Source organism: Triturus cristatus, chromosome 4_1, assembly GCF_964204655.1.
Source record: "Triturus cristatus chromosome 4_1, aTriCri1.1, whole genome shotgun sequence".
Taxonomy (NCBI): Eukaryota; Metazoa; Chordata; class Amphibia; order Caudata; family Salamandridae; genus Triturus; species Triturus cristatus.
The window spans coordinates 208,997,081-209,069,169 of NC_140585.1; positions in this window are offsets into that span (position 1 = coordinate 208,997,081).

The window sequence follows — 72,089 nt, forward strand, 5'->3', positions numbered from 1 at the left end:
TGGGCTGTCCTAGTGTAATGTCATGTGACCTGTGGCTCTAGTGTTCCGCTACCAGTCTCTGAAATCGACATCCTACTTCTGCTGATGTGTTGATGTATGTCACTCCTGTGTTGCGTCTGGCTGTTCACTTACACTGGGACACAGCTAATCCCATGCCATGGCATGTGGAGGTTCACAATCTCCGTGTGTAGCTGGGTCTTGGTAGGAGTGTCACCTGGCAGCCATACGTGTCCAGGGCATGTGGCACATACCTGACTCTGTATGTCGCATATGTGTATTGACAGATTAACATGTGCTCAGCACCAAAAATGTGTTGTTGTAGTGCACTCACACTTCCTTGTCACTTCCAAATTACTGCAGAGCGCCGCCTCTTCCCCGAGCAATTCCGGACTTGGCTGACATGCGGGAGAATGACTGTATCCGGTGCTACCGCTTCCCGCAACCATTGATTGAGGAGTTGACGGCGAGGCTGGCACCACACCTGCAACCGCTGCACAGGTATCCTACGGCACTGACACCCAAGCTGAAGGTAATGGCAGCCCTACATTTTCTTGCCATGGGTACCTTTCAAAATACCATCGCTCATGTTGGTGGCATGTCCCAGAGCATGTTCTGCCGTGTGCTGCATGATTTCTTAGAGGCCATGTTGCTTCACCTGGATGAGTTCATCCATTTCCCAACCCCTGAAATGTTGACTGGGGTCAAGCATGGATTCTATGCCCTGGGAGGGATGCCCCATGTCATTGGGTCCATAGATGGGACACATGTGGCTTTGGTACCACCACAGGCACAGGAGGTAGCGTACAGGAAAAGCAAGCACTACCACTCCATCAATGCCCTTGTGGTGTGTCTGTCCAACATGGTGATTTCACATGTCTGTGCTCGTTTTCCAGGATCAGCACACGATGCCTACATCATGAGGCGTAGCAGGGTGCCTGAAATGATGACGCAGCTGCGCAACGAACGAGCATGTGTTGTTGGTGGGTACAGTCTGTCAGTCCTGTATTTTGCGTAGACTCCCAGCACGACCGCTCCTCCTGTCCTACTTATGTCCATGTGCTTTCCATGTAGGGGACGCTGGCTATCCCAACATGCCATGGCTGATCACACCTCTCCGCAACCCCATCACGCCTGCCCAGCTCCGCTACAACACCGCCCATGGCCGGACAAGGCGAGTGATAGAGAGGACATTTGGCCTCCTGAAGAGCCGATTCAGATGCCTCCACAAGACCGGCGGCGCCCTCCCATATGCCCCGGCGAAGGTCTGCAAAATCTTCATGGTCTGCTGCATGCTGCACAACATGGCAGTTGAGAAAGCTGTGCCACTCATCCTGGATCAAGATGATCAGGACCATCCACCCGTGGAGGACCAAGGTCTTGGCAATGGGGCTAGTGATGTGGAGGATATGGTCCTGCAAGAGGACATCCGGAGTCGGCTCATACGTGACATCTTTGCTTAGTGGTGAGTACCAGTGTCTGTGTGTGCACGCATTGGTCCCCGTGTGGCATGTGTTGTGATGTGTGTGTCCATCTGCATGTATGCCACGCGAGTCAGAGGTGTGTGTGGATGTGTCACTGGAGTGATGGTGCCAGTGATGAGTGTATTTCCCCAGTCATAATAGTGACCTAGCATGTTGTCATCCTTACATGTGTCGAGTACATGCACATGCAAGTGGCTGTGCTTTTTGTGGCTGACTTCTTGTGTGTCTCTCATCCCCAGGTACTTGCGCATGCCGTCTGCTGGTTGCATTGTTGTGGCACTGCTATTCCTCATGGACACGTCATCGTGTGCTGACTCAGCGTTACACGCACAGACAAGTTTGGAAGTCTCCTTAGGGTAAGGGATGCATCAGGGGTGTATTGGGTGTGGCTGTTGTTTACGATGTGTGCACACTGCCCCTGTCGATGTTTGGTTCCTCTGCAGACATGTCGCATCACCATGGGACACATGACATGCAGCTGGGTACACCTGAATAGATGGTCAGACTTGTTGACAGTCATCAGTGATGGGATTGTGGATTGTGATGATGGCATCAATGTGTGTTACACTGCCCTCTGACACATACGGTTTGCATTGGCTTGACATGGTGTGGGACTTCCACATCAGAGGATCAATGGTGTATGGCAGCCTCTCCGTGAGCAGCAGGGGGTGTTTAGCTGTTAGCCGACACTTGTGTGCCAGTTCCATGGCTATCACGCATTTGTGCTGCAGAAGGGGGGTTCCAGTGTTGGACCCACATGTTACTCCACATGACCTGTTCATGTGTACTCCGAGTTGCCTCTGCATTCCCAAATACATGAATAATAAAGGTGTCCCTATGCCTCCAAGGTGCCTATTCTCAGTCAATGCTGGTGTGTTGCCACGGTGCATACGGCATGTCTGGCATGGTTTTCCGTGATAGTGGCTATGTGTCTATGTGTCGAGTAGCAAGATGCATGCTGTTTGTGTGGGATTAGACTGTGTATTGTGCATGATGTCCATGACTGTGTGGGTATTGTGACATGTGCCATCCCCATGCATCCAACGTTGGCCAGGCCACCATTCTCTGCATCCACCTGACTCAAGCTTGCAGGACATGGTTCTGCCACCTGTCCACACATACCTGGGTGCCTCCCAGGACACTCCACATGATCCCTGACCACTGCACATGGCTGTCGCTGTACTCAATATGTCTGTCGGCACGGTTGTGCGGCCACCCCCTCAGCTGGTTGGGCCCATCACGGGTGTGTATGGTACTCCATGTCCGTCTTGCCTAATACATTGTGACCCATGTGTGTCCTGTGCCAGACTCAGGCCCCAGTGTGTGGATGGTTGAAGTCAAATGAGAACTCAGGCATGGTTAGACTTTACAAAACACATGTAAGGTAATAATGCAAAATGTAGGCATCATCTCTTTATGGTGTAACTTTTTATTTTGGTTGGGGTACGTGGGAGGGGGGGTATGACATGAGGGGCTTTCCGGGTGTGTGGAATCCAAAGTTCACTAGGGGAGTTGGTGTCCTTGCCATTGAAAATCCTCAGAGTCCATGCCACAGTCTTTGTCAACATTGGTCAGACAGTGACCAGCAAGTCCATGTGGCAGAGAATGTCTTTTGCTGCTGTGCTGCTGTTGGTCCAGTGGGCCAGGTGCCAGGCCAGGTGTCCTGGGAGATGGTGCTGTTGCGCCGACCCTCACGGTCTTTTCCGTGGACGACCCGCCCTCCTGCGGGGACCCTCAGAAGCAGGCCGTGACGATGTTTGGGATGCTCCGTCGGATGACTCCTCCTCCTCCTGATCCCTCCCTGTGGGTGGTGATGTTCTACACCTGGTGGCACAGGGAGGGTTGCCCATGTTGTCGGCTATCCGACGGAGTGTACTGTGAATTCCCGTGAACACCGTCACGAGCTCAGCCTGTCTGTCCTCCATCCGCCCTTGGTGTCGCAGTAGACAGGCATGTTGCTCCGCATGTTGCTGGGCCTGCTGGGTCTTGATCTCATCGAGGGTCCCCTTCATCTCGTTGAGGGTGGACACAACCTGGGCCATGCCCGCGGTGTCCTGCCGGTATGTGTCCAGGATGTTTCGGACATGGGAATATACCAGTTCCGCAGCCAACAGGTCAGGCTCGCGCCTCTGCCGTCCTCCACTCCCACCACCCCTGCCCACTTGCACCTGGCGTGCCCTTGTGGGCACATCGGGTCTCCGGGACCCCTGAGGGGTGGCATTGGCATTGTCGCCTGCCTCCTCCTGGGTGCCCGGTACACCGTGTCCCTCCTGGCCAGCCTGGCTGCATTGTGGTGGTGGGGCAGGGATCCTGGGTGTCTCCTGGGATGTGGCAGGAGTGGGGGTGGTGGTTGGCCCAGTTGTACCTGACGCAGGTGCTGCAGGTCGTTGGACACCAGAGGGGCCAGGTTGGTCGGGGTCGGGTTCGTCCACAGAGTGGTGAGAGTTGTCGCTGCCGGTGGCTCCGTCATCCCGCCGAGCTGGGTCCTGTGAGTCTTCCCCCCCAGTGTTGGGGGGTGATCCACGACGTTGACCTGTGTGTGAGAGAGACAATGTTAATTTTGTTCCATGCAACATCCATGTTTCATTGGTTTCTAAGTTGGCACATTTCCTCTGGGAATTTGGATATGTCTTGCATTCCACTCACAGTGTACTTGTGCATGGGTATGTCCCTTGGCCACAGCTTTTGCAACTTTACCTATGTGTGGCACAGTCTTACTTGCTGCGTCAATTGTGACTGCAGTCAGCAGTGGAGTGGGCAGGTGTGGCGAGCCATGCATTGGCGCCTTCCGTGTTGCACTGTACGTGGGCACATGGAGTGGTTCCACACACTTAGATAATGCAGGTAGCTGTCATTGTGCTAGTGCACAGGTTGTGACATGGCCCTGTGTTTTGCCATGGAGAAGAGGGGGGGGTTCTGGCACTGGCCACCCTTGTCTACATGCACGCAGTCCACCTGCTGATGAGCAGACATTCCCACACCCCACAAGGCTGAATTGCTCTACCTGTGTGTCCCTTTATCGCTCCCTCTCTGTCCCCCTCACTCTCCCTCCCTCTGTGTGTCAGCCTCCTCCCTCTGTCCGTCTCCCTGTGTCTCCCTCCCTCTCTGTCCCCCTCTCCCTCCCTCTGTGTCTCACCCTCTGTCACCTCAGCCCAGCTTCCTGGGCACACACTGTTAGCAGATCTTTGAATGGCCCTTGGATTGTTGATGTGAGTTTGTTTCTGATCTCCAGGCACCCATTGGGTGTAGTGTCTGTGTCTGCGCTGCTGCTGTGGTGGTGTGTGCTGCCACTCTTTCACAGTGTTGGCTGTTCATTAGCTGCTGTCATGTGCAAGAACGTCCCGTCACCCCCATGTGTTGATGCAAGGCGTCCGCCATTTGCTGGCAAGTCTTTCCTGTGTGGGGACACACTGTTTGTCTGGCTGTGACCTAGGCCATATGGGCAGTGGGTATTGTTGTCTGCTTCTGAGTTGCACTGTGTGATTTTTGGGGCCCACACTCCCGCCATCCGGCTTACCGTGTCTTGTGTTGGTGTTTTCTGTGGCCTGTGACTTGGCATTGTCCAGCTGGGTGCATGGGGCATGGTGGCGCCAGTGGCATGTGCGTGTTCATGGAGTGTGGTTGAGTCATGCGATAGCTTGGGGTGGTTGCGTGCCTGTTTGTGAATTTGGTTGTGGATGACGTTCCCCCCATGTGAGGTGAGTTGTTTGTGTACTCACCCGGGTCTCGGAGTCCTTCTAATCTGTCCACTGCCACCACCGGCAGTATGGCCATCACCCTCTCCTCCCAGGGATGGTATTGTACGGGTCTGCGGGGCGGCCCTCCTCCAGTGACGTTGGCCTGGTTGTGTTCGTCGGTCATTTTGGCTCGGACCCTCCTCCGCAGATCGTACCACCTGGCTTGGCATTCATGCCTGGTCCTTCTGGTGTCCGCAACAGCATTCACAGCATCGACAATCGTCTGCCACATGGCTGTTTTTTCTGAAATGCTGGTCTGTCTGACCAATGTTCCAAAGAGGTGTGGCTCGACTGTGAGGATTTCATCGACAAGGACCTCCAACTCTCAGCTAGTGAACTTTGGATTCTTGTTAGTGGGCATGGTGAGGGGTGTGGGTGTGGATGGTGGGGGGGTGTGGATGGTTGTGGGTGTGTGGGTGTGGTTGTGCAGGTGTGTGTGTGAATGTGATGAGGGGGTGTTTGTGAAGGTGTGTGTGTGAAGGTGTACAAGTGTAAGGTGTAGTAAAGGTTCTAGTATGGTGCTGTAGGTTGTCTGTGGGGTCTGGCAGCAGTGAGTCTGTTGCAAAGGCTCATGGTTTGTGTGTGTGGGCCCTTTTTATTGGTCCATTGGTGGGTGTGGCTGTGCTTGAAGTTTGGGTGGGTGTGTTATAAGCAGTGGTTGTCTTTTGGGCCTCTGTTTGGGATTTTGGCAGTTGCAGGTCAGTGAATGTGTTCTTTTTGTGCTTGTTGGACATGTTTTGTGGCTTTGTGCCATTCGAATGGTGTATTCTTGTGTTGTTTTGCTTTGTCCTGGTTGTGTACGTGCGTTTTTAGCGTGTGTACGGTGTGTACTTCGGGAATTTAGTTGTACAGTGCTGTTCTTGTGTCTGGCTTGGTACGACTCGTACATGCGCGATGTTGTGTGAAGGTGCTGGTGTTGGGGCCTGGGGTGCGCTCCGTACTTAGAATGTTGGGGTGGGGGTACGCTCCATGCATACGCGGGTGGGGGTACACGTCGTACATACACGGTTGGGGTGGGGGTACGCTCCATGCATACGCGGGTGGGGGTACACGTCGTACATACACGGTTGGGGTGGGGGTACGGGTCATACATACACGGTTGGGGTGGGGGTACGGGTCATACATACACGGTTGGGGTGGGGGTACGCTCCATACGTACGCGGGTGAGGGTACGGGTCGTACATACACTGTTGGGGTGGGGGTACGCTCCATACGTACACGGGTGAGGGTACGGGTCGTACATACACGGTTGGGGTGGGGGTACGCTCCATACGTACGCGGGTGAGGGTACGGGTCGTACATACACTGTTGGGGTGGGGGTACGCTCCATACGTACGCGGGTGAGGGTATGGGTCGTACATACACGGTTGAGGTGGGGGTACGCTCCATACGTACGTGGGTGAGGGTACGGGTCGTACATACACGGTTGGGGTGGGGGGTACGCTCCATATGTACGCGGGTGAGGGTACGGGTCGTACATACACTGTTGGGGTGGGGGTACGCTCCATACGTACGTGGGTGAGGGTACGCGTCGTACATCCACGGTTGGGGTGGGGGTACGGGTCGTACATACCCGGTTGGGGTGGGGGTACGCTCCATACGTACGCGGGTGAGGGTACGGGTCGTACATACACGGTTGGGGTGGGGGTACGCTCCATGCATACGCGGGTGGGGGTACGCGTCGTACATACACGGTTGGGGTGGGGGTACGGGTCGTACATACACGGTTGGGGTGGGGGTACGCTCCATACGTACGCAGGTGAGGGTACGGGTCGTACATACACAGTTGGGGTGGGGGTACGCTCCATGCATACGCGGGTGGGGGTACGGGTCCTACATACAAGGTCGGGGTGGGGTTACGCTCCATGCATACGCGGGTGAGGGTACGGGTCGTACATACACGGTTGGAGTGGGGGTACACTCCATACATTCACGGGTGGGGGTACGTCTCGTACATACACGGGTGTACATACACGGGTGGGGATTCGACTCGTACATAGGAGGGCTGGGGGGGTGTTGGGCGCGTATGCGGGCACATGTCTCCATGGTTGCTATGGGAGTTCGGTGCGGACGGTGTTTTTTCCATACGGTTGTAACATCGGACGCACGGGATGGATCGTGATTCCGCGGTCGGACTTCACTTTTCACATTTGTACGGTAAATCATCCGGGGACGTGTCGGACACATTTTCCGACCCGAGGATGTGTGGGGAATAATTCCCAATGCGATTCGTATGGACTTTTTACCATGCGATTCGTGATTGGCAGTTTGTACGGCACTTGTACGATTCGTACGGTAAAAAGACCGGATACGAGTCGTATGGGGAATTTTTTTACAGGATCGTAATCGGCACCTATATATTTGTCTTCATATATATTTATACATTGGTATGTTTAGTGATACATGTGTTGATAATTGCTCATATATATTTGCATTTTGTATGTTTGTGAGAAATATACGTTTAATGCAAAATAATATTGGTATATTAATTAACAGTTTATTTTTTATCATTCACATATTTCATTTAACATAGTAGTATTGGTAAATACAATATTGCATTTTAATATTGTACTTTAGAAAACAATCATATTTTCACCTAACAGTTTAAATATATACATAATTAATACCGTATTAATATTATTAATATGTTTATTATTAATAGTATTAATAACTAAATTGGTTATATTTTCATTATTGTTGTAAAAGGAATATTGCATTTTCATTTAATTGCATTTCACAAAACATAATATAACTTTAATAGTATATTTTTATATATAGTAGACTTGTTGAATTAATATTATTAATATATATTTTTTAATAATATTAATATTTACATTATTTAAGTGTTTTGTATTTTGGTGTGAAGTAATGTATTTATTTTATATTTTAATATGTAGAGTTAATAATCCTATTGATTTTTAATAATAAAAATTAATATATGTGTTATATTATTTATTATTAATGTTGTACTAGTTTGACGAAATTTTGTGAAATTCATTTTTTTTTTTAACCTTTTAGAAAATATTTTGGTAAAAGTTTTGGTAAGTTTACTGTATGTTTTATTATATTTAAGTTTAACCTTTTTATTTATTCAATCCTTTTTGTTGAAGGGGACTATTTTTGTAACCGCTTAGTGTCGTTTTGGGTTATTTCGCCGGGATGATTTTGCGGTTGGGAGCTGTGTCGCTTGGAGGCAGGTAAGAGGTATTTCTTATTGTTTAAATTAGGTTTAAAGGTAATTTGGATGTAGTTTGTTGGTTTGTAGTATTTAGAGTTTGGTGGTTGTGTTTCTGGTGTAATTTAGGTGTGTGTTACGTGTGGGAATTTTCGAGCAGGTTCTGTGTTTTAGGACTCGTGTTTCTGTAGTAGTGTTTGAAGATATTTATATGTGTATTGTTATTAAATGTTCTTAAACGTTTTTAGAAGTTGTGTTTATGTATTTTTGTGTGGGTGGGTATGTTTTTTTTGGTTTTACAGGTTTCTCTTTGACGACGTCGCTTTTTGGAGAATGTTACCGTTTTTTTTTTAAGAGGTGTGTATTAGTTTTGTGAACTAATGTTTATTTAACACACTGTTAATTTTTCGCATTTTCATAGAGTGTTTTTTACTCTTTAAGCATTTTCGGGTTTTTGAAGGGTTTGCCAATTGGATTTATCACCAAATGTTTTTTTTTTGGATCGGTTGCTCTTTTTTTTTTGGACAAGGTGTGTGTTCGTTTTGTAAGATAATCTTTATTTAACACACTCTTTATTTTTGCCATTTTCTTGGAGCATTTTTTACGTTTTATATTCTTTCGGGTTTCTTATGCCATTTAAAGTTGGATTGGAATTGTTTTTGGACATGTTTGCATTTTTGCATTTTTTTTGGGGCTTATTTAACGTTGTTTGGGATACATCGACACCTGGATGGACTTTGACGTTCTCTTTCATTGGATTTGGTGCTACAACAACTGTAAGTAATTGTTTTAATGGTATGTGGGAGGGAAATGTCATTTATTTCTGTTTTGCTATGTATTGTATTTAGTTAAATATTATTATTTTGTCAATATATTTTTTATATTTTATCAATTGTATATATTTGACAAATTAATAATGTTTCATGAAAATATGGAAGTATTTTATTTATGCATATGTTGTGATTTATATGACAATGTTTTCATTTATGTTTATATTGGAATTAAAGGATGCTTTTTGCAATTAGGGATAAGTATTCTAAGCCTCGTGTTGTAGGATAGAGTATAACTTGGCTTTGGAGAAGTTCATACATTTTATTTGTTAGCTTACTTACTTTTGGTTTAATTAGTGTAATGGATTGTTGTATCCTTAGTTTTTGGTAGCTTTGCTCCTTTTGAATACTTTGTAGTAGTTTTAGAAGTGTGGGTGTACCTCTCCCTGTTGTTGCCTGGAAGGCGTTATGCCATCCTTCAACGGCGTTGTTACTTTTGGCTTCTTTGTTTAGGGTACTGAGGTACACGTTCCACCATGGTATGTGGAACTTTGGTAATCTTCTGTGGCCTGATCGGTGTAGTCTCCCTACCCATGTGTCCTCAAAGTAATCCAGTAGTGGACTTAACTTTTCTTCATTTCTTTTGTAGAATGGACTCTCTATTAGTAGGTTATAGTGTTCTGGTACGTCAGTCACAGGGACATAGGCTAGGGCTATTAGTTTTTTTATATTGTATGCTAAGGTGCTATCTGTGACGTATTCTACACTCAGGTGTCGATTCCGATCCGGTAAAAAGAAATACCGTACGACTCGCATCCGTATTTTTTTACGTACGAGTCGCACAAGTACCGTACAAACTGGCAAGTACGAATGGGACGTGAAAAATAACTACGAATAGTGTTGGGAAAAGTCTACGAGCGTGCGTCGGAAAGTGACCACGTCCGAATATCGTCTGGAAAAGTGTACGAAAGTGATCCGGACAGTTCCACTTACAAATCGTAAAACACAAGTCCGAGCGCGCAAGTACGATCCCGACCGCCCGTCCGAAAACCCAATCGCACGGAAAAAGGCCCGTACGGAGCCAACGCTGAAGCACACAAGTACACGGGTAAATTCATGCCCTTGTACGAGCCGCACAGCCCCCCCAATACGTCTGCACCGTACACCACCCTGTCCGCACTGTACCCCCAGCCCCCCCACCGCATTAACTTGCCGTACACCAACACCGAACCCCAGCACCCTCACACACCATCGCGAATGTATGGCGCCTACCTACGCGAAAATCACACATGCAGAACCAGGACAGTGGAAAACAGCACAAGGAGGTCCAAAGCGACTCGCACAAACACACAACACAAGTTCACATTAAAAAACACAACTCAATGACTGACCTGCCACATCCAAACTGGCCAACAGAGGCCCCAAACACAACCACCTCTTATAACACACCCACCAAAATTCAAACACAGCCACACCCAACAATGGACCAATAAAAAGGGCCCACACACACAAACCATGAGCCCTTGCAACAGACCTACTGCGGACAGAGCTCACACACAAACCACCCCACAGAACTCATACCTTTGCTACCCCACCACTCACACACCTTCACACAACCTCCCCCACAAACATCCCCCTCTTCACAGTCACACACACACATTCACACCCACACACCCAGAACCGCCCACACCCCACACCATGCCCACAGACAAGAATCCAAAGTTCACTACGGCGGAGCTGGAGCTCCTCGTCGACGAAGTCATCAGAGTCGAGCCACAGCTGTTTGGAACAATGGTCAGACAGACCAGCATATCTGAAAAATCTGCCATGTGGCAGAGGATCGTCGACAAGGTGAATGCTGTTGCGCCCGTTCGAAGGACCAGGCATGAATGCCAAGCCAGGTGGTACGATCTGCGCAGGGCAGTCAAGAGGAAGATGAATGAAGAACATGCCCAGGCCAACATCACTGGAGGTGGGCCGCCCCGCAGACGCGTACAGTACCATCCCTGGGAGGAGAAGGTGCTGACCATGCTACCGCCGGTGGGAGTACACTGAGTGGACGTAGTCGCAGAGCCTGGTGAGTACACAAACAACTCATGTAACTTGGGGGAATGGCATCCACACCCCAACCACCAGAGGCGCAACTATAGCAAAATTTCGGGGGAGGCTAAGAAAAATTGCCGTGGGGGGATGAATCTTGTAAGCCATAGGCAGAGTGGAGCTGCAGGGGCTGTCAAAGGGGTGAAACAACCGCAAGGCCTCATTAACATGCAAATGGCCTCTGAAAGACCTGTGAAGTGTTCGGGTGCGGCTGTGAGTGCACCGGGAAGCTGTCTCATCCCGAGCTGCCACACACGACAGGGGTGGGGCTGAAGCCCTGTGAGTCCAATGGGTGTTGAGCGCCTGCCAACCACAACAAATGCACGCACCCACCCCAAGCACTCATCGCACACAACCACACTCAATAACCATGGCCATGCCACGAACGTCACCATTCACCCTTCACAAATCAAGGCAAGGCCATGTCCAAGGCCACAACAACCACAAACACAAGACAGGATGTCCGGGAGGCTGGGAGGGTGGGCCCCACACAACACATCGTGAAAATGAGACGCAGACACCAATGTCCCAGCCCATATGCATAGGGACATACCCCTGCACAATGCACAGGGACTGGCAAACTACTAACAAGGTCGCTGACACTGGGCCCTGCTGTATGCAGCACAAGGCCCTCCTGGGACCACTGTACACTCAAACACCAAATCCACAAGCACAGGCATCCAGCACAGGAACCCACACACACTGCCATGCCAGCACACACCATGAGGGGACACACACATCACCTGGGAGACCCAATGACGACTCACACAACACAGCACAGCACGCCAGGTCACCCCCCCCCCCCACAAGCACACACCCCCGGGGCAGGCAACGGATACACCCACTCCCACAATGGACATGTGACACAACAAGACCAATCTGGAGCCAAGTAAGCATCAGAGCCAGGCGGGCAACTACAGCCAACTTCCGAGGGGGGCAGTAAAAGATTGGGGGGGGCAAATCAACCAGCCCTAGGCAGAGTGGCTGTAAGAATGGGTGAAAACACAACAAAAGCCGAATGTTCGAGTAAATGGTCTACCATACACCTGTGAAGTTCTCGGGTCCGGATGCAATTAGACGGACGCCAGCCCGCGAGGCTGTCTCAGCCGGGCTGACACACATGACGGGGGGGGGCACAAGCCCGGTCAGCCCAATGGGTGTTGCGCGCCTGATCAGAGCCAACTATCTACAGGCCACACACTCAGGAGAACATCCCAATCTGTCCCCCACAACATACCCATCCCCAAGTGGACACTGAGAGGAATGCCAGGGACATCCAAATACCTGGGGGAACTGTGTTAACTTGAATATGTATGAAACATGGATGTGGCATGAAACAGCATTAACATTGTCCCTCTCTCACACACAGGGCGACGTCGACGATCTCCCCCCAACACTGGGGGGGAAGATTCACAGTCCCAGGCACTGCGTGACGACGATCCCACCGGCAGCGACGACTCTCACCACTCCGTGGATGACCCCGACCAACCTGGCCCCTCTGGTGTACAAGCTCCTGCAGCACCTGCGTCAGGTACATCTGTGCCAACCACCACCCCCATTCCCGCCACATCCCAGGACACACCCAGGATCCCTGCTCGCACTGAACAACACAGCCAGTCTGACCGGGAGGGACAACTTTCTGCGGGCACCCAGGAGGAGGCAGACAACCCTGCCGATGCCATCCCTGAGGGGTCCCGTAGACCCGATGTGCCCACAACGGCAGGCCAGGCACGTGTGGGCAGGGGTGGTGGGAGTGGAGGCAGGCGGAGGCGCGAACCTGACCAACCAGCTCAGGACCCCGGTATTGCCCACCTACGCAACATCCTGGACTCATACCGGCGTGACACCAGAGGCATCGACCAGGTCGTGGTCATACTTTCCGGGATGCAGGGGACCCTCGATGAGATCAAGGATCTGCAGGTCGAGCATCATGCCAGTCACCAACAACAACAAGAACGGATGGAGGCAAGACTGGCTGAGCTCCTGGCGGTGCACAGGGACGTGAGCCAATCACTCCGTCAGATCGCCCAAAGTCTGGCAAACCCTCCCTGTGCCACCAGGCGTAGACCAGCACCAGACACAGGGAGGGAGGAGGAGGAGGATTTATCTGACGGAGCGTCCCTAGCATCGTCAAGGCCTGCATCTGAGGGTCCCCGGAGGACAGTGGGTCGTCCACGTAAGAGACCGTGAGAGTCAGCACACCATCCCCATCTCCCAGGTCACCTGGCCTGGCACCTGGCCCTCGGGCGCAACAGCAGCACCTCACCCAATGACATTCTCAGCCACATGGACTTGCTGGTCCCAGTCTGACCAATGATGACCAACACTGTGGTCTGGACTCTGATGACTTCCAATGCCAAGGATGCCATCTCCCCCAGTGAACTTTGGATTCTATTCCCCCGGTAGTGCACCTTAGCACATCTACCAAAAGACGCACCCCACCAAAAATAAAGTCACATTGTTCTGCACATGAGATGTTGCTGTCATTTTGCATTATTCTACGACATATGTGTGTGGAAATGTCTAACTATGCGGGAGTGTTGAACCAACTCCAGCCATCCATCCCCTGGGAACAGAGTCTGGTACAGGACACACATGGGTCACAAGTATCAGTCAATGTAGGCATGGAGAACAACACTCACCTGTGATGGCCTCTGGCTGCTGACGGGGGGCTTGCTAAACTGTGCGGACAGACCTATTTGGGAGATCATCATCAAGGCGTAGAGGTCATGGCCCATGTGGAGGTACCCGGGGAGGGAGTCCCAGGGATTTGTGGCCAGGTGGGAGAACTATGTCCTGTATGCTGGAGTACAGTGGAAGAGAAGAACGGGGGCCAGGGAAAGGTTGGATGCACGGAGATGGACCAACGGGATCTAGGATGACAGACGTACAAGGTTGGTGTGGGGTCGGATTTGTGGACTGCCTCCTGAGTGTGGGTGGGGTGTGCGGAGGACATCCTGCAGCAGACAGTGATCCATTGCAGCCAGCTATGGTGGACGGTGAGGTGGCTGGGGCGCAGGGCGTAGAAGCTGAGGTGTGCAGATGCCCCCTGGAAGTGGACCAGTGTCCTTGGAGTGTGGATGTACGTGCTCCGTAGAGGGCAGGGCAGTATATGAGATGGATGTCGTCATGGACCTGGGGGATGGCCTGTCGTAACTTGGAGTGGATCTATCTGTGGATCATGTGCATGATGCAGAGTGCGTTGCAGCATGGGGTACAGATGCTGTGGACTAGCATGGCAAATGTGAGCGAGCAAAACATGATGCACAACATCTTGTGAGTGTGGCCACTGTGTGCCTGTGCAGGGCCTGCAGCAGCAGGCGCCATCCCCCTGCCAAATGGCCCATCTTGCACACAAACACTGGGATGTCAGAAGGGCAACTGCAACAGGCGCGTGTGTAAAGTGAGGAGTGTCCAGTGTCACATGGCACACCCAGAGCCAATGCATGCCCAATCCCCAAAGAACCATTACACAGGATCAGGAAACGGAAGGTCGACCTGCGCACTGGAGACACACCCTCAGCAACTGGTGATGGCCCATTGTGTGGCTGACCTCGCTAAAAAACATACACGACCATGCACTACATGCCCAATAGGGAGCCAAATCCATGAGCAACTGCATGCATGTCGCTAAACTACACAAGGACTCCTATGCATTATCTACAGCAAGTATACCAGAGATGCCGCATGCCAAGTGGCAAGAGACCAGCATTGACAGAGACGAGGCACCTTGGAGTATGACGAACACCTTTATTACTCAGCCTCACACTAATGGAGTTGCATCCATTGGAACAGAATCACAGGTCATTCGGCTGAACATGTGTGACCCACACTGGACACCCCCTGCAACACACAGATGTGGTAAATCCTATTGAGCTGGCACACAAGTGAAGGGGTTGACCTCACACCCCTTGCTGCACACGGCGAGTCTACAATTCCACATTGAGCCTCATATGGGGATGCCCCACACCATGTCCAGCATGACCATCCCGTATGTTCCTGAGGGACGTTAGACACACATTGATGCCTTCATCAGAATCCACAATCCATGACAGATGACTGTCAGGAAGGTTGACTATCAATTAATGGGGGCCATGCAACACGTCATGTGGCCCATGGTGAGTCGACATGTATGCATGGTAACACAACATGCACAGGAGCAGTACCCACATATCACAAACTCGTACCACCCACAAAAGGCCTTGCTGCACTCCTTACCAAAAAAGACTTCTCACCATCTCTGTGCATGTAACTCTGATCCAGCACACGTTGGAAAAATCATGAGGAATAGCAGGAGTGCAATGATGACATGAGCAGACGACAGCCGCAGGAACCTGGAGAGGACAGACACACAACAAGTCAGCGAGGAGCTAGTAATCCGCACACATATACATGCACCCTACAGGATTGATGTTGTCACCATGGGAATAATGATTTTTGTGTACCTGCACAAATATGGGTAATGACATTTGCACTTGTATGACACATCAGAACACACGTCCAAGCAACTTGGCACACAGTCAGCTCGACACACACATTGCAACACATGCCACACAAGGCACTAGGCGTGCACACTCAGACACCGGAACTCACCATTATGAGATAAAGTTGCGGATCAGCTGACTCCGGATGTCCTCATCCTCATCCTCATCCTCACTTGCCCCGTGCCCAAGTCCTTCATCCTCCACGGGTTTATGATCTTGCTTATCAGGATCCAGGATGAGTGGCACGGCCTTCTCCACTGCCATGTTGTGAAGCATGCAGCACACAAAGAAGATTTTGCAGACCTTCACCGGGGCATATGGGAGGGCGCCGCCGGTCTTGTGGAGGCACCTGAATCTGCTCTTCAGGAGTCCAAACGTCCTCTCAATCATGCGCCTCGTCTGCCCATGAGTGTCATTGTACCGGTGTTCTGCGGCTGTTCTGGGGTGGCGGAGAGGCGTCATCAGCCATTGCATGTTGGGATAGCCAGCGTCATCATGGACAGAAGTGGGTCAGGAGAAGCCGTCAGACATGAAGAAACAGCTAAATACAGGACTAACAGATCATACCCACCAACAAGACATGCACGTTCGTTGCGCAGCATCATTTCGGGCACCCTGCTACGCCTCATGATGTAGGCATCGTGTGCTGATCCTGGAACACGTGAACAGACATGGGATATCATCATGTTGGCAAGACATACCACAAGAGCATTGATGGAGTGGTAATGCTTGCGGTTACGGAAGGCTACCTCCTGTGCGTGTGGTGGCACCAAAGCCACATGTGTCCCATCAATGGCCCCAATGACATGGGGCATCCCTCCCAGGGCATAGAACTCACCCTTGACACCTGTCAACTGCTCACGAGTTGGAAAGGCAATGAATTCATCAAGGTGTACCAACATGGCCTCTAACACATCATGCAGGACACGGCTGAACATGATCTGGGACATGCCACCTACATCAGCTATAGTCAATTGAAACGTACCGGTGGCAAAGAAATGTAGGGCTGCCATCACCTTCATCTTGGGTGTCAGTGCAGTAGGATACCTGTGTAGCGGTTGGAGGTGTGGCTCGAGCCTTGTGGTCAAGTCGTCAATCAACGGTTGGGTGAAGCGGTAGCGGCGTATACAGTCACGTTCCCTCATGGCAGCCAAGTCTGGCATTGGTCGGGGGAGAGGCGGTGCCCTGCAGAATTTGGAAGGAATAACAAAGATTGAGTATAGCAATACACCACCGTCAATGAACTGAGCACATGTTCAACAGCTAATACACATATGCTACATACAGAGTCTGTACTGTGCAATGCATCCAGGACACGTATGCCAGCCAGGTAACACCCCTAACAACAGTCAGCTACACACGTGGGTGCGCAAGGTCAACATGACATGACATGGAACTAGCTGTGGGCCAGTGTAAGTGAAGAGGCTGACGCATAACAGGAGTGACAGACATCCACATATGTGCATTAGAAGGATGTATTATCACACAGACCGGTTGCGGGACACTAGAGGCACAGGTCGCATGTCCTTGAAACAGGACAGTCCACACACCTTGGCAGGAAGGGGGACATGTCAGGTATGATGACACATACATTGACACTACGCAGAATAGTCCTTGTCTCGCAAGTTTATGTGCGATGCACACATACACCCGTTACGTCTGATTCCACATGTGGCCTGGTGTGCGTAATAGTGTACCATGCCCATCGACACGCACACACATGTTGGATGCAGCAAATGCAGATGCATGTCATGGAACTCATACAGCTAGCTCATGGGATCACATGACACTCACATGACATAGTCACAACGTGCAACGCCGGTAGTAACATTTGAGGTGTCATTAACCGTGTCCCTGGCATCGGTGGACAGTTGCGGGTGTAGGTGACCGTGCCACGCCAGTGATGCAGTGCTCAACTGTCCCCAGTGAGTAGCTCCTCGTTATCGATTTAGGACAAGTAAATTTCTGTTGTGTCATGCTCCCCATTGTTTCCCAGTGGCATGTTGGGTAAACCAACTGTGTGGTGCAGGGCCTACTTATGTTTGTAGTTTTGTAGATGTCACCCATGTTTGCGTTAATGCCATGCGCGTTAATGCTATGCGCTGTGTCCTATGTAGATTGGACTCATGTGTCATGTATATACAGGTGTCTGGTCATTTCCTGTCTCTTCACCTTGGCCACAGCATCGTCGGGGGAAACAGAGGGAGACACTGGCCAAGACGTGGGGGAGGTAGCCAGCACCGGGGCCACCAGTGCTGGGGAGTCTGGCGCAGCATGTGGCACGGAGGCCGAGGGGAGTCAGGCGGAAGACACGTCCAGTCCCAACACCGACTATGGCGCTGACCGGTCCGAGGCTGAGCCCCCAGAGGGGGCGGAGGCTGCCCCCAGTGCTGAAGGCAGCACTCCATCCCTCTAAGCACCCTCCATTCTCATCACCGCCCCCCCAGTTGCTCGGGTCCCTTGTGTCCGTGCTAGGCGACAACAGGTGCGTGAGAGTCGGCAAGGAGGTGTATTCAAGGGGTGAAGGGTGCACTTCCACTCCGGATCATTCTGTGGTGTGTAGGCACATTCAAGTGCATGGTGCTTGTTACATGCACGCTCATGACGTGGCTTGTATACTGAAGTGGATTTGTGTGCCAGTCATGACCCCATCTTGTGCGCTGCTTGCTAACGGCAATTATGTGATATTCAATGCAGAAGCTTGCTGTGGGATGCTTCCGGCAATTCCTGAGATCGTGACTGTATCACTACGAGTGGTTTTCTGTCATTTCGGCTTTTCCCAGCCCCGCATGTCCGGCTGGATGTATCCATCTGGCCTCCCATTGCAACCTTGAAAGCGGAGTTCAACAAGATGAGCAGTATAAGGGCTCCATTGTCTCAAACACAAGTCGTGTTGACTTCTTCCCGAAGATCAAACACCCACAGAGGTGCAAGAGGCTCTTTAACACTGATCTCCCACTACATATTTGGAACTCGGATTCAGACTATCTTTCAAGCCTCGTCAACAGGTGGCCTGGCTGTTTTTTTTTACATTGTGGTCTCCGGCCTCGTGACCTCCTTTCAAACTCTGTTTGGTGTGCTCCCCGCATTTCATCATTCGCTTTTGTCTACCGTCTTCGGAGGTGTCCCTTTGCTTCTCGCCCTCATAACTGGGGTGCCATAATAGATCAGCGTACTACACTGTGGCTTCACCTCTTGCGTTACAAGACAGCATGCACCGGCTGCTCCATCTTCGGAACATGATGCTTGAATTATACGGCACTCTGCCGCTGGCGACCTTAAGCAGTGCCTATGGATTGTCCTTCCGGTTTCCCTTCTTTCCCTGCGTTCAACCTGTCTTTCATTGCCTAGACTGTCCATTCGAATGAGCTCTGGATGTGTGCCTGTGTAACTCGGTGCCTCCTGACCCGGATTTGGATGGACTGATGTGCCCCTTAGTGGCTCATGAGTTGGACTGTTCTGGCGTCAGTGTCATGGCCTGTGCTGCTGCACATGGAGTCCTGGGGAATTGGGACATCCGAACAGCAGCAAATGAGTTCTTAACCAGGAGTTATCTTGATGTCCCCACCTGTTGTCCACAAGTTGTGCTGGATGGCCCGATTGTTGAGGAACACGTGTGTTCTTTCCCCCTGCTTAACTGGATGGCAGACAATTTTTCGGAACGTGCAGATGATTTCCTCTTGGAAGCTGTTGCAACTTATAGTGCCTATGCCTTGATGGATGAACTTTAGCCCTGCTCATTTCATGGTGCATCCGTCGATGTGATATTTTCCTCCCCTTTTACATGGTTGATTTCCCTGCAACATCGTTCAGGTTTGACATTTCTTTTCTGACTTTTTCGCTTCCCTTCTATGGACTTCCAGTTCATGCGCTTGGTACCGTTCTATCAAACTTGAACTCTGCGTTCTCGAATTAGCGCCCCTAATGGACGGAGGACTTTTGCAGGAGATGGGACTAGATGATCCTGTGATGTGATACCACTGAGCTGATCTGTGCGGTGGGGGCTCCCCCCTTCTAGCTTAGGGACCTGCTATTAGTCGAATGATACTACTATTAGTTTACTGCCGACAGGAAGATTGCTGTTTCCACTGTCAGTTTCTTAAGATTGCTCCTTTCAATGTCTATGATATTGCAACAATGCTGATGTTTCTGGCCTTGACCATTTGTCTGCTTATGTTGGCCACAGTCCTGCATCTTAGGACGCGAGGTTCATTGAGTGTACTCATTAAACTTTACCTTGTCTGTGTCTATTCTGTTGTGGACTGATCTGTGAATAATGATGCACAGCTATGTCTGATTCACACCATTCATGGGGATGTTGTAAGTCGCTTGTTCTGGCTTGTCTATACATTGGGACTGCCGGGCCCAACCTCGGATATCGAATGGGACACTTAGCTAGTCGGATGTGGGGTTCTGGGTTCTGAGGGGAGTTTGTGGTACGCCAAACATGTCTCCTTCGTGCCAGGCACCGTACCCCCTGTGGTGGGGTCATCCGTCCCTGCATCCACGACACCTACCCGTGCCCCTCCTGTCCCTGCGGTGCCTGGTTCTTCCCCCCACATGATGCCCCTACTTCTGTGGATAATATGGTACAGTGTACTGTTGCAGGCGAGCCTGGGGAGACGCGTCCCTACTTGTCCCCCCCCCCGGTGCTTCGCATCTGGTGTGGCCTATGGGCTTGTGGAATGGTGTACTGTGGCTACTTTCCTTCGAGATGCTGAATGTGGTTGTTATTTTCTCATTTGCATACTATTTCTATTCTGCTGTTGCTGCTGGTGCTGCTGCTCCCTGGGTTGGGGTGGTGATGATGTGTTGGGTGTCTGGTAAATGTTGTTGTGTCCTGCTCATGGGGTGGACCCTGGTATCTGCATGCCGTCACATGGTGTCTGCATATATTCGTGGGTCATGTTGGCTCTTACTGCATGGTGACATTGTCCCAAGGTGTGTTCCTTCCTCTGTGGCACCTGTCATCTTCCCTGCATGGTGTTTCCCAATTGTTGTGCTGAGCTGTGTCAACATTGCCTCGGTGTGTGACACATCCCTTCGACTTTGGCCATGCATGCTCTGCAATGTCTCCACCTGCATCGTTTGTGGCATCCTTGCTGGTCACTGTACTTGTGTATGGCGTATATTGACATGACTTCATGTGGACATTTTCCGTTTTCTGCACTTTGCATGTGTGTACTCCCTGCCTCACACACATGTGTTGCGTGTTCTGCAGAGTATTTGGGCACCTGCCTGACAATTGTGGGCATGGTATCTGTGTGTACTCCACTCTTTCACTTCCATGGGGGCCAACTGCTTGTTGGCTGCCCCGGCACCTGTGCATTCCTCTCATTCGTGGACTGTGCGTGACAGTGTGTGTTCCCTTTGGCTCGCATTGTTTAGTGGTGTTTGACATGAGGGTGCAGTCTTGTGGCAAAATCTCAGTGTGTGTATTGTGCTGCCTCCGCCAGGGGTGGGTATGCATGTGTAATTTGTCCTCACACCCACATGTAGTGTGTCATGCAGTGGGGGTAGGCCGACCATCTTCCTGGGTGTGGGACACTGCTGTCAGTGATGTGTTGTTATGGCACTATCGTCATTGTCCTGAGTTAGAGATACGTACATTCACCCATGGAGCTGTGGTCATCTGATAATGATGTTGGCCCCCCCATGTCTCTGTCCACTGCTGGGGGTCCACGGCACCCACCCCTCATATGTCTGGGCACTGCTGGGAGGCACACACCCCTATGTATCTGTCCACTGTCGTGGTATGTGCCGTAACCATGCGCTGATGGCCTGGGTGGGGCCCGTGCCCCTAGGGCGCCCCAACTTTGGGGGTGCAGCCTGTTCACATGCCTTTGGGACGTGGGTGCGGCCATACCGGTGTTGTTCGTGTGACGTAGGTGTGGGCGTGGTATGTGCCGTAACCACGCGCTGATGGCCTGGGTGGGGCCCGTGCCCCTAGGGTGCCCCAACTTTGGGGGTGCGGCCCGTTCACATGCCTTTGGGACATGGGTGCGGACATACCGGTGTAGTTCGTGTGATGTAGGGGTGGGCGTGGTATGTGCCATAACCACACGCTGATGGCCTGGGTGGGGCCCGTGCCCCTAGTGTGCCCCAACTTTGGGGGTGCGGTCCGTTCACATGCATTTGGGAGGTGGGTGCGGCCGTACCGGCTTAGTTTGTGTGACATAGGGGTGGGCGTGGTATGTGCCGTGCCACCATTGTGGTGGTGACGGGTACGCGTCCACATCCACTTCCGTTGTGGCGGGATGTAGGATTGGTGGACACGCCCCCCGAAGTGACCAGTCCATGGTGGCAATTGATGTGCATGCTGTTGTAGTTATTTGTGGGGTGTGGGTTATGATTCCTGGCCCTTGCAAACACACACACACCCCTTTGCCCCTGGGGGTTGTCCTGACCTTCTGCGGTGTCTGCGTCGGTTTCTGTATACGAGGTGGTAGGCTATGAGGGCTGGGACGACGCGTAGGTTGGGGTCCATCGCTGTCCCTGGCGTGCCGGGGCTCCTTGTTCGCGGCGTCTTCACTTTACCGGCAGTTTTTGGCTCCCGTAAAAACTGCAGTGTGCGGAGTGACGTCGGCACGAATCGTACTTGCTGGTCCGTGAAACGCTGCCTGACTCCGTCCGGACGTCGCATGTGCGCCGTCCCGACAGTGATTCGTATGTACAAATTTTGCCGGTCTGTGTTTTTTCCGACTTGGGCGGTAATGGTATTTCTGTGCAAATCGTACTTGCGAGTTTGTAAGGTGTTTTTCCCGGGTACCATTCGGATGGCAAAAACGCTCCGTCCGACCATTCGTACCCAGGTTTTACAGGATCGGAATCGACACCTCAGTGTTGACTTTTGGAGAAATCTCCAGAGGCATTGATTAAAATGATAGTAGCATCCTTGTATAGATGAATGGGGGTATGTTTTTAAAATAGCATGAATCATGGCTATTTCAAAATCCATTATTATTTTATGTGGGAAGTAATGTGGAATTTCTGATTTTATTTTGTTGAGAATTTCTAGATAGGTTCTTTGAGTTTTATTTGGGAGTAAGCAGTAGATGAAGGGAATGTTAGTGTTTTGGTACATAGCATGTACTGTATACAGTTGATAAAATGGCTTAGGACATATTTTAAATGTGCCATCTATCATCCAGGTGTTGCATTGTTGGAGTTTTGTTAAGTTATTTGCAGTGGCAAACATTATTATATGTTTTTCACTGTTTTTATAGTCAAAGAAAATAAATGGCTCTTTATTATGGGTAATGGTTAGTTCTTGGGGGATGTTTACTTCTTGGAAAGTTTTAGGGATAGGTATGGGAGCTGTGGTTTTCTTTGTTTGTCTAATGATCATTTTTTTTAATGCATCAATGGATGGGAATTGTCCAGATGCATGTTGGGGTATTTGTAGTAGCTGTTCTTTTAAAATTTCACTAGTGGGTTTTTCTGTGCTAGTGCTTGCTTCTTTGATATTTTCTATTGCTCCTCTAATTTCAATTTCAGTAATATTTGGGGGGTGGTTGTGCTCATTGACAGATAATACAGTAGTTTCTTGAGTTGTGGCTCTTCCGTAGCATTTGTTAGCATAGTATTTGCTACATTTCCAGAAGACTTTTAAATCTTTCTGTTTTTCTTGCGTATAGACATATCCCATGTAACATAGGAGCATTTTTCCTTTTTGTGATAGGATGAATTCTGCGCCTTCAGTCATGGTGATGTCTTTATTTCTAAAGAAAATGTAGATATAATTAAGTTAATATCATGTAATGAAATAATGTGTTAGAAAGATATATATTTGTTGATATATACTTACAATTTTGATGTAGATGTGGAAAAGATTTTTCTTTTGGTGGTTGTTGGCTGTTATTTTTCATATAGAGTTGGTATATCTGTTGATAAATAAAAAGTAATGTTAATACATTTTCAATTATTTGTTGCAGGTGATAGGGGAATTGGGAAAGGGTTTGTTTTAATTAGCTATAATATCTATTTATTTTAAAGTCATTATTTGAAATTCTTACTTTGTCATTAGCTTTATTTTTCTGTTGTTGTAGATAATTTTGGAGATTAAAAGAAACGGTTCTGTGAGGGGTTTGGTTGGTGAAGGAAGAATGGCGCTCAAAGATAACACACCAAGGGTCGAGTTCTGAATAGTAGGTACGGTGCTGCAAGATCAGGGGAGAACAAACCCTTGCAAGAAAAGAACCCCTGCGAGTTGGGGTGTAGGAGACACCCACAGCAAATAGAAACAGGTTCCGCGCACACGTTTATGGAATATAAACAATGTTGTTAAACCATATGGTATGGTAAATACACAATTGAGGTCAACACCAGAAATGTCTCTGTAGTAGGATTTAATAGTGCGTTTCTTCAAGTAAATTGAAGGGACAAGAAAACAACCAGCCGACACGTGTTTCGTCAACGGGAAACAACCCGTGACTCTTCAGGGCTGGGAAGGACACAAAGAAAAACAGAATAAAGAAATAAAAAGGTCAAAGCAATCACATGGTGAGAAACGGCAGTAGGTACATGACGTGGAGACCCCACTGATACGGTCTGAAGCAATAAATGGAGGTGGAGAAAAACACAACAAACATAGTGTCAAACGTGTAAATGAAAAAAAATGTACACAAAGTGTACATGGTGGAAAGTAACGTGACACAATTATTTATGGGAGGCCAAATCATAATTGTAAGGCAAATACCTGGTCGTCTAGGAAAAGAAAGGGCAGCAGGAATCTAAATTGTACGCATAGGAGGAGTCAACATAGCGTATGGACAACCAAATTAGTCACAGGTAAATAAAAAGGAATTACACAAATTTGCAGGCAAAAAAACGAATAAAAGCGAAATGTATGAATTAACTGGAAAATACACAAGGAAAAAACACAAGTAGCAGGCAAGAATACGAGTATATGCGGATAAGTGTGACAAAAAAGGAAGAGGAGAAACTGGGAGAGAGGAGAACCATCATAATGGTGGGGAACAAAAGCATGGCGAATAGGTGACATCCTGAATATAGAAGAGAACAATATACTGGTGGAGAACAAGAACAGCGCGAGTAAGTGACATTTAGAATAAGAACGGAAAGGTGGATGCCCCGCCAATGTTGGAAGTCAGAATTCCGTGTGAGCAATGAGAAAAGGTAGATTTAGCAAGGGTACAGGAAACATTTAGAAAATCAATAGAGACAAAAATGCATCACATAATCTGCTCGAAATGAAGACAATAAAGTGAAACACGAACTAAAGTGAGAACAAAGTGAAAAAAACGCAGGCAGTAAAGGCACTGCGTGTGTGAAAGAGGACGGCAGGAGGAATCTACCTCAGTAGCAATGACCATGGCAAATGGCGACAGTGAACGTAGGTTCAACAGGTGGTGGAAGGATTGGGACGCCACCGCCAAAAGCGCCGTGAACAGGGAAAGAATAGAACGAAGTGTAGGATCAAGAGCAATCCGCGGGTAGAAAAAGGAGTGTAAGGGCCGAGGAGTAAGTGAGGAACGAGGTACCACTAGAACTGAAAGAGCCGCTCCGTAAAACAGGTAAAAGTTCGAAGCGTCTCTAGCTCATAAGCCGGAGGGGATTTAACAATCAGGGTAAAGTCCGTAATGAGAGGGGATGACGGATAAGTCACTCCATGGGTCGAACTAAGGGAAAAAACGAAGCATAAGGGTCGTGCAAGAAGTCACGTCACAGACCGACGGGTGCTGGCGGAGGGCTTACCGTACTGTTCAGGCAATGCGGGTAGAGTGGTCTCGAGCTCCGTAGTGAGGAGAGACGAGCTGAACCGGAAGTGAATTTAAAGGGAACCCCGCAAGACTAGAGCGTGTAGTGCCTTAAGAGCGGGCCGGAAGTGAGGGAGAAATCACCATGTGTAATGAGGGGGATGTAAACGGATGGATGTGTTCCGGAGGAAGGATAGGAGAAGAGTAAAAATAAACAAAAGGGAGGCGATGTCAGACTCACTGGAATATCAGGTGGCATCCCTAAAAGGTATCATGGAGGCGGAAAATGGGTGGTATATGGGGAAAGAAAGAGAAGTCCAAAGGTAAAGAAGGGTGGTAAAGATAACATGAAGGCGGAATAAATAGAAATGAAGTGGAAAAGAAGTCGAGCAGTGTAGAGAGAAAAGGCAGCATAACCAAGGCAGGGGAGATGCATCACAGAGAGAACTATCCATAGATACTGTAGTAAACAAAGAAGGTACACTGGGTAGTAGTGTGGACAAGGAGGGTAGACAAAGATCAGAGGCACATGTAAGGTGGACAATGGTATAGAGCAGCAATGTAAAGCGGTAAGCGTAAATGAAATCGTGTGAGGTAGGAGGAAACAGGAAGTTTGAAACAAGGGGAGAGGCATACAAGAAAAGGATATCCATAAGTGCTGGAGTCAAAGAAAAGATGTAGACAAGGACAGCACTGTGAGGAAGTACGCAAAGGAGGGTATGAAAGAGCCATAAATGGTATAAGTACAATAGAACAATCGAAGCAAGTAAACAAGCGTTCAGCAAAACAACATCACAGCTTAAAGGGAGAGGACTAGGAGCCTAAAAAGTACTGTAATTCATGGTCAATGTTCAAGCCGTGTCTCACGGTGTGCAAGCGCATTATCCATGTTGCTTCCAGGCGACGTAGTTTCAGTTCACGGTTCCCACCTCTAACATTAGGTGGCATAGTGTCCATGCCAAAAAAGGTGAGTTTCTTTTGTGTTCCTTGAGTCGGGCAAGACATCACATGTAGGGCCATCGGGTATCTGACATCACCATTGCGCATTGCCCTTACATGTTCCAGGATGCGTTCTTTCAAAGGTCTGATGGTGCTGCCCACGTATTGTCTTTTGCATGTACATTCAATAATATAGATCACATATTTCGTGTTACAGTTGATATTGCACTTGATATCAAATTTTTGATTCGCTGTACTTGTGAACATTTTGATGCCGTTTTGAGCCCATTTGCATGCCCCACAGCAACCACATCTGAAGAAACCTTTGGTGTGTGGAGTGAGCCAGGTGGTGCTCATGGTGGTGCGTGGGACTGAGGGGCTGAGTCTGTTCCTTAGGGTTCTCCCACGTCTGAAGGTGATCTGAGGTTTGGTGGTGATAAATTCTCTCAGTGTTCTATCTTTAAGTAGAGTATCCCAGTGGCTGTTGAAACTATTTCTCATGACAGTGCTGATCTCATTATAGTCCGTGATGAGTCTGACCGGTTGGGTCTCAGAGTCAGTTTTCATTTTGTTGATTAGTTGATTTGTTTAGGCTCCTAGTCCTCTCCCTTTAAGCTGTGATGTTGTTTTGCTGAACGCTCGTTTACTTGCTTCGATTGTTCTATTGTACTTATACCATTTATGGCTCTTTCATACCCTCCTTTGCGTACTTCCTCCCAGTGCTGTCCTTGTCTACATCTTTTCTTTGACTCCAGCACTTATGGATATCCTTTTCTTGTATGTCTCCCCTTGTTTCAAACTTCCTGTTTCCTCCTACCTCACACGATTTCATTTACGCTTACCGCTTTACATTGCTGCTCTATACCATTGTCCACCTTACATGTGCCTCTGATCTTTGTCTACCCTCCTTGTCCACACTACTACCCAGTGTACCTTCTTTGTTTACTACAGTATCTATGGATAGTTCTCTCTGTGATGCCTCTCCCCTGCCTTGGTTATGCTGCCTTTTCTCTCTACACTGCTCGACTTCATTTCCACTTCATTTCTATTTATTCCGCATTCATGTTATCTTTACCACCCTTCTTTTCCTTTGGACTTCTCTTTCTTTCCCCATATACTACCCATTTTCCGCCTCCATGATACCTTTTAGTGATGCCACCTGATATTCCAGTGAGTCTGACATCGCCTCCCTTTTGTTTATTTTTACTCTTCTTCTATCCTTCCTCCGGCACACATCCATCCGTTTACATCCCCCTCATTACACATGGTGATTTCTCCCTCACTTCCGGCCCGCTCTTAAGGCACTACACGCTCTAGTCTTGCGGGGTTCCCTTTAAATTCACTTTCGGTTCAGCTTGTCTCTCCTCACTACGGAGCTCGAGACCACTCTACCCGCATTGCCTGAACAGTACGGTAAGCCCTCCGCCAGCACCCGTCGGTCTGTGACGTGACTTCTTGCACGACCCTTATGCTTCGTTTTTTCCCTTAGTTCGACCCATGGAGTGACTTAACCGTCATCCCCTCTCATTACGGACTTTACCCTGATTGTTACATCCCCTCCGGCTTATGAGCTAGAGACGCTTCGAACTTTGACCTGTTTTACGGTAAGCGGCTCTTTCAGTTCCCGTGGTACCTCGTTTCTCACCTACTCCTCAGCCCTTACACTCCTTTTTCTACCCGCAGATTGCTCTTGATCCTACATTTCGTTCTATTCTTTCCCTGTTCACAGCGCTTTTGGCAGTGGCGTCCCAATCCTTCCACCACCTGTTGAACCTACGTTCACTGTCGCCATTTGCCATGGTCATTGCTACTCAGGTAGATTCCTCCTGCCGTCCTCTTTCACACCCGCAGTGCCTTTACTGCCTGCGTTTTTTTCACTTTCTTCTCACTTTAGTTCGTGTTTCACTTTATTGTCTTCATTTCGAGCAGATTATGTGATGCATTTTTGTCTCTATTGATTTTCTAAATGTTTCCTGTACCCTTGCTAAATCTACCTTTTCTCATTTCTCACACGGAATTCTGACTTCCAGCATTGGCGGGGCATCCACCTTTCCATTCTTATTCTAAATGTCACTTACTCGCGCTGTTCTTGTTCTCCACCAGTATATTGTTCTCCTCTATATTCACGATGTCACCTATTCGCGCTGCTTTTGTTCCCCACCATTATGATGGTTCTCCTCTCTCCCAGTTTCTCCTCTTCCTTTTTTGTCACACTTATCCGCATATACTCGTATTCTTGCCTGCTATTTGTTTTTTTTCCTTGTGTATTTTCCAGTTAATTCATACATTTCGCTTTTATTCGTTTTTTTGCCTGCAAATTTGTGTAATTCCTTGTTATTTACCTGTGACTAATTTGGTTGTCCATACGCTATGTTGACTCCTCCTATGCGCACAATTTTGATTCCTGCTGCCCTTTCTTTTCCTAGACGACCAGGTATTTGCCTTACAATTATGATTTGGCCTCCCATAAATAATTGTGTCGCGTTACTTTTCACCATGTATACTTTGTGTACATTTTTTTCATTTACACGTTTGACACTATGTTTGTTGTGTTTTTCTCCACCTCCATTTATTGCTTCAGACCGTATCAGTGGGGTCTCCACGTCATGTACCTACTGCCGTTTCTCACCATGTGATTGCTTTGACCTTTTTATTTCTTTATTCTGTTTTTCTTTGTGTCCTTCCCAGCCCTGAAGAGTCACGGGTTGTTTCCCGTTGACGAAACATATGTCGGCTGGTTGTTTTCTTGTCCCTTCAATTTACTTGAAGAAACGCACTATTAAATCCTACTACAGAGACATTTCTGGTGTTGACCTCAATTGTGTATTTACCATACCCTATGGTTTAACAACATTGTTTATATTCCATAAACGTGTGCGCGGAACCTGTTTCTATAATTTTGGAGATTGCTGGAAGTGTCTGTAGTGGAGATATAAATACATGAAAGCATTTAGGGGTCGATTCCGATCCTGGAAAAATTTTCCCCGTACGAATCGTATCCGGATTTTTTACCGTACGAATCGTACAAGTAGCGTACAAACTGCCAAGTACGATTCGCATGGGAAAAAGTCCATACGAATCGCATTGGGAAAATTTCCCCACATGTCCTCGGGTCGGAAAATGTGTCCGACACTTCCCCGGACGATTTACCGTACGAATCAGAAAAATGAAGTCCGACCGCGCAAGTACGATCACTCCCATCCTTTCGATTTTACAACTGGATGGAGAAAACACCGTACGGACCGAACTCCTATAGCAACCATGGAGACATGTGCCCGCATACGTGCCGAACACCCCACCCCAGACCCCGTATGTACACGCAGAACACCCCCCAGCCCTCGTATGTATGCTCCGAACCCCCCCATCCCCCGCATGTACGCGCAAAACGCCCCCCGGCCGCGGATGTACGCGCCGAACCCCCACCAGTGTATGTATGGAGCGTACCCCCACCCGTGTATGCATGGAGCGTACCAACTCCCCACCCGTGTATGTGCGGACCGTACCCCCACCCGTGTATGTACGGACCGTACCCCCACCCGTGTCTGCATGGAGTGTACCAACTCCCCACCCGTGTATGTACGGACCGTACCCACACCCCACCAGTGTATGTATGGAGCATACCCCCACCCGTGTATGTACGGACCGTACCCCCACCCGTGTATGCATGGAGCGTACCAACTCCCCACCCGTATATGTATGGAGCGTATCCCCACCTGTGTATGTACGGACCGTACCCACACCCCACCAGTGTATGTACTGACCCTACACCCTGCCCCCCCTGTATCTACGGTGCGAAACACCACCACCGATGGACGGTGCGGACCAACACCCTGCCAGTGTCTGTACGCACCCTACCCCAGGCCCATACACCAGCACCCTCACCCAACATCGCGCATGTACGAGTCGTACTAAGCCATAGCAAAGGACAGCACTGTACAACATAATGGCCCATGTACGCACCGTACAGACTCAAAAAACACTCGTACTGAACCAGGACAAACCAAAAAAACACAAGGAGACTCAATTCGATGCACACAACACCACAAAACATATCCAACAAGCCCAAATACATCCTATACACTGACCTGCAACTGACAAACAGCTAAACAGAGGCCCAAACCACTACCACTCCTTATAACACACCCACCCAAAGTTCAAACACAGCCACACCCACAAATGGACCAATAAAAAGGCCCAGCACACACAAACCATGATCCTTTGCAACAGATCCCCTACTGCCAGACCACAGAGACAACGCACTGCACCATACGACATACATCAATACACCTTACACTTGCACTCCTTCACACAACCACCATCACAAACACACCCTCATCACATTCACACACACACACCTGCACAACCACACTCACACACCCACAACCATCCACACCCACACCCCCACAACCATCCACACCCACACCCCACACCATGCCCACTAACAAGAATCCAAAGTTCACAAAGGAGGAGCTGGAGGTCCTTGTCAACGAAATCGTCAGAGTTGAGCCACAGCTCTTTGGAACATTGGTCAGACGGACCAGCATATACGAAAAATCTGCCATGTGGGAGAAGATAGTCAATTCTGTGAATGCTGTTGGGTCCACCAGAAGGACCAGGCATGAGTGCCAAGCCAGGTGGTACGATCTGCGGAGGACGGTCCGCCGCAAAATGACGGATGAGCACAACCAGGCCAACATCACTGGAGGAGGGCCGCCCCGCAGACCGGTACACTACCATCCCTGGGAGGAGAAGGTGATAGCCACGCTGCCGCCGGTGGGAGTAGACAGAGTAGAAGGAGTCCGAGAGCCTGGTGAGTACACAAACAACTCACCTCACATGGGGGGAACGCCATACACAACCAAAATACCAATCATGCTGTGGAAATATGATTTTTATGATCAGTTATGTCCCCTATCTTAGACACCAACGGCTCATGTATATGCTACAAGTACATGTATGTTTCCTCCAGTTCCAGTTATGAAGACGCAAATACATGTGCGTCCACCGTCAACATGTCCTCTTTCAGATCCGCCATGAATGGGTCGGATATTCCGCTCCTAAGTATGAAAGGCCACCGACTTTATGTGGTTCACTTTCCCCGTTTAACAGTTCAGGCGAGTAGGCCCTGAATCCTGTCATCAAGTCTTTTCCTTCCTCTTGTCTCTGAAAGCTCCGGCCTGAGCCTGTATCTGTATCCATGAACTTTGTTCTACTCCCTGCGCGGCTAACGGTGCCTGACTTCGGCCTGTCTGCCTGCCAAAAACTGTATTTCACCTTCAAGATTATCTGCTCCGCTCCTCATCCAATGCATTCCTGTCTAGTAGTTTAGGTAAACATTCTTCCAGCTACCGAGCAAAGAGCCCGGCCTTGCTGTCCTCGTGCAAGTAATTCATAGCCCCTGTTACTATGGAAGATTTCTGCCCTCGCATCTCATGTAGACACTTAGACGCTTGTACACGCACTCACAGTCAGTATAGAATAGATTTTGTTCGAGAAACCTTTCCTTTTGGATAACATAGTTCTTTAAACATAGGATGTTAGATATGATTTGGGATTAGGTTGACTTGACCCCCCAGACTTCTGTCTCCACATGTAGAGCTAAATGTCAAGTCCCCTTCACCCTCTAGTTGCACGTCAATCACACGTCATGCGGCTGCGCGCGCATCTTTGCCAAATATTTCTGCTGATGTTGCAAGATTCCTTCATGGATCCACCCATTTATGACATCATGTATAATGACGTTTTCTAGTTACGCCTAGTTACGCCTATTTCTAGTTACGCATGCATATCTTTACCTATTTTATCAGTTGTTACGCCTCCTGCATCTGTTTCCATTGTAATGCCTTTTCTATAAAAATGCTTACTTGTCAATAATGTATTGCCCTTGCCCTTGCCTTTTGCCTTTTGGCTCTTCACTTCCTGAACCTCCGTGGTGATGGAATATGATGCCAACAATTCGAATTGTATAAGGAATAAAGCCCTTTCAGAACCTCTAATACCACGGATTCTGCCTCTCATTTTACTGAGTTATTCTTAATAGTTTTCCGCATCACAAATAGTACAGGTAATTAAAATATTTACCACATAAATTGGCGCCCGAACAGGGACACTTTCTCATCTCACGCGTCGGAGGTGCGTTGCAGGCCCGGTCTCCTGCCACAGCTGAACGGACAAAAACGCGTACCCGCAGGATTTCCTGTATCTCCCTCCGGCCAAGCGGGGGCGACTGAGGCTGCGATCAACACCCAGACGAGGCGGTGAGAAGTGCGAAGTATCCCGACCAGAGCCTAGCAGAGAGAGCAAGATCCGAGGTATACAGAGGCCCACCAGGTTCCGAAGTTCCGAAGTTCCGCGTCGAGTCCAGTCCGGTCCAGTCCAGTCCAGTTCAGTTCCGAGGCCTTCCGTTCCGAGCTACCCGGTGAGTACCGTTGCCGGGGAGGCGTTTAGACGTGCACATAAGTCGTGCCGGTCAAGACGGGTTTGGGTACACAGATCCGGTCTGCACTGTTTTAGCAGTGTATCTGTACTGTTTAGCAGTATATCCAGTATGTCTCGTATATAATTCAGTATTATCTAGTATTAAGTATTATGCCGGTAACTAGTTTTCTTCTAATCATTATTGTTCGTCACATGTTAAATGATAAATGTTAAATGTTTTAATATGTTTTGAAGATTGTGGTATGAATGACTGTTCATTATTGTGTTTATCGTATTAAGTGTGTTTCATATTAAGTAACCAGTTCTCAAAATGCCGCTCTTCTCGAAAGTAAGACAGATCAGAACTAGAAAAGGGGTACTCGAAGAAGCTGTTCCCATTCCTCCTAGGGACACTCCGGGGTACTTCATGTATCATAAACATGGCCTAGACGCCGTATTATTTCTTGATTTATGGGTGGACTACACCAAGGAATTACCAGAAAGTCAGAGGTGGCCCGCAGCTGGGACCTGGGATGCAGATTGCATCATGAAAGTAGAAGAAGAATTATGGAAAAGGAAAGCTAGACAATCACAGAAAGATGCCATTGAATTATGGCGTAAAGAATCATATAGACGTACAGAAAAAGCACTCAGACAGGAAGAGAGAAGTAAGGAAAATTCAAATAAAGCCCAAGAAAATCTCTTAATTGAGGAAGGTACCCGAGTAAAATCAGAACAAGTAGATAGACAAAGAAAAGCCCTTATGAATGGTATGTATCCTCTTCTGGCCGAGGGGTTACCTAAGGCTACCCCGGAAATACCAAAAGATTTGCCAACTCCATTGTTTCCGATAAAAGTACATCCCAAAGGGCATCCCAAAACCGCAGAAGATGTTTTCCTTTCCTCTTATTTAGATGACGCAGCTCCCGAGTATGTTAACACCGCACCACATAGACCGCTTACCGATGGTACACAACGCCAAGATCATCCGTCTGTACCTCCGCAACAACAAACTCTGACACACATTCCGGCATCCACATCTGTTTCTACCGCTTTTCCCGCATCTACAGTGTCCGTCTTACATCCAACAAATCCTTTCACGCCCAGCACCTCAGATGGTGCTACAGGAGGTACGACAGACATTTTTTCTACCCCACCCAGAGGAAATAAACTTTCGCTTAGAGAATTAGCACACCAACGTACGCCCAAACTAGCAACTCCCGACATGCTTAAGGAACTTCTAGTAGATTGTGGATATGATCCTGTGCCCGGTAAACGGGACGAAATGCTGCTGTCATCATTACGTATCCGACGAGCTGCAATATATTTAACGAAGCTACCAGGAATGATTACACATTTAGAAAATATATATCACTTTGTCCAGGCAGGGCGAGGTCCTGAAAGTATTAGCAGAGCCATGGAGTACCAGAAAGCAGAGGTACAGGGGCAACTGTTACGTTTCCTCATAAATTGTGTAATCAGAAATCAAGACCGACCTGGGGTAAATCCGGATGAAATGCAAAAACTTGTCACTTGGGGACAGAATATATCAGAAGGAAGACATGATAGACAGTTAAGTATAGTAGCTATGTACCGAAAGATCCGCAAAGAAATAGAACGAATACACGAAGAAAGATTAGAGGTAGACGAGCAGGAACTAAACAGAGAGGAGGGGGAAGAATCAGGAACGCCAACAGGACACGGGGATACGATGGCTTATGTAGGTAGAGGAAGATTTTCTAATAATACTAGATGCTTTAATGATTCGGTACGTCCGATACGTCCAGAAAATAATAGAAATTTCCAAACACCTATAATAAATATAAGATCTCCCGAACACTTGTTCCAAGCCGCTGACAACTTACTCCGAGAACGAAGGGGATATCATATACTTGATTCAATGGACGAACAAGAATTAGCTAGATCAGCAGTACTATGGGCTGACAGTCCCGGAAAATACAGTGATGATGCACTAGCTCGCACGTTTTTGAACGTTACCCCAGATGAACAGCGTTTAGCTGGTATATACATGATCCAACATCTCCTTATATTATATAAAAGCCAACATTCCGATCCTGGTCTTTTACCTGATATACTGACTGAATTACTCACGAATAAATGGAGAGGTTCAGGTACTGATTTAATTAGAGAAATACTAGAATACAGAAACCAGTATATTATTTTTGTATGCCCAGAACATGTCTCACTGCCCATCAAGGAAAGAACGACGTATTATATGGATAGACAGAATCCCTTACGTGAAGTACACCCAATAAAAGGTGATGACAATGAGTTTAAACGTGTATTTGTATACACACCCATATCTAAAATGGAACTATTAGAAATGAAGAAAGTGGTACCCAGTCATGACAAAGACCCAGCGGGTTTCCACCGTGAGATTAAAGACATGTTACTCATGGGAGAATATACCTACCCCGACATTATGAAAATATTGAAAGTATTAATGCATGCTGGCATTTACGAAAAACTCAAAGAAAAAGATTGGGAGGTGGGAGACCAAAAGATAGATTGGACAGCATTAGAAACGGAAGAGAAGGACCGAGCCCCCGGTTCAGGACTTGGGGACAAGACTAAAGTGTTACCAGGTTTACTAGTACAGGTACTGCCACGTTTATTGAGTACGAAAAAGGAAGACTGGGGTGCAATCTCAGCCTGTAAACAAAAGCAAGATGAAGACACTAGTGATTTCTATTCTCGATTCGAAAAATGTTTTGGTATAAATAGTGGTCTAAAAGCAAGTAGCGAATCATATCCACATCTGTTTGTGACAAAATTAGTTGAAAATTCCCTGCCCCAAGTTAAGAATAGAGTATTGAAATTCGAGAGTACCTGGCAAGGTAACACCCCGTCACAAATGTTACAGATGTTACAATATCACCACAATAGAATTAGAGAGGAACAAGACCATGAACAAAGACGCATGAAAGACACAAAAATGAAAATGCTTGTTGCCCAGTCAGTTCCAGTTGACGGTCATAAAAAGGGTATGACACAGTCCAGTGATTCAGCAGGTCCTGTGAAAGGGACATGCAACTATTGTAAGCAGCCAGGTCATTATATACACGATTGTCCAGTCTTAAAACACAATATCGCCACAGGTATAACAAAGGAAAGACCACGGCCACCTAGACAGGATCAGAACCAACAAGGAGTCCCTCAGCATGCACAGTCCATGCCAGCTCCACAACAGTCCATGCCAGCTCCCCCAGCGCAGCCTGTTGCTACCACACAAACAACGACACGACAGATGTACCAGTATGCACAATATGACTATCCTGACTATCAACGATACGCATGAAACAGCCTAGAGAGGGAAGTTGGCTTACCCCTTATCGAGGTCCCTGTAGATCAAGAGGGACCTTATGTACACAGTGAACTATTAGGCCAAGATAGAAAATTTTTACTTGATACAGGGGCAAGCAGAACAACAATACGACGCAGTGAAGTTCCAGGGGCACCCCTCTCAGGCTCACAGAATATTTCCCTTGGTTTTTCAGGAAAACCTATCATTAATGAAGTATCACAACCCCTTCCACTTACGATTGGTCCCTTGACACGAACTACAGATTTATTGCTTACTAAATCATGTCCAGAAAACCTGTTAGGTATAAAAACATTGAAAGCTCTAGGAGCTATAATATGTTGTTCTCCGGAAGGAGTAAGATTATTTTTACGTGATTTCAAAGGACACTATGTGTCCCGCGACATGGATCACCGACTGCAGAATTTACCTACACACTTATGGGCACAAGGCCCCACTGATGTTGGTTGCATGAACATTACACCATATCGAGTCACACTTAAAATAGGAGTAGTATTACCACGAATACGACAATACAAGTTACCTCCAGATGCTGTAGTGGCTTTACTGCAAATCATTGACGAGCTTATTTCTCAAGGAGTGGTTGTGGAAACCAACTCCAATGTATGTAATTCCCCGATAATTCCGATTCTTAAACGAACTGATCCAAAAGCACCGCCAGTATATCGATTAGTTATTGATCTGCGCGAATTAAATAAATGCATTGTACCACAATACCCCGTGGTCCCAGACATCTCTTCATTACTGACAGCCATTGACTCCAAAGCAACGTTCTTTACTGTAATTGATCTCAAGAATGCTTTTTTCAGCGTCCCGATAGATCCGGAAAGCCAATACTTGTTCGGATTCAGTTTGAATGGACGAAGTTTTAAATTCACACGCGCACCTCAAGGATTCACAGAAAGCCCCAGCATCTATAGCCAAGCACTAAAACGAGAACTTGACAGTATCCACATGCCAGTTAACACTGCCTTGCTTCAATATGTCGATGATCTGCTGATCACCGCCCGAAGTGAACTTGAATGTGAAACAGCGTCACTGACGGTTTTACAATTTCTGGCCGACAAGGGGCACAAGGTGTCCCCTTCTAAGCTGCAATTCTGTGTCCAGCGAGTTGTTTACCTTGGGCACTCGCTGTCCAAGGAGGGAAGGCAGCTTACACCCGACCGCATCCAATTAATTGCTAACATGCCAATACCCAAGACACAAAAGGAGGTGCGGGCTTTTATAGGCCTCACTTCATACTGCAGGCAGTGGATCCCTCAATATGCATTTCTAGCAAAACCACTCATCCAGTTGACAACACAGGAGGCAGCCACATCGACTGTCCTCCCTTGGACTCAAGAACATACACACGCCTTTGAAAGCTTAAAGAAAGCTTTATGTCAAGCACCTGTTTTAGCAACACCATGTTACAGTAAACAGTTTACACTCTTTGTTACGGAACGCGAAGGTACTGCCTTGTCAGTACTCACTCAGGAACAAGCAGGATCACACAAACCGTGTGCTTACTTTTCTAGCACATTAGATCCCGTAGCTCAAGCTCTTCCTGCGTGCCTGAAATCAGTGGCAGCGACAGCTTTAGCAATCAGACAAAGCGATTCTATAGTATTAGGACATCAATTGACAGTACAAGTACCACATGCAGTAGAGGTTCTCTTGAACCGAACACAAACAAAACACTTGACTATAGCAAGATTGACGGGTTATGAATTAACATTGTTTCAGCCTCACATAGAAATCAGACGTTGTAGTACATTAAATCCTGCCACACTTTTGCCAGTAAATGGAACAGACCCACTAGCACATGATTGTAGTGAAGTTATTACTATCACGACGAAACCCAGACAAGACTTGACAGATGTCCCATTGTCAGATCCAGACCTGACGTTGTATGTAGACGGTTCATGCATGAGAACAAGTACAGGAGAGTTAGTGGCCGCTTATGCAGTCACAACAGAAACTGAAGTTATTGAAACAAATTGTATTAACACTTTGTCAGCTCAAGCAGCAGAGCTCATCGCTCTGACACAAGCCTGTATTCAAGCCACAAATAAGAAAGTTAACATATACACAGATTCACGTTATGCATTTGGAGTCGTTCATGACTTCGGCGTGCTGTGGCGAGAGAGAGGTTATTTAACTTCTCACGGTGCCCACATTCAGCACGGATCCCTCATTCAAGCCCTATTAGACGCGATTCATCTACCTACTGCAATATCGATTATGAAATGCAAAGCCCATACAAAAGTTATCGATATCATTTCTCAGGGTAATGACCTAGCTGACAGAACAGCCAAACAGACTGCTCAGAATCAAACTCACACAACTGACGTGACAAAGACGATAGTTCCGACATCAGCACATTGCATGACAGTTAAGGATCCCGCTCTTGATGTAATTGACATACAGACACATGCTACACCAGATGAAATAAGGAAATGGACTGAATTAGGAGGGATCCAAACGGATCAAGGATGGATGACGAAGGGAAAATCTATATGGTTTCTCCCCGATTCAATGGTTCAAGTTATCATTAACACAATACATAGTCCAGCGCACCTAGGAGAAAAAGCTATGCTAGACAGTATTCAACACATTTGGTTTAACAAACACTTGCGAGCAGCAGCTAAACAAAAAGTCCGTACCTGTATGATATGTTGTCAGTTTAATCCAGGTAAAGGCATTCCCGTAGAACAGGGTGGATTTCAGCCTCCTGATCACCCTTTTGAAGTCCTCCAGATGGATTATATCCAGATGGAACGTTGTCGAGGATTCAAATATGTCCTCGTAGTTGTATGCGCTCTTTCCCGTTGGACAGAGGCGTATCCCGTCTCAGATTACACTGCCCCGACTACTGCCAAACAGTTAGTTCGAGAATTCTTCGCACGATATGGTTTGCCACGTGTTGTATACTCAGATAACGGCCAGCCATTTTCATCCGAATTAATGAAACACGTTTCCCTTTTGTTAGGCTACCAATGGAAGTTCCACTGTGTCCGACACCCCGAGGCAGCAGGTCTCGTGGAACGCCATAATCAAACTCTGAAAATTAGATTGTCCAAAATATGTAGAGAAAAAGGAGTCGATTGGATAGTAGCCTTACCAGTTGCACTCTTTTACATGAGAATGGTAGCACATTCTCGAACAGGGCTATCCCCGTATGAGGTGATCTTCGGTAGACCACCAAATATGTGGGGGACGCCTATACCTCGTAAAATAACTGATGTTGACTGTAATATGCTGACAGATTACCTGGCTTCCTTGATGTCTGCACTACAATCTTGTCGTTCACAGGTAGCTGCAGCCTTTCCCGATAACACCGAGGTAAAACCCCATGACGTAGTTCCCGGGGACCTGGTGCTAGTCCGAAATTTTGACCGGAAGACTCAGCTGGATCCTAGGTGGAAATCGCCGCAACTCGTGCTGCTAACGACGAGGACAGCCGTGAAGATCGAAGGTCGCAAAGGATGGTTACATTCAAGTCATATCAAGAAATTTCATGGACTACCATCTGATGTAAACGTTACGCCTTGCGTTTCTTCACAGACTGATTCAAAACTCCCCTTGGCTGAATTAACAAACTCTGAACTTTACAAACTAAAATTAAGGTCTAGTAAGTCAGACAATTCGATTGTTTAAGTCCTCTCTAAGGTGAAGCGGTTGAATTTGTCCCTGACATGTATCCTCTAGACCTGAATAGAGAAAGAAATCGAAAGATGCAGTTGAAAAAGCATGCGTATTGTAAATCACTGCGTAGTCATTGCACAGTAACGTTATTAATTTTGTTTTTCTTAAGTCTTCTGATCATCGTCGCAAGTATACTATTGCACACATACTACCCTATTTTTCAACGTGCTTATAATGTTACTGCTGAACATTCTTTTAGCGAATTACCTCCGCATGAATTGTCCTATAGATTTGCGCTGCGCAATAACACTTTCATTAGTATGTTACATCATTCCCATCAGACCAGCAATGCTACAAATTGTTGGATATGTGGCCGACTTCCTCCCTATCAGAATTATAAGGGAGTTTTGCCTCTCTTTCCATATCCGTTCACACACAATGGCTCCTGTGGAGCATGGTTTAGTTTAATTAATTCCTTAGATTCAAACTCGGTAGTTTATCAAGACAACTGGGTATGGGGAAACCTGAACCTAGTTTTACTCAAAGTCTGCTACCCTAACAAGGAGGGACTTCCCAAAAGAACAGGAACTGATCTAGAAAATGAAGTATATGGATTAGGTAATTTTACGCTTAATCTCATGATCCTGAATGTTGAATCCGAAGCTGCACCAATTCTGCCCGCTATGTCAGTATTCCCAGTTAAAGGTGAATTGTGTGTGAGAAAGAATGGTTCAATACATATGGGCCATAGTAAATGCACCACTGTGATAGAATTCAATGATCAAGGCAAGTCTACATTTAGAGCTTCTCGCCATTCCTACTTCGTATGTGGTCAGACTGCATATATACGTCTGCCTTTAGATTGGGATGGTACCTGTTACATTGCATTCCTCCTGCCACCTGTTTTCCTAGCCCCTCCCGATTATCATAGGAATATCCATTTAGTACACACTAGACAGCAGAGAGATATCCCAATTGTCGATTACACTGAAACGGCATGGGAACAATACACAGATTTCAACAAAGGTCTCTTTCCCTACTTAGGTGTTGTCACTAATAGTAAGCTGATACGTAGATTAACTAGGACCCTTGAAGCCGTAGTAAATGAAACTATTTCCGCCTTAGGCAACTTAACAGAGGAGCAGTCTGCGATGCGGATTGTTGTTCTTCAAAATCGTCTTGTCCTTGACGTCATCCTGGCCGATAGGGGCGGAGCTTGTAGGGTCATCGGATCAAGTTGCTGCATATTCATCCCAGAAAATTCGCCATCTGTATATAAAGCTATAACTCGCCTTCATAAGATTGTAAGCCAGATACACCAGAATCCAGGCGCCTGGACTTGGTCCGGTTGGTTTTGGAGCGTGTTGTCAGCCTGGGGATGGAGAATACTATCCTTCCTAGGTATTGGCTTTCTCATACTATTCAGTTGCTGCTTATGTCTACAATGTGGGCCAGCGATTTGTGGTCTGTGTGCCACATCGTGTATTCCACATCCAAGTTTTCGTTCACAATCCCGGATGAAGAAAGAAGAACAAATGATGTTATATGAACAGATCGATGGATTGATGAAGATTGATATCTCCTGAGGGTCCGTAGGGGACAAGGAGGGAATGTGGAAATATGAATTTTATGATCAGTTATGTCCCCTATCTTAGACCCCAACGGCTCATGTATATGCTACAAGTACATGTATGTTTCCTCCAGTTCCAGTTATGAAGACGCAAATACATGTGCGTCCACCGTCAACATGTCCTCTTTCAGATCCGCCATGAATGGGTCGGATATTCCGCTCCTAAGTATGAAAGGCCACCGACTTTATGTGGTTCACTTTCCCCGTTTTACAGTTCAGGTGAGTAGGCCCTGAATCCTGTCATCAAGTCTTTTCCTGCCTCTTGTCTCTGAAAGCTCCGGCCTGAGCCTGTATCTGTATCCATGAACTTTGTTCTACTCCCTGCGCGGCTAACGGTGCCTGACTTCGGCCTGTCTGCCTGCCAAAAACTGTATTTCACCTTCAAGATTATCTGCTCCGCTCCTCATCCAATGCATTCCTGTCTAGTAGTTTAGGTAAACATTCTTCCAGCTACCGAGCAAAGAGCCCGGCCTTGCTGTCCTCGTGCAAGTAATTCATAGCCCCTGTTACTATGGAAGATTTCTGCCCTCGCATCTCATGTAGACACTTAGACGCTTGTACACGCACTCACAGTCAGTATAGAATAGATTTTGTTCGAGAAACCTTTCCTTTTGGATAACATAGTTCTTTAAACATAGGATGTTAGATATGATTTGGGATTAGGTTGACTTGACCCCCCAGACTTCTGTCTCCACATGTAGAGCTAAATGTCAAGTCCCCTTCACCCCCTAGTTGCACGTCAATCACACGTCATGCGGCTGCGCGCGCATCTTTGCCAAATATTTCTGCTGATGTTGCAAGATTCCTTCATGGATCCACCCATTTATGACATCATGTATAATGACGTTTTCTAGTTACGCCTAGTTACGCCTATTTCTAGTTACGCATGCATATCTTTACCTATTTTATCAGTTGTTACGCCTCCTGCATCTGTTTCCATTGTAATGCCTTTTCTATAAAAATGCTTACTTGTCAATAATGTATTGCCCTTGCCCTTGCCTTTTGCCTTTTGGCTCTTCACTTCCTGAACCTCCGTGGTGATGGAATATGATGCCAACAATTCGAATTGTATAAGGAATAAAGCCCTTTCAGAACCTCTAATACCACGGATTCTGCCTCTCATTTTACTGAGTTATTCTTAATAGTTTTCCGCATCAAAAATAGTACAGGTAATTAAAATATTTACCACAATGCACGCAACCCCCCCAAAGCCTGCATCGTACACAACCATCCTCCAAAAACACACACATGCCACTAGCGCCTCCATGCCCCATGCCCCAAGCAAGGCCATGCCAAGTCACAGGCCACACAAAACACCAACACAAGACAGGATATCCCCGATGCCGGGAGGGTGGGCCTCAAAACTAACATAGAGCAACTCTGAAGCACACAACAATGCCCTCAGCCCATATGGCTTAGGGCACAGCCATACAAACAGTGTGTCCCCACACAGTACTGTTTTGCCTGCTAATGGTGGCCGCGTTGCAGGACGACATGGGTATGAAGGCACAATTTGCACATAACAGCAGCTAATGAAGACGCATCACTCTGAAAGAGTGTCAGCACACACCGCCACAGCAGCAGCGCAGACTCAGACACTCCGCCCAATGGGTGCCCGCAGAGAATAAACACACCCACATGAACAAGCCAATGGCCTTTGAAAGACCTGCAAACTGTGTGTGCCCAGGAAGCTGGGTTGAGGTGACAGAGGGTGACACACAGAGGGAGGGAGAGGGGGAGAGAGAGGGACGGAGACAGAGGTGGACACAGGGAGACAGACAGAGGGAGGGAGGAGGCTGACAGAGGGAGGGAGCAAGGGAGACAGAGGGAGACGGACAGTGGGAGGAGAGTGACAGAGGGAGGGAGAAAGGGAGACAGAGGGAGACGGACAGTGGGAGGAGGCTGACAGAGGGAGGGAGAAAGGGAGACAGAGGGAGACGGACAGTGGGAGGAGGCTGACAGAGGGAGGGAGAAAGGGAGACAGTGGGAGATGGACAGTGGGAGGAGGCTGACAGAGGGAGGGAGAAAGGGAGACGGACAGAGGAAGGAGGCTGACAGAGGGAGGGAGAAAGGGAGACAGAGGGAGATGGACAGTGGGAGGAGGCTGACAGAGGGCGGGAGGAGGCTGACAGAGGGAGGGAGAAAGGGAGACAGAGGGAGATGGACAGTGGGAGGAGGCTGACAGAAGGAGGGAGAAAGGGAGATGGACAGTGGGAGGAGGCTGACAGATGGAGGGAGAAAGGGAGATGGACAGTGGGAGGAGGCTGACGTAGGGAGGGAGAAAGGGAGATGGACAGTGGGAGGAGGCTGACAGAGGGAGGGAGAAAGGGAGATGGACAGTGGGAGGAGGCTGACAGAGGGAGGGAGAAAGGGAGACAGACAGAGGGAGGAGGCTGACAGAGGGAGGGAGAAAGGGAGACGGACAGAGGGAGGAGGCTGACAGAGGGAGGGAGAAAGGGAGACGGACAGAGGGAGGAGGCTGACAGAGGGAGGGAGAAAGGGAGACAGAGGGAGATGGACAGTGGGAGGAGGCTGACAGAGGGAGGGAGAAAGGGAGATGGACAGTGGGAGGAGGCTGACAGAGGGAGGGAGAAAGGGAGACAGAGGGAGACGGACAGAGGAAGGAGGCTGACAGAGGGAGGGAGAAAGGGAGACAGAGGGAGATGGACAGTGGGAGGAGGCTGACAGAGGGAGGGAGAAAGGGAGATGGACAGTGGGAGGAGGCTGACAGAGGGAGGGAGAAAGGGAGATGGACAGTGGGAGGAGGCTGACAGAGGGAGGGAGAAAGGGAGAGGGACAGTGGGAGGAGGCTGACAGAGGGAGGGAGAAAGGGAGACAGAGGAAGACGGACAGTGGGAGGAGGCTGACAGAGGGAGGGAGAAAGGGAGACAGAGGGAGACGGACAGTGGGAGGAGGCTGACAGAGGGAGGGAGAAAGGGAGACAGAGAGAGATGGACAGTGGGAGGAGGCTGACAGAGGGCGGGAGGAGGCTGACAGAGGGAGGGAGAAAGGGACACAGAGGGAGATGGACAGTGGGAGGAGGCTGACAGAAGGAGGGAGAAAGGGAGATGGACAGTGGGAGGAGGCTGACAGAGGGAGGGAGAAAGGGAGATGGACAGTGGGAGGAGGCTGACATAGGGAGGGAGAAAGGGAGATGGACAGTGGGAGGAGGCTGACAGAGGGAGGGAGAAAGGGAGATGGACAGTGGGAGGAGGCTGACAGAGGGAGGGAGAAAGGGAGACGGACAGAGGGAGGAGGCTGAAAGAGGGAGGGAGAAAGGGAGACGGACAGAGGGAGGAGGCTGACAGAGGGAGGGAGAAAGGGAGACGGACAGAGGGAGGAGGCTGACAGAGGGAGTGAGAAAGGGAGACAGAGGGAGATGGACAGTGGGAGGAGGCTGACAGAGGGAGGGAGAAAGGGAGATGGACAGTGGGAGGAGGCTGACAGAGGGAGAGAGAAAGGGAGACAGAGGGAGACTGACAGAGGGAGGAGGCTGACAGAGGGAGGGAGAAAGGGAGACAGAGGGAGATGGACAGTGGGAGGAGGCTGACAGAGGGAGGGAGAAAGGGAGATGGACAGTGGGAGGAGGCTGACAGAGGGAGGGAGAAAGGGAGATGGACAGTGGGAGGAGGCTGACAGAGGGAGGGAGAAAGGGAGACGGACAGAGGGAGGAGGCTGACAGAGGGATGGAGAAAGGGAGACAGAGGGAGAGGGACAGTGGGAGGAGGCTGACAGAGGGAGGGAGAAAGGGAGACAGAGGGAGAGGGACAGTGGGAGGAGGCTGACAGAGGGAGTGAGAAAGGGAGACAGAGGAAGACGGACAGAGGGAGGAGGCTGACAGAGGGAGGGAGAAAGGGAGATGGACAGTGGGAGGAGGCTGACAGAGGGAGGGAGAAAGGGAGACGGACAGAGGGAGGAGGCTGACAGAGGGAGGGAGAAAGGGAGACAGAGAGAGATGGACAGTGGGAGGAGGCTGACAGAGGGAGGGAGAAAGGGAGACAGAGGGAGAGGGACAGTGGGAGGAGGCTGACAGAGGGAGTGAGAAAGGGAGACAGAGGGAGAGGGACAGTGGGAGGAGGCTGACAGAGGGAGGGAGAAAGGGAGACAGAGGGAGATGGACAGTGGGAGGAGGCTGACAGAGGGAGGGAGAAAGGGAACCAGAGGGAGACCAAATAACCCTTGGGTGGTGTGGCCATGTCCGCTCGTCAGCAGGTGGACTGTGTGCATGTAGACAAGGTTTGGCAGTGCGTGAACCCCCCCTTCAACCTTTGATAAACACTGGGCCATGTGTCAATCTGTGCACGAGTACATCCGTGCTGCAGGCACAAACATAACCTTACACCCAGTATACCCACCCACTGTGTTTGTCAGAACCTTGTCACAAATGGTTAATTTACCTACCTGCATTCTCAAATAGCATGGAAAAACACCATTTGGCCACGTACAGTGCAACACGTAAGGTGGCTCTGCATGGCTTGCTACGCCCGCTCACTACACTGCTGACCGCGTTCCCAAAAGATGCATCAACTAAGATTGTGTCACACATAGGTAAAGGGTCGAAAGCTGTGGCCAAGGGACATACCCATGCACAAGTACACTGTGAGAAGAATGCTAGCCAAATCAAACCACCCAGAGGAACTGTGCCAACTCAAAAATGAATGAAACATGGATGTCACATGTAACACAATTAACACTGTCTCTCTCACACACAGGTCAACGTCGTCGATCTCACCCAACACTGGGGGGGAAGACTCACAGGACCAGGCTCTGCGTGAAGACGACCCCACCGGCAGCGACGACTCTCACCACTCCATGGATGACCCAGACCAACCTGGCCCCTCTGGTGTCCAACCACCACCCCCATTCCTGCCACATCCCAGGAGACACCCAGGAGCCCTGCCTGCACACAACAACACAGCCAGTCTGTCCACGAGGGACAAGGTTCTCCGGGCACCCAGGAGGAGGCAGGCGACACCGCAAATGCCATCCCTCAGGGGTCCCGAAGACCCGATGTACCCACAATGGCAGGCCAGGTGCAAGTGGGCAGGGGTGGTGGGAGTGGAGGACGGCGGAGGCGCGAACCTGACCAGTTGGCTCAGGAACCGGTAATGTCACTCGTCAGCAACTTCCTCGACTCATACCGGCATGACGCCAGGGGCATGGTCCAGATTGCGTCCACCCTCACAGACATCAAGGGGACCGTCGAGGAGATGAAGACCCTGCAGGTCGAGCAACATGCCTGTCAACAACGACACAAAGGACGGATGGAGGCAAGACGGGCTGAGCTCGTGGCGGTGCAAACGGATATGACCCGTGTACTCCGTCGGATTGCCGAAAACATGGGCAACCCTCCCTGTGCCACCAGGCGAAGAACATCACCAACCACAGGGAGGGATCAGGAGGAGGAGGATTCATCCGACGGAGCATCACAAGCATCGTCACGGCCTGATTCTGAGGGTACCCGCAGGAGGGTGGGTCATCCACGCAAAAGACCGTGAGAGTCAGCGGAACATCACCATCTCCCAGGTCACCTGGCCTGGCACCTGGCCCTCTGGCCCAACAGCAGCACATCAGCAAATGACATTCTCTTCCACATGGCCTTGCTGGTCACTGTCTGACCAATGTAGACAAAGACTGTGGCATAGACTCTGATGACTTTCAATGGCAAGGATACCAACTCCCCCTGTGAACTTTGGATTCTACACTCCCGCCAAGCACCTCTTGTCATCCCCCCAAACACGTGCCCCACCACAAATAAAAATCTTCACAATCACCAGATGATGCCGTCATTTAGCATTATTCCACTACATGTGTGTGTTGTAAAGTCAAACCATGCCTGATTTCAGTAGTAACTCCAACCATCCATACCCTGGGGTCTGAGTCTGGCACAGGACACACATGGGTCACAATGTATCATCCAAGACAGACATGGAGCACCATACTCACCCGTGATGGGCCCAACCAGCTGAGGGGGTGCCCGCACAACTGTGCCTACAGACCTATTTAGAAGAGCAACAGTCATGCGCAGAGGTCAGGGATCATGTGGAGTGTCCTGGGGTGGGAGTCCCAGGTATGTGTAGACACGTGGCAGAACCATGTCCTGCATGCTTGAGTCAGGTGGATGTGGAGAATGGTGGACCGGCCAAGGTTGGGTGCATGGAGATGGCACAATTGGGTGTTGGATCACAGTGCCACAAGGTTGTGTTGTGGTTGTGGGCTGCATCCTGAGTGTGTGCGTGGATTGAGAAGGTCATCCTGCAGCTGGCAGTGATCCACTCCCACCATCTCTGTTGGACGTTGATGTGGCCTGGTGGCCGGATGTAGTAGCAGAGCTGTGCAGATGCACCCTGGATGTGGACAAGTATCATGGGATTTCTAACGCACATGTCCGTAGAGTGCAGGGTAGGATTAGACACGGATGTCGTAGTTGACCTGGGGGATGGTCTCCCTCTTGCCTTGAGGTTGATGGAACTGGGGATCTTGTGCATAATGCAGAGTGTGCTGCCGCATGAGGCACAGATGCTGCTGATCAGCATAGCACATGTCAGCAAGCAATCCATGATGAACACCAGCTCGTTTGCGTGGACACTGGGTGCCCTTGCTGCAGGGCCTGCAGCAGCATGCGCCATGTCAAGAAAACAATGCCACAAGTAGCACACAAAGACAAGGATCTCAGGAAGGAACTATGCAAAAGGTGTATGTCAAGGAAGGAATGTCTGGTTCAACATGGCACACACACACAATGGATTCACATGCAGCACAGTGGCCGTCGTGGAGACTGACATGCCACAATACCTACACAGCCATGGACATCATGCACAATACAGAATCTAATCCCTGACAAACAGCTTGCATCTTGCTACTCTACACATAGACTCATATGCACCATCTCTGAGAACAATGCCAGACATGCCGCATGCACAGTGGCAACAGACCATCATTGACAGAGATGAGGCACCTTGGAGGCAGAGGGACACCTTTATTAGTCATGTGTGTCGGAATGCTAATGCAACTCTGTCAACACATACACAGGTCATGTGGATGAACACGTGGGACCAACACTGGCACCCCCCTTTGCACCACAGATGCTGGAAATCCATAGCACTGGCACACAAGTGACGGGTTACAGCTAAACACCCCCTGCTGCTCACGGAGAGGCTGCTATACACCATTGAGCCCCTAATGGGGAATTCACACACCATGTCAACCCGGTGCAACCCGTATGTTTCCGAGGGCAGTGTTACACACATTGATGGCTTCATCACAATCCACAATCCCATTACAGATGACTGTCACCAAGTCTGACCATTAATTCAGGTGAATTCAGCTCCATGTCATGTGCCCCATGGTGATTCTACATGTATATAAAGTATCCAAACATGAACAGGAGCAGTGCACACACATTCAAAACAAATACCACTCCCAAAAAGCCGTGCTGCATCCCTTACCCTAAGGAGAATTTCAAACTTGTCCGTGCATGTAACGCTGATTCAGCACATGTTGCTGTGTTCATGAGGAATAGCAGGAGCACAACAATGCCACCAGCAGACAGCATGCGCAAGTAACTGTGGATGAGAGACACACCAGAAGTCAGCCAAAAGAAGCACATCCGCATGCATGTGCATGTATTCGACACGTATAAGGTTGTCAACATGCTAGGTGACAATGATGACTCTGGAAAAACATTCTTCTATTGCACCATCACTCGAGTGACACATCCAAACACACCTCTGACTCACTTGGCAGACATACAGATGGACACACACATTGCAACACATGCCACACACGGCCCAATGCGTGCACACTCAGACACTGGAACTCACCACTAAGCAAAGAAGTTGCGTATGAGCCGCCTCCGGATGTCCTCTACCGCCTCCTCCTCCTCCACATCACTTGCCTTGTGACCAAGCCCTTCATCCTCCACGGGTGGATGGTCCTGCTCATCTGGATCCAGGATGAGTGGCACAGCTTTCTCCACTGCCATGTTGTGCAGCATGCAGCACACGAGGAAGATCTTGCAGACCTTCACCGGTGCATATGGGAGTGCGCCACCGGTCTTGTGGAGGCAACGGAATCGGCTGTTCAGGAGGCCAAACGTCCTCTCTATCACTCGCCTGGTCCGCCCATGGGCGTTGTTGTAGCGGTGATCGGCAGCCGTGCTGGGGTTGCGGAGAGGCGTGATCAGCCATGGCATGTTGGGATAGCCAGCGTCCCCTACATGGAAACATCAAGGACAACAGTGGGTCAGGTGAAGCAGTAAGACAGGAAGATGATGTTAAATACAGGACTGCCAGAGTATACCCACCAACAATACATGCTCGTTCGTTGCGCAGCTGCAGCATCATTTCAGGCACCCTGCTACGCCTCATGATGTAGGCATTGTGTGCTGATCCTGGAAAACGAGCACAGACATGTGAAATCACCATGTTTGCAAGACACACCACATGGGCATTAATGGAGTGGTAATGCTTGCGGTTCCTATACGCTACCTCCTGTACCTGTGGTGGTACCACAGCCACATGTGTTCCATCTATGGACCCAATGACATGGGGCATCCCTCCCACGGCATAGAACTCACGCTTGACACCTGTCAACTGCTCAGGAGTTGGGAATTTTATGAACTCATCCAGGTGATCCAACATGGCCTCTAAAAACATCCAGTGTAAGTGAGCAGGCAGACGCATTACAGGAGTTACAGACATCCAAATATGTGCAGAAGAAGGATGTTTATTGTACAGACAGGTTGCGGAACACTAGAGGCACAGGTCACATGTCATAGAAAAAGGACAGACCACACACCTTGCCATGAAGGATTACATGTCAAGACTGATCACACATACATTGAGAGTATGCAGATATGTCCTTGTTTTGAAACTCCGTGTCGATGCATACATACACACCTTACGTTGGATTACACATGTGTGCTGGTGTGCGTAACAGTGTGCCATGCCCATCTACACACAGACACATGTTGGTTGCAGCAACTGCAGATGCATTTGACCAAACACTTACAGCAAACCTATGGGAACACATGACACACACATGACATAGTTATAGCGTGCAACGCGGGCATTCACTTGTCAGGGGTAATATTCCGTGTACCTGGCATCAGGGGACATTTGCGGGTGTCGGTGACTTTGCCATGCCAGTGACGCATGGCTCACCAAGTCTGTACTACATGCACACATGTCAAAGGAGTGAAGGGGATGTGTGGCACATAGGGCACCATCACACATGACATGTGTACACAGCTCATCATACTTTAATTAGCTTCACACCTCAGGAGTATAGTGCCACATCACAGCCTGACCCACCTGTGCCCGACACATGTAGTACTGCACAGACAATGCCTTGATGTCCAGCCTTGGCCAAGTATGACAGCTCAATTCCTTTCTGTGTGCCGCCTGTCACCACTGTCAGGTGTGAAACGCACCGTACATACCCTCTGAGGGCGTGTGTAGGGTCCCTATCACTATGGGAGTGCTGGCGTATGCGTACGCCACAGTGATACGGACCGTACATGCGTGTGTAGGGTCCCTATCACTATGGGAGTGCTGGCGTATGCGTACGCCACAGTGATACGGACCGTACACGCGTGTGTAGGGTCCCTATCACTATGGGAGTGCTGGCGTATGCGTACGCCACAGTGATACGGACCGTACACGCGTGTGTAGGGTCCCTATCACTATGGGAGTGCTGGCGTATGCTTACGCCACAGTGATACGGACCGTACACACATGTGTAGGGTCCCTATCACTATGGGAGTGCTGGCGTATGCGTACGCCACAGTGATACGGACCGTACACGTGTGTAGGGTCCGTATCACTGCATTTGGGGTGCCCTAGGGCCATGGAATGGACCGTACCTGTGTGTAAATCTTGAAATAACATAGGGAACACATGAGGGACAAGTATACGGGCCTAAATGCATGCTGGTTGTCATGGAGACCGAGTTTAAAGTTTGAATTATTGCATCAGGTGGCCAGCAGAAGTCGGTTGGAAACGATATACTTTGTTGCAAAGTGGTTGTTGACTTGACATCATGCTCAATTTTTAAACCATGCAAAGCCACTCACTGGGGTAGGTTTACAGGGATTGGAGGAAACGTAGGATGCTAATGTGACTGACCAATCACTCTGTACTCCTGTGAATGAAACAGGCCAGCAAGGCAGATATAAGGCAGCCAGGTCCCATGAGAGAGCACTTGCCTGCACATCCTTTCATTCCACAACACTGCTGCTGCTCGTGATTCCTCTGGCACCATGTCCAGGTCTGTGGAGAGGGCCCAGCCATTCACCATGGAGGAGAATATGGCGTTGGTGGATGTGATCCTCCCACAGTACACCATGCTGTATGGTCGACCAGGGGAGCAGGTGAGTGCAGACTTCACAAGCCTAGACTGTGCCCCTTTTTTGTGACTGTGACTTCTGGCATTGTGTCCCTGTGTGACAGACATGCAATGTTGTTTGGAGTGGGTCACAGGGTGGGGAAGGCCTCATGTCTCCCATGCAGAGCATGCTGTGGTTCCTATGTGCACTCCTCACTTGCATTGCGCTTACTGTGACAATCAATGCATGGTGCATGCCACATTCTGCCTGGCTACTCCTCCTGGGAATGTTGTTGCTACAGTCCTGATGTGATTCTGTGGTCCCCCCAGTGTGACAGGTGACAGTACCCATAGATGTGTGTTTGTTTAGTGTACCTGTGCTGTGAGTGTCCAAATGATGTGTTCGTACCCTGGACATTGGTGTGTGTGTAAGTCCCCTGTCATGTGGGTGAGTGCATATGGGGAGTGTTGCACACCAGCTGCACGAGGGATGGATATACCCTGCCCATGTGATGTGAGCAGGGAGCAGTGCTGTGTGACTGCTGTGCTGAGCCAGCCCCACACCTGTGACACCCCCCAGTCTAGTGGCACATGGGCAGAGTGAGGTTTGTACCCGCAGTTGGCAATGGCAGGTGATTGTCCTGTGCCTGTGTGTGTCTGTGTACTCTGCTGAGGTAGCGTCAGTGGGCTGGGACATGTGACTGCTTTGAGGTGTTGTACATAATCCTTGTGTAGCTTGTGATGCACAGTGTGATCCAGGATCATTGATTGTGTGGCACCCCTCATGCCACCTGTGTACCTTCAATGCCACGTAGTGCATTTTGCCTTCCACAGTGGATTATGTCCCTATGACAAATGTGCAATGAGTTGCCTGCATACCATAGCCTGTTCAAAGAAGACAATTTGTTAATATGTGTGACTCTGTGTCATTGCTCAGGTGAATTAAAGTATTCTCACTTTTGCATCCTCACAGGTAGGCGTCCATGCCAAGGGGGAGATATGGAAGCAAGCTGTCAGGGCCGTGAGGAATACGGAGGGTCGGAAGCGGCGCCTAGCCCAGGTGAGGAAACGCTGGCAGGATATCCGGTGCTGGACGAGGAGGATTGCACGGGTCCTGCTGGGGGACTCACCTGAGAGCCGGAAGAACCGTGGGCGCCGGCGACTGACCCACATCCAGAAGAGTGTGCTGGCGGTGGTCTTCCCCGACTTGGATAGGCGCTTACTGGAGAAGCAGCAGCAGGAAGGGGGTGTTGTGTGTCACCAGCTTTTGGAAGTGCGCAGTTGCATGGATACACTGCCAGGGTTTACATGTGCAGTGCATAACCAGTTCCCCAAAGTAAACCGGTGCTGTTCTTCCTCCCTTCCCCTCCTTGCCATGTGTTCCCTGGTCTGTGTGTAGTCACTCTTGCACAAGGTAATCTAGGCTGGCAGTCAATCCAAGTGCCCAATGCTTGCAGCATCATGTGTGGGGGTGGAGTGTAACAGGTTTTGGGACCTTGGCTGTGCCCTGGCCAGTTCAGTCATTGTGGGGTCCATGTCAGTTGGCACTGATGCTGAGTCCCAACATAGGAGTGTGTCTTTAAAGTGTACTGCCTTCCAGCATGCATGTCCAATGTTGTGCCCTCTGACATGATGTTCATGAGTGGGATTAATGTATAGTGCAGGGACGGTTGCTTCAGTTGCAGTCATATCCATCCAGGACCATGGAGGTGTGTGGCCACTACCGTGCCCTGGGGCACCTTTTCCTAGGTATCATGTGTGTCATCCAACTATGTGGACATTTTCTGTGTCTTCGGCATAGGTTGGGCTCTGTGGCATTGTACCCTGGCCTCATCTGTATTGGCGTAAACTGTGCTACATGTGTCCACTGTACACTGTGACCCAATTTTGCTTGTGCATACTCACAGTGGGCAGTGCCTGTGTGTCTTGGAACGACAATCTGATGATGGTTGATTGTCAATGATATATGTGGACAGGCGCACCAGGGGTAGTTTGTGTACAATCAGGATTTAGTGCAGGCCATGTGTTTTTATCCCAGAGTAAGAGGTGTAAGTACTTCCTCTGTCACAATCACATTGTCTCAGGTATTGGGTGCTTTGTGCGGGCAAGGCCTACATGTCCAAATCTGAAGTCTCCCTGCTAGGTCTGGCTTGTGTGTAATGTTTGTCTGGACATACACTCAAGGTGCAGTGACCCAGTAATGTTGTGCATGTTTTAATGTATTGGCTTTGCAGCATGTGCAAAAAGTTAATAGACATGGTTACTGCTCATCCCTTTTTTGTCAACGCTGTGTGGTACAGATGCTGTGCACGATTGTCCCCAGAGCCTGGCTCCTCTGTTCTATTTGATAACAAGTAATTTGCTGTTGGGTCATGCTCTCCATTGTTTCTCAGTGGCATGGTGGGTCAACCAGCTGGGTGTTGCAGGGCCTACATATGTACCTTGTGTTGTAGATGTTACTCATGTTGCTTTTCAGGCTATGCACTGTGACCTATGTCGATTTGACTCATGTGACATATGTATACAGGTGTCTGATCATTTCCTGTCTCTTCACCTTGCTCACAGCATCGTCGGGGGACTCCGAGGGAGACACTGGCACGGACCGTGAGGAGGGAGCAGGCACCAGTGGCAGCAGTGCTGTCTTGTCTGGCGCATCGAGTGGCACGGAGGCCGAGGGGAGTGAGGCGGAGGACCTGTCCAGTAACACCACCGACTATGACGCTGACGGGTCCGAGGCTGATCTCCCAGAGGGGGCGGAGGCTGCTCCCACAGCTGACAGCAGCACTCGATCTCTACCTGCCCCCTCGATTCCCATCACCGGCCTCCCACTTGCTCTGGTCCCTTCCCACCGTGCTAGGTCACCACGTGTCTCCTTCTTGCCAGGCACCGCACCCCCTGCCCCTGTCTCCACTGCTGCCGCCAATGCTGAGTCTGTGGACATCCTGCGCCAGTTGCAGGTTGGTCAGACTGCGATGCTTAATGTCCACCATGGCCACACACGAGTGCTCACCCAGATGGAGGCATACATGGAAGGCATCTCAGCTGCGCAGTCTGACCAACGCCAGTTGCTGATGTCCATTGACTCGACACTGACTGCAGCAGTGGGTCTCCTGCAGCGCTACGTCCCCCCCTACCCCTGCACCATCCACACTTCCCACTCCCATGCCTGTCCAAAGCACACCCAGACGTAGCCATGCACGCACCCCACCAGACACAGGCACCACACCACCAGGGAAGGCCAAGCGCACACCTCCTCTCATGCACACACAGGGGGAAGTAGGCACACCCACTGGGTCGGGGGGCAAACGGAAGACATGCAGCCACAGTGGGAGTCCACATTCATCACAACCCACTACCTCCAAATCCACTCCCCTCAGCTCTCCTGGCCAGGATTCCACCAAAGACTCCTTCATGGCCGCTCTGTCCCTGAGCCCCAAAGTGACACCACCCCGCAAACGGTCAAAGGAGTCCCCGGTCAGGGTGGTTGAGTCCCCCCGCTGTCAACACCCTCCTCCAGTAGCGCTGCGACCCATCCCTCTGACCCCCCCCCCTCCTTGGGGCCTGTGGTTCCTTCGGGTGCAGGGGAGACGCTGGGGGACCTTGCAACCGTGTGCAGCGCCATTCTGACCTCCACCTTTGGCGCTGCCCCACCCCCTGTGGTGGAGTCCTCCGTCCCTGCACCCACAACACCTACCCTTGCCCCTCCTGTCCCTGCGGTGCCTGGTCCTTCCCCCCCACATGATGCCCCCCCCTGTGGAAGCAAAGGAGGTATGAACTGTGCAGGCAAGCTAGGGGACACGCGTCCCTATGTGTCCCCCACCAGGAATTGGACTATGGACTGCCCTATGGGCCTTGTACATATTCAACTTTTAATTACAAATCGTTTTTTTATGCTGAATAAAGCTATGTTTTTTTCCCTTTACACACTACTGCTTTTCTGGTATTGCTGTTGGTGGTGCTGCTCCATGTTTGGGGTGGGGATAATGTGTTAGGTGTCTGGCAAATGTAATGGTGTGCTGCTCATGGGATGGACCCTGGTATCTGTGTGCCATCACAAGGTATTTGCCAAATAACTTTGTTCATGTATGCTCTTACTGCATGGTGACATTGTCCCAAGGTGTGTCCCTTCCTCTGTGGACCCTGACATCTTCCCTGCAGGGTGTTTCCTAAATGTTGTGCTGAGATGTGTCTACATATCCTTGGTGTATGACGGATCCGTTCTACTTTGGCCATGCATGCTGGGCAATGTCTCCACCTGCATCATTTGTGGCATCCTTGGTGGTCACTGTACTTGTGTGTGAAGTATATTGAAGTTACTTCATGTGGACATGTTCCCTTTTACACACTATGCATGTGTGTACTCCCAGCCTCGCACACATGTTACGTGTTCTTCAGGGTCTTTGAGCACCTGACTGACTATTGTGGGCATTGTATCTGTGGACACTGCACCCTTTTTTTTCCATGGGCACTGCTGGGAGTGATAGGCACACACCCCTCCTGTGTCTGGGCACTGCTGGGAGTGATAGGCACACACCCCTCCTGTGTCTGGGCACTGCTGGGAGTGATAGGCACCCACCCCTCCTGTGTCTGGGCACTGCTGGGAGTGATAGGCACCCACCCCTCCTATGTCTGGGCACTGCTGGGAGGACTCTGCACACACCCCTCCTATGTCTGGGCACTGCTGGGAGGACTCTGCACACACCCCTCCTGTGTCTGGGCACTGCTGGGAGAGATAGGCACACACCCCTCCTATGTCTGGGCACTGCTGGGAGGATTCTGCACACACCCCTCCTATGTCTGGGCACTGCTGGGAGGGCTCTGCACACACCCCTCTTGTGTCTGGGCACTGCTGGGAGTGATAGGCAGACACCCCTCCTGTGTCTGGGCACTGCTGGGAGTGATAGGCACACACCCCTCCTGTGTCTGGGCACTGCTGGGAGTGATAGGCACACACCCCTCCTATGTCTGGGCACTGCTGGGAGTGATAGGCACACACCCCTCCTATGTCTGGGCACTGCTGGGAGGACTCTGCACACACCCATCCTGTGTCTGGGCACTGCTGGGAGTGATAGGCACACACCCCTCCTATGTCTGGGCACTGCTGGGAGGACTCTGCACTCACCCCTCCTGTGTCTTGGCACTGCTGGGAGTGATAGGCACCCACCCCTCCTATGGCTGGGCACTGCTGGGAGGACTCTGCACACACCCCTCCTTTGTCTGGGCACTGCTGGGAGGACTCTGCACACACCCCTCCTGTGTCTGGGCTCTGCTGGGAGGACTCTGCACACACCCCTCCTGTGTCTGGGCACTGCTGGGAGTGATAGGCACACACCCCTCCTATGTCTGGGCACTGCTCAGAGGACTCTGCACACACCCCTTCTGTGTCTGGGCACTGCTGGGAGGACTCTGCACACACCCCTCCTGTGTTTGGGCACTGCTGGGAGTGATAGGCACACACCCCTCCTATGTCTGGGCACTGCTGAGAGGACTCTGCACACACCCCTCCTGTGTCTGGGCACTGCTGGGAGTGATAGGCACCCACCCCTCCTATGTCTGGGCACTGCTGGGAGTGATAGGCACACACCCCTCCTGTGTCTGGGCACTGCTGGGAGGACTCTGCACACACCCCTCCTGTGTCTGAGCACTGCTGGGAGTGATAGGCACACACCCCTCGTATGTCTGGGCACTGCTGGGAGGACTCTGCACACACCCCTCCTATGTCTGGGCACTGCTGGGAGGACTCTGCACACACCCCTCCTGTGTCTGGGCACTGCACCCCTCCTGTGTCTGGGCACTGCTGGGAGTACTCTGCACACACCCCTCCTGTGTCTGGGCACTGCTGGGAGGACTCTGCACACACCCCTCCTGTGTCTGGGCACTGCTGGGTGGACTCTGCACACACCCCTCCTATGTCTGGGCACTGCTGGGAGGACTCTGCACACACCCCTCCTGTGTCTGGGCACTGCTGGGAGTGATAGGCACACACCACTCCTGTGTCTGGGCACTGCTGGGAGTGATAGGCACACACCCCTCCTGTGTCTGGGCCCTGCTGGGAGTGATAGGCACCCACCCCTCCTATGTCTGGTCACTGCTGGGAGGACTCTGCACACACCCCTCCTATGTCTGGGCACTGCTGAGAGGACTCTGCACACACGCCTCCTGTGTCTGGGCACTGCTGGGAGTGATAGGCACACACCCCTCCTGTGTCTGGGCACTGCTGGGAGTGATAGGCACACACCCCTCCTGTGTCTGGGAACTGCTGGGAGGACTCTGCACACACCCCTCCTTTGTCTGAGCACTGCTGGGAGTGATAGGCACACACCCCTCCTATGTCTGGGCACTGCTGGGAGGACTCTGCACACACCCCTCCTATGTCTGGGCACTGTTGGGAGGACTCTGCACCCACCCCTCCTATGTCTGGGCATGGGCGGTCGGGACATACACGGGTGTGGGTACGCTCCATTCATACACGGGTGTGGGTACGCTACATTCATACACGGGTGGGGGTACGCTACATTCATACACGGGTGGGGGTACGCTCTGTACATTCCCATACCCACAATTTGCAGGCCTGGGTACGTACCGTACCCAGGCCTTAAGAGCGTGGGTACGAGTCGTTCCACGCCCACCACTACGTCACCCCAACAATGGCGACGTACGGCCCGTACCCACGTTCTAATCGCCTGGGTACGGGCCGTACCAGCATTGTTGGGGTGATGTAGGGGTACGCGTGGTACGACCCATACCCACGCTCTGAAGGGCTGGGTATGGTGCGTACCCCTACGGCACCCCATTGGGGGTCTGCACCGTACCCAGGCCTTCAGAGCGTTGTACCACGCCCACCCCTACATCACCCCAACAATGGCGGTACGGCCCATACCCGCGTTCTTAATGCCCCTATCTGCCCCCGAGGGGGAACGAAAGACTGAATTAATAAAATTGCCAAGTAGGAGCACAAGTCCTTGCCAAAAGGCTCGCTCCCCCTAAAACTGGAGGCTACGGGGTGCATCCCTGCTTGGGGCTCGCTCTCCTGCTGAAATCCCCTAGAGGTACTATTGGAAAGGGAATATTTTTCCCTTTCCAACAATACCTCTGCCTGGAGAATCGTTGCTCGAGGAGCTGAAATATGCCCACAAGCAGTGATTCATTCCCTAGCAGCCTAATGGAAAAAAAGAAAGAACTCCCTCAGGTGCAAGGGGCCTTTATAGTTCTCACTAGTGTCGGCCAGTGTCCAAAGGACTCACTGGGAGGGAGTGTAGGCATTGGCCATTGGCTCATAGCCCTCCTTATTGGGTTAAATGCAATTAATTTGACAAACAGTATTGAAAACATGAATTTAAAATGTCTCACTTTTTCACATTCCTTTTCAGAACACCAAGCAGGCCAATGATTATCCAAGCAGGACCTAGGGAAAAGAATATGTTCCTTGACTGAAAGGCGGACAGGACCACTTGACAGCACCAGTGAGGGAGAGAAAGCCATACCAAGGAGGTGGGGTACGCCCGTTTTGAGTTAAACCAGAACGTGCACCAAAATAATTTTGCTAACTGGGGAGGAAGCAGATCTCAGGGCTCCTCCTTGCAAGACCATCCAGTGGGGTCCAAAGAGCAGACCTCCAGCTGCACCCCCTGCACAGGCATAATCTCCTTTTCCCAGTGAGTGCCCAGAACAACACTAGGAGTTCAGGGACACTTTCGTCCCCCCAAAATGTGTCCTTGGCTGCTCTCAAGAAGGTCTTGAGGCCAATCAGAGAGGTTTGGGGAGCATTCTCTGCTACCCCATGCTACCTTCTTCCCATGAGGTGTCTGTACCATCATAGTGGTGAAAACATAGAAAGCACATGGCCAGAAACAGTTGCCCCCAAGCCAGGAACACAGCTCAGACACCCCTCCCTGAATTGGGTGGTTGCCTTATTACATTTTCGGACAGTGAACTGTTATTTTTAGATCCATAATGAAAGTAAGTGGGAGTTGGGGTGGGTGGGAGTCTATAGGAATAGTGGTGCAATTGTATTAAGGTAAAGCACCCTTTAAATAATTTAGACCTATGCTCAACCCCCTGGTAGCTATGGCAAAAAGCCAAAAGGCCTAGCTTAGGAACATTTGTAAAGTATTTAATCAGGAACAAAATAGTTAGAAGGTCAAAACACAAAACAATAAAAATCCCACAACCACGTCATTAAAATAGAGGAAGAGATAATAAGCAAAATGAAAACAAAACTTCACAATTTCAATAGGATGTACCTGAGAAATGAATCTTTTGAAGATTTTAGTTGAAAAGTGTCAAGAAAAAGTAAAATGCCAATCAATAGTCATTGTTCAAAGTGGACAGAGACCTAGACACAATTCTAGGCTAATGTGATTGAGTGAGCGCCAGATACAACAAGCAGGTTGTCCCGGTCGAAGATTTTACTTTAGACTTAGCCTTTGTAATGGAAGTCGCAATCCTCCAGTGGGACAGTGTTGCTGGCTGTATCTGTGGAAGTTCCCTCGCAGACTGCCACCAGTGTGATGTCTTCCACTTCTTTGTGACCTGTTTGTTTACACTACTGCAATACTCATTTGATGCCAATGATTTTATGTACCTGATTTATGTTTATCATAACTATTTAACAATTATTTTATTATGTATCAATTGAATATACTAAATATGCCTAAATGATACAACCTGTACTTAATGTTCATACTTGTATGGATTATTTAATTATGAAAAAATATTACTTTACTTTGGAATTTGCCTTTGGGGTGCTTGTTAATGCATGCAGTCTTGAAAAAGCCCAATGCCTGTGCATCGCATGAAGCGAGACAGGTGCCGGCTGGTCAATATCTTCAAAATCTTGCTAAGCATTATAAGAATGTTTAGAGATCACTACGGGCTATACGATTAAACACTTAAGCAAAAAATGATGTATCCACACCACAATCTGTCAGAGTGGAACACCAGCAAGCACCAAATTATTCGCAGCTTGGCACAAAATTGTCAGGCTTCACTTAAAGGCAATGTCTAAAGTAATTATGTAGTACTTCAAACAGTAATTAATATGTTACAAGAAAAAAACTACCCAAATTTAGAAAAAATAATATTTACTAAACTGTTTGACACCAAAATGAAAAAATACAACCAGTAAAACATGAGGTTTGCAATATTAAAGATTCAATTGAAAATAGTGACTGAAAGCACTAAGCTTCAACTATGGTGATGTGAACATGCCAGACGTGGACAAAGTCACAAGTTTAGGCAGACTACGATGGAGTTTGAGCTGGATACAGGGACCAGGTTAGGCCTGCTGAACAAAGAACCTTAAATACCGGCTATGGAGCGTTGTAAGGTCTAATCCTTTTACTCAGGCAGTAGGACAGCTGAGCAGCAGAATAGCAGTCCTTCTTGCAAAGCAGCACAACAGTCCTTCTGATTCTTCTGCAGGTCATAGATATTCTGAAGAGTTGGGTCTGAGGGTCTATTATTTATACCTGGTGACAACATTGAAATATGATAATGTTCTGGAGGTTTCCTCTACCAGATGGATTTGGAATTTCCTGCATCCCTGCCTTGGCCCCAGCTTATCTGGGTCACAAAATACTAGTGTCAAACCCTTTGTGAGTATGCTCAGGTAGAGGCTTTGTGATGCGCAAGTGTGGTAGGTGACAACTCCTCCCCCCTCATCAAGTCAGAGATGACCTATCCTGCTAACACCTACTACCCCTTGTCTTATTGTCTGGGAGCAATATACAAAGATCAACTACCACATTCATCTAGTCATGTGACCGAGGATACAGGCTGCAGACACCAAATCATTGGGAGAAGCATCTTTCCTCGGTCACAACCTAGTCCTGTCTAATCTCGCTTTGTGGCATGCAAGTCTAAACCTCCCCCGCCCAGGCTTGGTGCCAAGACCTATTGGTGGACTGCCACACCTTAGTCTCCAAAGTCCCAAATTTCAGGTAGTAATGCTGTTGCTGGCACTTCTGCCTCTAGGGCCTAGCAGCAGAATCTCACCCACTGCAAACCAGCCAGAGCCCCAGCTGCCCGGTTCTCTAAGTTGGGAATATATCATTCCTTAAACACAATCTTATAGTATGTTATGTTATATTCTTATTTTATTTGATTTTATTTGCCTAGTTTTATATAGTGCTTGCTAGACCCAGAATATCAGTGTGCTTTACATGAACAGAACCAATCAATAAAAGAAGTAGTTCAGGGTAAAAAAAACAGGCAATGACATCTCACAATAAGTTAAAATGGGGCACAAATAAATTAGGCAATCTTTCCAGGTAACAAAACACACAGGTACATCTCAGATTATGAAAAAGGGGAGCACACATTCTGGGTGGTTAGAGGGGAATAAACATATAAAAAATATAAAGGGAGGTAACAATTTAGGGCAGAGAAGAGAGGAAGATACGTAAAGAGGGAGAGTGAAGTGAGGGTTAGGAAAAGATAACCAATGCAGGTGAAGCAGAAACCAAGGTCAAAGGAGAGATTAAGGACCCCAGTATATGTTGAGAAAGTGAAACGTACGGTCTTTTTTAAAGCTGAGGTAGGAGGGATTACAACACAGGTCTTTCGGGAGGGCATTCTAGATGTTCGGGGCATTACTGGAGAAGGAGCGAGATTGGGTGGATTTCTTGTTTAAAAGCGGGGGGACGAGAAGGAGCGCATTGGTGCTTCTCATCATTCTGGTGCTGCAGATATATTGAGTTTATTAGTTAGGCACAACGGGGTTTGTTGGGGAAGAGCTTTATGCATGATGCATGCAGTCTTATGAAAGCATCTTCCTTTAACGGGTAGCTATTTGAGGGCTTTAAGGGCTGGGTAGATGTGGTCAAATAGCTTACAGTCAGTGATGAGCCTGGCCGCCATTCATTTGCATAGTGCAAGTCACCCAAGAGGGTTTCCAGGCACTTTGGCAAGGTGTGTAGGTGTGTAGTCACATGGCGCTTATACAAAGAGGTGGGACTTTAGCTTCTAACTGAACTCAAAAAGTAAGAGAAGGCTCTGATGTGTTGAGGGGGATCGTTCCATGTTGTAGTTGTGATGTAGGAGAAGACGTGATCTTGAGGTTTCCTTTTTGCAGATGTGGGGAGTGTGTGCAAGTGAGTGTGATGCAGAATGTAGGTGTCTGGTGGGTTGGTGAATGTGTATGCAGCTGTTCAATTATTCTTGGCCTGTGTTGAGTAGGGCTTTGTATGTGTGGGTGGGAAGTTTGAATTAGCTGTGCTTGTGAAGGGGGAGCCATTGAAGTCTCCTGAGGTTTGGTGAGATGTGGCTGTGGTGTGGGACTTCAAGTATGTGGCAGCTTTCTGGGGGGTCCTGGAGTCTGTGTAGTAGTACATCTAGTCTTCTGAGGTAAGCACCTGAAGATCTTTTGCAGCATGCGTAGGATGTGAAAGTAGGAGGTGCGCACTGCATTGACTTGAGCTGTCATGTAGAGCTTGTCATCTAGGATTGTTGCCTCAGACCAGCACTTCCATCTTGAGCCTCAGGCAGTTGGTTCACATCCAGACTGCTACCATGGTCATGCAGTTGGTGAAGTGCTAGTGTTTGACTTGTCCGTCATAGAGAGGAGAAGGATGAAAGGGAGAATCTGTCAAGGGTGCCATGATGTCATTTCCAGTGCTGATAGGTGATGAGAAATGAAGTCCCTTGACTGACTTCTTCTTTTAAAAATGGTTTTGTCAGGAAAAACAGTAATTTTACTTCCTAGCCAGATGGATGATGGGAACATCAGTGATGCCACTTTCTTGTGCAGGTGCATCATAGAAGATCTAGTGAAGTTACTTCCTGTGCTGATGGGTAGTGGGAAACCCTAGGGCCAGTAGAGTATCCCTCCCATCACTAGGAATATGCATTCAGAAGCTAGCCTCCCAATCCTCCTCAGGAAAACTATGCATCGACAAAGCTAACCTATACACTTAAAATCAGTTTTCAATGTAATCACCCACAACAAAGTCTTCACCAGCCCCTTAGAGATGTGGGCCCTCTTGTCTCCAGACGACATTGTAGGTGTGCTGCCACCATTATTGCTGGACTCTACCTGATTATCGCTGATGTCCAGCTCTCCCAGACTTATCTCATGGGCCTTTATCCTGTTTTCTTTTCTGTGCCTCCATTCTTACCTGGCCCATCAAATTCGGCTTTGGCCTTTCTATCAACAACCTCTTCTGAATACAGGCCACAAGATGACGCACTGCTCTCTGCTCTAGTCTGGTTTTAACTCCAACTCAGGAGACAAGTCATTCCCCTCAGCTGACTGCTACATCTCCGGACCCTCAACTGGGACCTGTTCTGGCCCCTGCACATCATCCTCTCCATCCTGTTGATCTGTTGTGACTGCCAACTGGTGGGCCTCCACTAATGCCCTCAGAACCTTTTGGAGCTCTCCCTTCCTGGTGATACTATGGCAGACAGTCCCCTTCCATACAAATGTCCTTGATCTCAGCCACAGCATAGCTTTCCAGATTAAGGAACTCAAATTCAATTCTTGAATTGAATCCACTGATGCAATTAGTCAGCTAGAGTGTGGGTGAATTTGGAAAAAAAAGCCACAAAGATAGTCAAACAGAATTTAACACTCAAATTGGTCTCAGATCATTTATCTGGTATGATCAGTGCAACACGAAATCACTGTTTTGCACTCCACAACACAAGTCCAAATCCTCACTGCTGATCGCCAAGGTAAGACATTGGATTACTGGTTGAGAGATATGGAACTCTACACAAGCAGCAACCACAATCCTTGTCATGGTGAGGTACAGGCAAACCTCAAATTAAGCCGACATCAACCATCTGGCAGCTTAGCAAAGAGCAATCAGGGTTAACTTAGAGACAATGTCTGAAGTATTTATGTAGCACATCAAACAGTACGAAAGTAAAAACACAACACAAGAAAAATTCTCCACTAACTTACATTTTAATAAATATATCAAGACCAAAATGACCAAAATCTAATCATTAGAACTGGAAATATGCAATTATGAATATTTCGGTGAAAATAGCTCCAAAAAGCAAAAACTCCAGCTGTGGTTCTCTGGAAGTCCTAGACAAGGATACAAGTCACAAGTTCAGGCTGACCAGGATGGAACACGGACATGCTACAGAGACTCCTAAGTCCCTTTGAACAACAGTCCCTTGAACCTCGATTCCAAAAAGATGTGGAGTCCCAAGTCAAGGCTGTGTCATGCAGAAAATGTGATGTGAGGCCAGACGAGGAGATGAGTCACGCAGCTATGGTTCTGAGAGCTGAAATGTATGAGGTGATGTCCTTGTAGGGAGATGTGTCATGCAGCGGCAGTTCTGATGGGCTGCGTTGGGTGAGGAACAGTCCTTGCAGAATATGTCAGCATTGATGGGCTGCGGTGAGGAATGTGAAATCCTTGTGCTGAGTAGATCTACACAGCAGAAGCAATGTGTCAGTTCAGAGGGCAATGCTTTGAGCAGAAGAGACCATTTTTCGGTCCGGCTTGAGATGCACCGCACTGCAGAGGAGATGTGTCGGTTCCACAGACTGGCTGGCACAGCAGCTTCAGGCCCACTTCCAAGGATACAGGGTGGCACCACGTGGGAGGGCAGAACTAACTTATGGAAGTGTCCAGGTGGTAGGATCAAGTTGTTGAAAGGCTGTTATGTTGCTGAGGCATCTGCCCTTGGAGTCACTCTGAGGTCCTAAGTTAAGGGTTGCAGCTACAATCCTTCTCGTCACAATTCCATAGACACCAAACTCGACCTGTCTACTTATTCCAAATTGGACGTTACGGCATGTTGAATGTAATAAGGTAACTCCAGTGTTATTCTATAGGGTAGGTAAGTTTCGCAGCAGTGAACAGCAAGGATTTTCCACTACCAGGCATGTAAAACTTAAATGTACATGTGTAACATTTTATATAGATTGCTCCATGCCCTCTAGGCTGCGTAGGGCCTACACTATGGGTGATTTATGTCTATTAAAAAGGAAAGTCTGGGCCTGGAAAAAGGTTTATTTTGCCATGGCAAAATGGAAGTCTAAGGCTGCATAAACAGAATGCAGTGGCAGGTCTGAGACATGTTTAAAAGGCCACTCAAGTGGGTTGCACAAGTGCAGCAAGTGCACTAGTGGAATTTAATTTACAGGCCCTGGGTACATGTGGTACAACTTTACTTGGGACGTTCAAGTAATATAAATGACTAAGACTAGTTTGACCTGAGAGGAAGGTGGTTAAAGAAAGTTGGTGGGTTGAGCCTGCTGTGGAGTCCCTTGGCTCCGGGACTGCTGCCTCCCATCCAGCCGTGATCTGTTTGAGCCTATTGCAGAATTCACCTACTGTGGCTTCCTGCAGCTCTTTTTTCGGTCAGCATGCTCACTGACAGCAAGTCTTTCCAGCATGGATGCTGCAGCTCTGTGGTTGGCAGACATACAGCAGTACCAGACTCAATGGGTGTCTGTGTCTAGCAGTATTACTGCTTCTCCAACCTCGCATTTCCAATTATTTCCCGCAGGGAGTACACATGGCCATGCTGAAGGGAAATGGTTCCCGGGGGAGCCACAGAACTAGGGGGGATTGTGGGGGAGGGCCACACTATGGCAGTGCAGGAAGGGAGGCTGCTGGAGGAGGGTGAGCAGAGCACACCAATAATGCCCTTGGATCCAGGTTGACCGCCCTATTAAAAAGTTATGCAAGCAGCGGCTAAAGATCCCCTGCTTCTAGTGAGCATCATCACTTAGTGCCTTAGTGGCGGCAGCTATAGCAGCAGCTACTGTTGCTTCCTATATCTCAGATCAGGTGAAAGGAAGCAGCAAGTCTGTTACAGATTCTGTGGAGATGTCAGTTCTGCAAAATGTAGCAGCAATCAGCTGAGCTGCCTCTCTGATCCCCCTCTTGTGCGCTCTCAGTGAGTAAATAGCATACAAAGCCCTCATGTGGAGGTACTGGTAGCAAAAACGGGGAGTACTACATGTTTTAACACCTCAGAGTAGCGGGGGGCTCCTGCTGTCACAGAGGCTGTAGAGGATGCGGGCAGTGAAGTGGACTGCAAAGTAGATTGTGAAATAGTGGATATTGAATGGTGTAGCAACACAGTGGTATGGCAATTTAAACTCTCTTTCAAAGACAATTTGTAGCAATGAACATATATCCATCACAGCTACCCCTGATCCCTATTTGGGACACCGAAGAGGAAGGAGGGATTTGACCCTTCACAATTTTCGGAAGGGCCTTCCCTGACCTGATGTATGGGACTGGGACACAGCACAGCCTCACCCAATCACAATATATGTTGGAAACTCTCTTCTGAGGCAGGTGATCTCTCTTAAAGCATGTCAAACAAACCCTATCATGGTTGATACCTTGTCAATTGTGGCCCAGTCGGACCTCTACAGATCCACTATGGACTGAAGATGGAAGATGCGCCAACTCATTGATCCCTCCATAGGCTGTGGTGGCTCACGTTTTTCTATAGGAGCCATCTCTCCTCAAGATTATGAATGATGGGAGGTCCCAGATATGTTACTCTGAGGGGATGCTATGCAGGCTCTGGCTCTCTTGAGGGGGGGCTCTGGCTCATTTGAAGGGGGTTAATAACACTGTTCTGAAGTAGAACTCCAGTCCCAAGACATGTATTTCTTGTTTCTTTCTTCATCAGTCTTTTTTTTCCTCTTTACTTTACAGTTCATCTAAATCTGACCTGCGCTTGTGCTTTGTGGGGACGGAATTTGATAGGTAAATGGTACTTCTACTTTGGAGTGGGTGGTGACTCAGGCTTGGGGTGGAGGTTGGTGCTCCTTTGGGGCTGTTTTCTATCAAAAGCCAGAGGGTGTGGTGATTCCTTCTCAAACGCACCTGGGGTAGGGATGGGTTGGGCATTAAAGGGGTTGGGGAGGGAGGATGTAGCAGACGGCCTCATGCAGGAGACTATGATTGTCATGTCAGGGGCTGGTGGAGGTATAAAACAAGTCCGAGTATTGTGAATAGATTCAGGGCTTATTTCCAGTTTTTTTCAATGTGGTGGAATTATAGTAGCACATGCATCAAATCCAGAATTAGCGATTCCTAAATAGCGATTTTTAAGGAATCGCTATTTAGAATTTCGCTATCTGCAATACATGAACCCATAAGCGAATATTTACCAATTTGGTAAAATTCGCAATCACTAATAGCGATCTGACAATAGAGACGCGCAAATACCGATAAAGCAGTTTTGCGATTTCGCTTTTAATAGCGAAATCACAAATGTTCAAATCGCAAATATTGTGTCGCATTGGAAGCATGCTGATGACATCCCAACCAGGAAGTCATCCAGCCCATGCTTCATTCAGTGCCCAGAGAAAGTGAGAGGAGGAAGCTGAGTGCTGGAGCTGAGCTGAACTATCATCCAACTTTGCTTATAGGAGCTTCCAGTGCACAAAAATTGATCCACCTACATCAGGGGAGAGTGCAACACCCAGGAAGCACAAGTTGAAATTAAGTGAGAAGATGCGCACTCTGAAAATCCGCTCCTGTACTCTCCTTCTGCACTGGGCTGCTGCATGGATCCGCATCCTCCTCGCCATCACGTAGAACGCTGCCATAGTGGAAAGGTTCAGAGGCCTCCTGGGTCAGTTTAAATAGGTTTCTGAGTTGTTGCACCTGTGTGTTTTTTTTTACTCCTGTTTACCACCTGATTGTGATTCCCCTTAATCTGCACTTGCTAAATTGTGATTTTCATCCAAATCGCTATTTGCGATTTTACATGCATTGGTTTGCGATTTTTTGTTTGCGAATCGCTATTTGCTTTCGCTATTAATGAACTCGCAGATAAGGATTTGCTAATTAGGCTTGCCTTTTTTGCAATTTCATTACAAGACCGGAGGCTACCATTATGCATATTACTTTTAATGCTTCACCAAGCAGCCGCATACATCATAAAGGAGAGAGGTTCCAGAATAGAACAACAAGGAAACATCGGTCGTGAGGACATAACAATCAGCCTCTTTTAAATGCGGCTCCAAGCAGATAAGTCAATCTTTACTACCTCTCTTGTCTTTGTTGTTAACTAACTGCCATTTATTTCGTATTTATATTCAATGTTCGTACTATTCAATTGTTAGCTGAATCTCTCTAGCTACGATCCTTGAACACCCATAATGGGCTAATTGTCACTCGTTTTTGGGATCCCTCCCTTCCCCTTCCCCTCCTGCCGGTCTACCAAGTTCCTATTGTGGTTCTTGGTCCTCCCCCACCCTCTTACCCTTATTGAAGCTGTCTCCATGCTTCATCCACTCTCCGGCTCTCTCCGCTTTTCTAACGACATTGCCGGACCTTCACTCTTACCCCCCAGGCCTCCGATTTTAAACGCTGTGGGATTTTGATTTCACAGCGTTTCCTGGGCTAAGCAGATCGTCGAGACTGCTCGTACTGGAGAGCGTTCTCTCCCATAACTCGGCAAGCGGAGGAAAGTACCTTGGCAACACACGCGCAACGTTCGCGCGTTGCCAAGGCACTTTCCTCTAGTTATTCACTGCATAGCAATGAGCTTGAGCGGAATTTCATATCGCTCGTTATTTACAGCGACGGGTTAACTCTCCTGACCCCTTCAACACCTCAATATTCACCTCAATATTCGCCATACCTTATCATTTAATTTTATTTAGATCAAATTAACCCTTTAGGAAAGGCAAATCTCTATATTATTTTTGAACAAATTAACCCTTGAGAAAGGCAGACCTTATTATCTTCCTCATTTAATATAAAATATAAAAAAAAAGAAGTCTAGATTAATTTGATCTTATTAAAAAAAAAAAAAAATACATAGAAAATAATAATAAATATATATCAGTGTTCCTATTTACAAGGGATCAGATATTTTTTTGATTTGTGTGTTTCTCTCTCCCCTAATTAACATGTCTGATCTAGACTCGGATGAGGCCAACGCCCCCATCCCTAATATGGAAAATGAGGCAATCAAAAATATGATTCACAACAAAATGAGATCCTGTATGTTGTCTACCTTATCAAAAGTTATTACTTCAAAAAGATCACTCCCCACCGAGGAGAATGAAATTCAACATACTTTTGCTGATGACGATCTCATTGAAATACGGGGAAAAAGGTCTAAAAAGACTAAAAATATCGATTCTATCCCCAGGAGCACGATGGGAGGTCTCAGCACCTCAAAGCTATCGGGAGGTCTTCGCACCTCAAAACCTTCAGGTGTCCCTAGCGGCACAACTTTTAAAGGTGTCCCTTGCGGCACAAAATATATGGGTGTCCCTAGCGGCACAAACTATCGAAGCGCTCACATAATTGATACACATCTTGACCAAGATGATGATGATGACTTTAACGATGATGATGCCTCTGATTTTCCTGATGAATATATCCTCGATCTAGATGAGGACGATGAGGATTTTAATTCTCTACCCTTAGATGATGATCTGCCTTCCTCTTCAAAGGAAACAATCCTTGACCCTTTAGGCGGAGAGATGTTTTCTTCCCTTAATATTAAGCACCCAAGAAGCAACTAGTGGTTTCCACAAGAACATGTTAGTAAATTTATATCTAAATGGTTAAGAAACACTCTGGAAAGAGACACACGAAACTTACTAAGATCCGAATGCTCTAGACCCTTTATCGAGGATAAAGTCTGGCAAACACCACATCTCGACCAAGAACTAATCAAATACCTTTTTAAACTTGGGCTAGATCCAAGGAAAGGCATGGAAAGATCCTTCAAAATCTGCCAGGATCGTTTATTAGACGTCCTCGGTCCTCTGGCTAAAATCATCGACGCCGCAGATGATAGCTACCTCAATGGTTCCACATTAAATACCGAGGCAATCCGAGGATGGAGCCAAAGGGCTTTGGTTTTCTTGGGCAATGCCAGCATCATTTCAGAGAGAAGGAGAATTGTTCTCACCAAAATTAGTCCTAAACTGAGCGACCTAGCGGATAAGGAAACCTCTAACAACCCTAAAGGTCTATTATTTGGCGAAGATATGATCAAGACTTTAAGTAAATACGTCTCTACCTTTACCGCGCTTGACAAAGCGAATCAAAATATGAAAAGAGTTTTCAACAACTACGACCTTTTTGGCAGGGCTGGAAGAAGAGGCCAATCTTCCGGCCGTTTCAACCGAAGGCCATACTCCAGGTCCAGGGGTTACGGTGGAAGAGGCTACCAACCCTCAAACATTCCTCAATTCTACCCCCCCAAGAGGGAGAGGGTTTTGCTCAAGAAATTTCAGAGGAAGAGGAACATCCAGCGACTTCAAACCTCAAAGTGAGTACTACTATTCCACCCAACCCCCCTTCCCCCTCTCAAATAGTAGGAGGGAGATTAAAATAGTTTGCTCACAACTGGAGTCTAATTACCCAAGACCCTTGGGTCCTGAGTACAGTGAGTGGGTTTATGATAGACTTTATAGACACCCCGACTCAATTTTCACTACCGAAAAGCATTCCCCTGACCTTAGACCTAGAAAAAATTATAGATGAAGAGATCTCCTCGATGCTTCTAAAAGGAGCGATAGTAGAAGTCCCTTTCCATTTGTTGAGATTTGTGAGCACACTTTTCTTAGTAGAGAAAAAAGACAAGGGTTGGAGACCTGTTATAAACTTAAGGGAACTCAACAAATTCCTTGTGTACAGACTCTTCAAGATGGAGGGAATCCATCTTTTGAGAGATCTACTTCTGGAAGAAGATTGGCTAGTCAAATTAGATCTAAAAGATGCTTATTTTACAATTCCGATGGCCAAATCCCATCAAACCTTTCTCCAATTTATCTGGAAGAATCATCTTTTTCAATTCCAAGCTCTTCCCTTCGGCCTCTCCTCAGCCCCCTGGTGTTTCACCAAGGTGATGAGGGCAGTCGCCTCATGTATACGGGAAAAGGGCATCCGCCTTATAATCTCCGCAGGCCATGCTCTCATTAATGGTAAAACAATAGGCAAAAACAACATTGTCTGTCGAGTCCTCAAAAGTATCAGACTTAGAAGACCTCCTAAACCTAGATACCGATTCCTTTGGCATGTCAATTCAATTCTTGACCTCTTCTCTAGTTGGCCCGACAATAACCTTTTGAATAGAAAGAACCTCTCAATCAAACTAGCCACTCTTCTTTGCTTAGTTTCTTGCCGTAGAGTTTCTGATGTTAAGGCACTTGATATTTCATATAGATCCTATGACATGTTTGGAGTCAATTTCGATTTGTACAGAAGAACAAAAACTATGTCTGACTCTATCTTTTACCCCAAATTTGACCTTTACCCAAAACTTTGTGTTGTTAACTGTATGAAAGAATATGACTATAGAATGAGTTCTCTCCGTCCTTCTGGCGTGAATCAATTACTCATCTCCTTCGTTAAACCTCACCTAGGTATTAGCTCTG